We start from the raw sequence: 60,805 nt of genomic DNA on the forward strand, positions 1-60,805 counted from the left end.
ATTTTCACTTGAAATTTATTAGTAAAAATCATAACAAAGGTTGGCTTCCTCAATCCTGCCACCGGCCAATCTCCCTGCCTGTGACAGACATCCAGCCCAGAGAACCATTGGCCCTTGGCTCCACTGGAGGCTGGGCCCAGGAGAAGCAAGTTTCGAGATGCCTCTACGCGGTGACCACGCTGGAGAAAGCAGGGATGTGGGAGAAGAGGCAGACCAGGCCTGAGGAAGCGCTGACCCAAGGCACCACGATCAGAGGGGTGGGGGACCTAGTGGGGTTCTGGCGGGCAGGAGGAAGGCTCCTGCCATGCCCCGCAGAGCAGGTCCCAGGACACAACAGCTCTGTGGCAGGGGAGACACGTTCAGGAGTTAAAGAACAAATCATTAGCAAAGAAACTAGTTTACTTTCTCAAAACCAAATCAAACTGCTTAAAACTTCGAGGCAAATAACCTGGGGCTTATTTGGTAGTCGGGTGGCAGGCCTGTGGTCTGCGGAATCGGAGGGTGCGGGTTGTGAAATCAGCACCCGCGCTACGGCTACTTGTGGCTGAGGAGGAGAGGAAGCTCAAGGCTGGAGGGGAGGCCTCTCCAAGGACAGGCCGGAACAGGGCCGGGTGTGCGGTACGCCCCTTTTATTCCTGGCACAGCAAGCGGCCTCTGCGGAGGCGCGGGACAGAGAAGGCGCCGCCCCCATCTAGCTACAGTAGTACTGCACGCCATCCACCCGTCTTCTCTTCTTTGACTGAAATTCTTCAAAGAACTGCTGGATGTCCTCTCTCTTCACAACCTGTTGGTGAAAAGCACACATTAGGAAGGGGCTCCGCATTCCGGAACAGCAGTAACCGGTCAGGATCTTCACAAATGAGGCAAGCGAGGCGGCCGGTAAGAACACTTTGAACGTGGACTTGACTACAGTGCTCCGTCTCACAGCCGCGGGCCTGCTTGGGGCCACACAGCCAAGAAGAGCAGAGCAGTGCCGACTTGGGCTTCCTCCCACGAAATGAGACAAAAGCAGCACCTAGCTAATGGCGTCGTTGGAAGATCAGATCAGATCTGATGCCGATAAAACACCGCCTCTTATTAAGAACACTGCCTTAAGTAAGTTCTTAATAGACATTAGTTGCCGGCGCCTGGGTGGCTCAGTACGTTAAGCGACTGCCTTCGGCTCAGGTCATGATCCCGGGGTCCTGGGATCGAGTCCCAAGTCGGGCTCCCTGCTCAGCGGGGAGTGTGCTTCTCCCTCTGTCCCTCCCCCGGCTCGCACTCTCTCTCTCTCTCTCTCTCTCTCTCTCTAATAAATAAATGAAATCTTAAAAAACAAAACAAAACCACAAACCATTTGTTGAAAAGCAAGTGGCAGAGTCAGCATACACTGAGCACCCGGAGGTCTCCCAAGACCACTGCCCTCTCTTGTGACCACAGCTGTCTCTTGGGAATGTCCTTCAGCTCTGTGTGAGTGCCCAAAGAAAACAAAGTCTGTTTTCCCCTGAGATTTGTGTTTTCTTCTTTACCAAAAAAAACTCTGCCCTCTTCATGAGTCCAAAATTAGAAATGTTTGCTACGTAAAAAGAATAATTGGCCAAAAATAAAGAAGCACTATGCTTAGTAAATGGAATATCCATTTTATGCAATGAGAAATTTATCTTCCATTTCACTGGAAAAAGGATTAGAGCATCATACAAAGGTGTTTATGATATTAGCAAAGTAAAATGTTAGAAGTAAGAAAATAAGAGCGACAAAATGGATGAAAAAGTAAAGTGGGACCACCTGGAAGGAGTCCCTGCTCACCCCAAGAATGTCTAGCCAGCTGATCTGACCTCCAGCTGATCTGAACTAACTGCCCCCTGAAATCCATCAAAACAGGTTTGTGAATTTACTTTTTAATTACAAAGGTAACATATTGTTATGAAGGAATGACGGTGGAATGACGGTGGGGCAAGGAGAGGGAGGGAAAGAGAAAGAGAGAAAGAAAGCCTGGGGAATGCAGGTAAGCAAGAGGGAGAGAGGGGGGGAAGGTTAAGTGGATAAATACTTGCATATAAAGTGAAACTGTCGCCCTCACTCCCCAAGCGTAAGTGCTGCTAAGGTACACAGCCATGCCAACTTGGATGACTTCCTTGGGGTGAGGTAAGATACTTAGTCCTCTACGTGGAAGAACAACACAGACTAGAAACTGATACACCAGCTTCACAAGCACCAACGGTGAAACAGCTGGTCAACCAGTGAAGAATCAGAACCGGTAACAGATGCAGGATCTAGGTGGCTAATCCACTCGAGACGCTGAAACTCAAAGCTCTATTGTATTTGCTGAATGGCTTGGAAATTCACCCTTACAAAAAATGCTAATATATAGGACACTTGGAAATTCCAATTTGAAGGAACTGTCCCTACAGTGGATCACCAATACTAAACACTGAAAGGCAAGAAAAGAAAAGAAATTTTCCTGCAAGGATGTTGGGAGAGGTGACCTAACAGCACAAAAACAGAGTGTGCAATCTTAAGCTTCTAGACCCTCAAATGGTCACAGCCAACATGCAGAGTAAAAATGTTAAAGAATAAATACTGGGGGGGCGCCTGGGTGGCTCAGTTGGTTAGGCGACTGCCTTTGGCTCGGGTCATGATCCTGGAGTCCCGGGATCGAGTCCCACATCGGGCTCCCTGCTCAGTGGGGAGTCTGCTTGTCCCTCTGACCCTCTTCCCTCTCATGCTCTCTATCTCTCATTCTCTCTCTCTCAGATAAATAAATAAAATCTTTAAAAAAAAAAAAAAGAATACTGGGGATCAATAATAAATCATCTTATTGGTTTTTCTCATACATTTTGTAGTTTCTAAGTGTTCTTTCTTTTATAGTCAGACACAAACATAAAATAAAAGGCAGTCCCTCATCTGAGAACATCTAGAACTTATCTGTACAAATACAACCAAAGCAGATTAACCCTATTGCAGCTTAAGGTTCTTATTTGTTTTTTTTTTTAAGGTTCTTATTTGTTTTTGTAAAGATCTAGTTACTAATGTCATGGAACAAACAATAAAAAATATTTTCTGTCTTTTTAAATCATCACATCAGATAAAAAAATCATCTTAGACTCATAAAAAGCGGCCCTAGTGATGACAAAGATTCTATGTTGAGGATACAGGTGAAGATTTTGAATAAAATTGCTTGTTCTTTCTTTTACGTGATTTCAAGTGTGTGTTATAAAACCAATAAAGAGCCTTGTGACCACAAAATGCACAAGAGCAGAAGGTACAAGATCAGACTCAAGAACACACATGCTTTGACACATTTGAAAGACCGCAAATGTCCATGAACAGCGCAGAGGTTGAGAGACACCTGAAACTAATATAACATTGTGTGCTAACTATACTTCAATAAAAAATAGTTCCAAGGTTAAAATAGTTACACCTGTGACCTTTCTTCATTATTATTATTTTTTTAATAGGCTCCACACCCAGCATGGAGCCCAACATGGAGCCCAAACTCATGACCCCGAGATTAAGACCTGCAGCGAGAGTCAGATGCTTAACCGACTGAGCCACCCAAGAGCCCCATGAGCATTCTCAGTTCTAGCAAGAGAGAAGTGTGAGTCTACATTAACCAGAGGAACAGGAATAACTGCAGTTAAAGTGCTGCTGAGAGGCAGGAGGCTGAGAATGAAGAACATTCTCTAAGAAATGAGAATACTACTACATAGAAAACTCTTAACTTTTGACTTTACAACTCATTTTGCAGAAAGGCAGCACTGTGACCCTGTCCAGATATGCAGGCAGCTCCAAGTTCTTGCCACCTTTAAGAGCGAGGAGAAAGTGGTCTCTGGCAGCCTGGCAAAGACTCCTCCCAACACAGCAAGTCTCAGCACACTTCCTCAGCAGCGGCCAGAAACACACCTGACTTGATTTCTGTGTCTGGACACAGCAGAGCAAACTGTCCACAAGGACAGTGTTAGGCCAACAAAAAAGTTAAATTTTGTTTTATATCTGCCTGTGGAGGATAGAAAAAGTATTTCAGAAAAGACATTCTGTCACAAATGTATGAACAGTAAAGAGCTAGGAAGTATTTGTAAATTCATCTGGACGACTATTTTAAATATTACACATTTTAGAATCAGTGTCACCCTTAAAAGTATATAGTCTCTCTTACTAGCAAGAAAAATGCCCCAATTTTGAAGTTCTTTTATTCTAAACTATAGAATCCAAAGTCCAAAAAGAGGGGTCTGGCATTAGTTTTTCCTTGCCTGGTCATTTCTCCTTCCTCCTCCAAGGATCTCTGCTTGAATGTCAGGATGGGCAGAGTCAGGATGGCTGACGTCCTGGCCTGCTCCTCAGCTATTCGAACTCTCTCCAGACTGTATGTGGCCGCTCTGCCCCTCATTCCCTCCAGCGCAGGGCTGCGAAGAACTCCCAGCATGGCCAGACCCTTCTTCCCCCACCTCTCACTGATTTCCCTTAGTTCTGCCTGCATTCACCACCCAAGTATCCAGTTTAAGATACACGGTCATTTCTTCATCCAAGAAAATAGTTTATTCAGAACATACAGGGCTACGATTAAAGTTAACTCAACATACCGTGCCTTCATCAGCAAATCTCTTGAGATAGTCTTTAAGTTCAGTCTTCAAGTCATTGTATTCTAAATCAAAACAACAAAAAAGGTAGTAAACTTTAGACAAGTCATTTGCTTTTAGAAACAAAGTACTTCTTTCCCACTAACATTTGCATAGGTTAATACTTTAAACTTTTCTCTAAGTGAAACATGCATAGAAACTTGCTCCCATGGGGTGCCTGGGTGGCGCAGTCAGTTAAGGGTCCAACTCTTGGTTTCAGGCTCAGGTCATGATCTCAGGGTCCTGGGATCAAGCCCTGCATCAGGCTCTGCGCTCAGCACAGAGTCCGCTTGAGATTCTCTCCCCTCTCCCTCTACCCCTCCTGCTCATACTCTCTCTCTCTAAAATAAATAAATTAATTTAAAAAAAAAAGAAAGAAACTTGTTCCCAATTTCTCCCAAGTTCTTTCATTTTGATATCTAGGACCCTACTTCTTTAAAAAACAAACAAACAACAAAAAAACTCAAAAAAAAAAAAAAATCCTCAGGCCCAAAAAGATTAGCTAAGAATTTTTTAAAGGGCTTCCTATCTCTCTGGAATCCTAGTAGTTGAAATATCTTGGACTTGTCAAACATTAAGTTTTAAAACTCATTCACTCACTTAATAGTTTCTATTATGTATGAGGCACCCTGAGGCCTACAAAAATCTTTCAGATGCAGCCTCCATTCTCGAAAAGCTTTCAGTCTAATAGAGGCAAAGGAAATTCATCAAACAGTTAAAAATAAAAGACAGAAATGATCACTGCCACCGAGGTGGTGGCATCGAGCAGAGACCGGCTGGGATGGAAATGACCAAAATCAGCTGGGCATGCTGGGGTAAAATTTGTAAAGGCCTGCCATGAAGGACTTAGGGATATTTTCCCCTCTGGTGGTTTCCTGGAGCAACCTGAACGACTGTCAAAAAGAGGACCTGTAATGTTCAATGAAAACTATTTCAATGGATGGAAAAAGATATTGATTTTCTATTACTCTTTACTCATACATCTACCATGAATCAAAAGAGCACACGTCAAGGTTTCTCAAAGCACGTAATGATTCTAGCACGTGACTATGACTCTGGTAACAATGGCTCAATACCCAGCAACACTACAATTAGGCAAGTGTAATTGAAGGCTACTTTGTAATTCCAATTTTAAACTTTGTTTGTATTAAATGAAAACAACAGGTATTAGTAGTCCTCCCTATACATATTTTAAGAGTGAAGGAAACCTTATGAACTTCGTGCATTTTTGTTCAATCAGCAGTTACCGCAAATAAGTTCCACTTGCTGGACTCTGTCCATGCTGTTAAGGGTGTCCATTAAAGGGTCTCTCCTGTCAGCTGCCTGGTCGACCTTGCCCTTGTTTTCATAAGCCAGAACTGTGTCATATTCATCAGTCAGGAACAGGACATCTAGCTCGCCATACATTTTCTTCAAAAAATAAAACCGGGTTTCCCATTAGAACTGTATGTCATTCTCAGAAAGTCAACTTCATGAGAATCACTAAAAATTTAATGTTTTTAGATTAACTGCCAGAAAACCTGAGCCTTTAGTACAGAACTGCTTGAGTGATTTAGTCTTCTTACCCAAATCTCTTCTAGGAACCTCCCAACTTCCCAGTAGGTGCTGAGGGTCTAAATAGATCTTTGTTTAAAAACTGCAGACTTACTGTAACTTTCAGGCAATTTTTATTTCCAAGCAAATTCTATGACATTTCTATTTTCCACTAAAATGAAGATAAGTAAATAGAAAGTGCTATGTAATTCTGAATTTCTTCTGCAAGCAGACTGCAAGTAGCATTTCATAAATTTGCTTAATATAAAATATCTGAGAGCTCTCTACAGTCTTAGCTTCACTTTCCCAAATATATTTTCCAGATGGCCCTGTCTGAGGCATCAGTCCAGAATAAACACAGTAACAGTGACCCTGACCCAGAACTCACCATACAATCATCACAGGTACATAACTTGCTGCGCCAGTTCACGGGCCAATAGGTGGCAGTGTCTTTCTTTAGAAACCGCTGAGCATTAAGCTCTTGAAGTCTGCAGCCAGGCTGTGATTCCGGGTTGAGATGTTGATTCTTAAATGCTGTCTGAAAGAAAATTAAATTTTGAAGTGTGTTTTTTACACTATCACAGTTTTCAGAGCTCAGACTGTAGAGAGGAATTTCTTTAGGCAAAGGGTACAGCTGAAATCCAAAGCTACGGAGCTTCCAGCATTAATTTTACTTAAGCTTTCTTTCTTTTATGGGTCATACTTCGTATGTTACCTGGAGATCAGATTCAGAACTAGAGCTGGTACATGGTTCATTAGTCTGCTCTGCTTTAACTTCCTTGACAGCATCCTGTCCAGGTTCTGGAACCTCCTCTTTGAGGGTACTATCTTGATGATCTCCATTTTCAGGTTTGATGACTTCCTGATCACCTATTCCATCAACATTCAGCACCAACCCATCATCCTCTGCAGATACTTTGGTTACTGTGGGTTCAATGAAAAGAAACACACACATATCCAGAGGTCCATTGAACAGTGAAATCATTTAGTCTGATTAAAAAATATTTCAGAATCTGGAAAAAGAGAAAGTCAACCTTAATCTCTGGAATAAACAGAAGGGAATTATCAACTCTTTTTTAGGTTATGCCTGCCTAATCCGGAGTTCAAAACAATTGAACAGTTCATTTTTTTTTAAAGATTTTATTTATTTATTTGACAGAGACACAGCGAGAGAGGGAACACAAGCAGGGGGAGTGGGAGAGGGAGACGCAGGCTTCCCACTGAGCAGGGAGCCCGATGCGGGGCTCGATCCCAGGACCCTGGGGATCATGACCTGAGTCGAAGGCAGACGCTTAACAACTGAGCCACCCAGGCGCCCCTGAACAGTTCATTTAAAAATGTCAATCGCAGGCGACCTGACTGGCTCAGTTGTTACAGCATGCAACTAGATCTTATGGTCATGAGTTCAAGCCCCACACTGGGCGTAGAGATTACTTATATAAAAACATCTTTGGGGCGCCTGGGTGGCTCAGCCAGCTAAGTGTCTGCCATTGGCTCAGGTCATGATCCCAGGGTTCTGGGACTGAGCCCCTCATCGGGCTCCCTGCTCAGCGGGGAGCCTGCTTCTCCCTCTCCTCCCCACTCGTGCTCTCTGTTGCTATCTCTGTCCCTCTCTCCCAAATAAATAAAATCTTTAAAAATAAATAAATAAAAACAACAAATTAAAATGTCAATCACTACTTAAGCACTTTATATATAAAGGAAAAAGAAAAACACTGCAGATGGTAAAAAGAGGTGGGACACCTCAGGAAGCAAGAAGCAGTGGGAAGAGGTTTAACTGCAAACACAGGTGGTAGGGTAGTTTTGAAAAAACCAGCTTTTCTTTATGAGAGGAAGAAATGAAAAAGAATGGATATAGAGGCAGAAATAATGTTAAAGAGAGAAGAGGGGTGCCTGGGTGGCTCAGTCGGGTAAGCTTCTGACTCTTGGTTTCAGTTCAGGTCATGATCTCGGAGTCCTGAGACCTGCGTCAGGCTCTGTGCACAGCATGGCAGTCTGCTTGGGACTCTCTCCCTCTGCTCCTCCCCCCACTTGTGCATTCTCTCTCTCCCCCCGCTCAAATAAATAAATCTTTTATTTTTTTTTAAAGATTTTATTTATTTATTTGACAGAGAGAGACACAGCGAGAGCAGGAACACAAGCAGGGGGAGTGGGAGAGGGAGAAGCAGGCTTCCCACTGAGCAGGGAGCCCGATACGGGGCTCGATCCTAGGACCCTGGGATCATGACCTGAGCCGAACGCAGACGCTTAACGGCTGAGCCACCCAGGCGCCCAAATAAATCTTTTAAAAAAAGAGAGAAGAGGAATGATTAGGGAGCTCGTGTCAGATGATGGCATTCTGATTTAATGGGACATGAGGCCATCTGTTGACAGATGGAAGGAAATGGAGGGAGAGGGGGAGGATCGATGAAGAAAACCCAATGCATGAGAAACAGACACAGGTCCAGTGGAAAGTGAGAGATGTAACTGAAAAGGGTATGAAAAGAAAGAAGACACATCCAAGTTTAAGAACTTTGAGACAAATAAAAAGAGCAGGGTGAGATTTTAGGCATGGCTATGCTGTTTGTGGTGCGTATGGTAAAATGTTCCCTAAAGGTGAGAAGGGCAAGACATTATGAGGTCAGAGCAGCAGACACTATGAGTAACTGCCACTCAAAAAATAAATTAAGTAACACATTTACATTACCAGTAAAATAAAATATTTAATGCCTCAAGACCATTCATTGCTGATTAGTTGTTTCACGCCAATTTCTTAAGTGTATAATAAAAGCACTGGGTAGCAAACTATACCCCACCCGTTCCAACCAATACAATGTCTTCCATTTAAGAACAACTTATTTTGGTTCTATTTATCTTTCAAAGGCCCATTCAAAAACTTCCTCCTCCATTTTCCCTAATTCTGGTCTCATCCAGCCTCTGTGTCATGCTATTTAAGTACAAATTTGTTCTTGTTTGTCTCCCAACCGATCTATAAGCACCTTGTGGAGAAGGAAGGTATCTCACACTTTTTCTATACCTCAGAGTCCCATTAAAAACAGTTGCTAAAAGACTCTTAACCATAGGAAACAAACTGAGGGTTGCTGGAGGGGATGGGGGTGGGGGGATGGGTAACCGGGTGATGGACATTAAGGAGAGCACGTGATGTAATGAGCACTGGGTGTTATATAAGACTGATGAATCACTGACCTCCACCTCTGAAACTAATAATACACTATAAGTTAATTAATTGAATTTAAAAAGAAAAAAAAAAAACAGTTGCTAAAAATTCTGGACTAAACACAGAAATGTCAGGAGCCCAGGTCTGTGGCACCCCACCACCAGAGGGACACATACCTGCCAGCCGTGCAGCATAAGCCCACAAGAAGGAGCAGCGCTTCATACACTCCTGGCACACCATCTCCTGGAAATCGCCACTCTCAGGGGGAATGGCACCAAGATGCTGCAAATACAGGAAACTGAGTGTTTTTCTTGTGGTCTCCAAGCCGTCCAAGATGCTCATTATGTAATCAATAAATACTGCAAAAGAACACTGATCGTATCTTTATAGTTTATTTTTGGAAGAGTAATTATAAGGTAAAAAAATATAACACAATTCAAAAAGAAAAAATCTTTTCTCTTTTTGTGAAGACAGTGGCTTTAAAAGGTAAAAGCTTTCCTTACCCTCCCGTGGAACCAGTCCTCACAGACTACACACTGGATCATTTCATCCGGAATCTAACACGGAAAAGCAGTTTGCATGTTAATGATTACAATGAATTCTGGGACACAGAAGTAAATCTGGCAAACAGTAGAACTAGATACTAAATAATTCTCTACCAATTCTGTGACACTGCTATCCACATTCCAGTAGTCAAGGGGACAGGGAGAAATAGCGGGTCACGGGGTCAGAGAAGTTCACTCTCCAGGAACCCGTCTGCAGAAGGGTTACATTGAGATGAGCACTTTGGAAGCAACCATCAAAGCTCATTCACTTCCGTTACTTGGCATCTGACTCTCACAAAACTTTGTAAGTAACAGCTTCTCATTTTATCCATAAATTAAGGCCTAGGGAGGTTAAGATGAATTGACCAATGCAGAATGTGACAACCCCACATTCTTCAACCCCTTCATTTTATTTAAACTGAAAAGTAAATATCATAAACAGCCTTTTGACAATATGGACAGCAAAACTTCCCTAACTTGAGGGGCGCCTGGGTGGCTCAGTCATTGGGCATCTGCCTTCGGCTCGGGTCATGGTCCCGGGGTCCTGGGATCGAGCCCTGCATCGGGCTCCCTGCTCTGCGGGAGGCCTGCTTCTCCCTCTCCCACTTCCCCTGCTTGTGTTCCCTCTCTCGCTGTGTCTCTCTGTCAAATAAATAAATAAAATTAAAAAAATTAAAAAAAAAAAAACTTCCCTAACTTGAATTAGTTAAATAATTAAGTAATTAAATTCTGGCCCCAGGAAAACGATATACCAAAGGGCATAGACTGTTTTTGGAATGGTTTTCCTTTCATTCCCAGGCTTTCATATCTACTGATTAATATCCCAATGTTGTTCTGTCTTTTCCCTATTATAACTTCTTAAAGGGAAAAAAAGCATATATATCTTTATATATGCCCACATATAGACCTATACACACACACATATAAAATATATATATATGTAGCAGTTTTATTCTTTCTCTGCCTTGACCAATTTATTCAGCATCTTATTTTTGTCTTTTAACAGTGTTATAACACCTTACCCCATACCTTAAAATATCCAGTTTTAAGATTTTATCTTTGTTAACTCAAAGATATTTTCAACTTGTTCCTCTACATAATTTGGTTCAATAATTACAGTTCCAAGACAACTAGAAAGCAAGGAAGGCAGAAGCCTAATTTTTCTAAACATAAAAGCACTCCTTCGTATCAGTAAATACACAAACAAAAGCCAGTCAAAATATGAGCCAAGAATATGAAAGGACAATTCAGATAGGTTATTAAATATGTCCAATAAACTCATGAAAGATACATAATCTTACTCATGATCAGTAAAAGGAAATTTTTATTTTTTTAAATTTTTTTAAAGATTTTATTTATTTATTTGAGAGAGAGAATGAGAGAGAGAGCGAGCACATCAGAGGGGATAGGGTCAGAGAGAGAAGCAGACTCCCTGCCGAGCAGGGAGCCTGATGCGGGACTTGATCCTGGGACTCCAGGATCATGACCTGAGCCGAAGGCAGTCGCTTAACCAACTGAGCCACCCAGGCGCCCAGGAAAAGGAAATTTTTAAAAGATACTGCTCTTCATCTATCAAGATGGCAAAATTTAAAAAGGCAGCTAATATGTCAGCCTGACAAGAGTATGGGGAAAAGCACATTATCACCTACTGTCTGTGACTGAACTCTTTTGGCAGACATGATCGCAACTGTAAATATAAATATCCTATGTCTCATTGGTTCTACGTCTGGGTATCCATAAATACTTGCAGGAATATACTCAGTCATATTACTGTATAAGGATGTTCACTGCAGCTTTCTTTACAATACTGAAAAATGAGACACCACTGATCTGCGACAGAACATTTAGGTAACTAACTTACAGCATGTCACATTATGAATACTTGGCTGCTATCAGAACAAGGTGGATTTGGATTTGTGCTGTTTTGCATGCAAAGATGTCTGTGATAAATGAGAAAAGCTGCAGAAGTGAATGTACTGAATTTTCACTTTTGTTAAAAGGAAACTACAAATTGAAGCACACATCCACTTACGTGGGCACAGAAAGAGGTCTAAAAACATATACCCCCAAAAGTGTTAACATTGGTTATATCTAGGAAGAAGATGGAGTGAGAAAGAAGAAAAGCTCTTTTTAAATTGTGTATACTTTAAAAAAAATTTTTTTAATGTTTAAAAATTTTGTATATATTGAAATCTTTAAGAGGATTCAGTCTGTACACCCCATTTCTTTTCTTTCAGGGAAGCAAGAAGTTGAAGGTCATTTTTTGGACAGTGTTTGGGGGAGTGGAGCAGGCAGGCAATGAGAGAGAGGAAGGAAGAAAGTGCTGGCCTGGAGAAAGTCCTGTCCAATATTTCACTCTCATGGTGTAGAGTGAGAATAGTCGAGATCTGTACCAGTTACAGCTCCAGCCCAGACTCCTAAGAGAGGATAAACCTAGAATCTTCTCATAATCCCCAAATCCCCTCTGAACAGCTACAGAGATCCAGACTGGACAACAGGCCGAGGAGTGAAGGCTAGAGGTATTAACCTCCAATCAACCTCCAATTCTCTTACCTCATCATCAGGATCAGGATAAGGTCTCTTACAAATGCAGTACAATCCAAAAAAGTTGTCATTGTATTTATTGCCAGAATTTATCTTTGCTTTGTCCTAAAAGAGATTAATTTCAATATATAACATGGTCTAATTTTAACTATAATCTCAGGCATCATGAAAGTATAAATTATCATAAATTTCATACAAATATCACATATATGACATATTTATAATACATCATCAGTGTAATATAAGATATAATAAATAACATGAATATAATGAAATATAAATATCATAAATTTCCTGTTGCATGAAGTCAATGCATTCAATTTCTACATTAAATATCTTCCTCCCCAAAGGTTGGTCTTTAACTTTCAAAGTTCAAAAAAAAAGAATTCACTCCTATTAAAAGGATACTTTTTCTAGGATATAGAGAATAAATAAAATTAATTTTTTTGTACCTTCTCTGTAGTAATTGGGGGAAACCAAATATGTCCATAACAAAATGCTGATAAAAGTTAATTATATTAATGATCGACCTATGTAAATGAACATTGGCCTAGAATTTCGAAGTACTTCTTAATGCCCAGCTGTGATTGCCAAAGCTCCCAGGTTACGAGAAGGTAAAAGGCAGGCAAGGAAATTGCCTAAAAATAACCTTCAAAGGAGGGAAATAGCAAGTATGACTGAACAATGTAAAATCCCTTACTTTCTACTTAATTTCAGATACTTCAGTAAACGTTACTGTGTAAGTATAGTTATTAGACAAAAAGTAGTGAAAAACTCCTGTGTTCATCTAGCTCACATTCATTATTACCAAGTTTTTTATTGTTTTTAAAGTCATACCATTTGCTTTAAAAGCCTTAAACCATGAGCACAACCAACATAATCAAACCTGAATTACTTTAAAGAATATTCCCACCAAAATCTTTCATATTAATTACAATCTGTAATGTAGGGTCTGAACAGGTTAGTTTTCCAACAAAATAAAAAATAGAATACAGTCCAGGGGCGCCTGGGTGGCTCAGTCGTTAAGCGTCTGCCTTCGGCTCAGGTCATGATCCCAGGGTCCTAGGATCAAGCCTCACATCGGGCTCCTGCTCAGCAGCAAGCCTGCTTCTCCCTCTCCCATTCCCCTGCGTGTGTTCCCTCTCTCGCTGTGTCTCTCTCTGTCAAATAAATAAATAAAATCTTAAAAAAAAAAAAAAAGAATACAGTCTAATACTGATTTGCCTATTTGCAAAGAATAAGCATAAGAACTTCTTTTTTGGAACATGTATAGTTTTTATCCACTCTGGCAAATATCAGTCTCAGCTATTTTCTTTTTTTTTTTAAAGATTTTGTTTGTTTATTTGACAGAGAGAGAGAGAGCAGGAACAGAAGCAGGGGGAGTGGGAGAGGGAGAAGCAGGCTTCCTGCTGATTCAGGGCTTGATCCCAGGACCCTGGGATCATGACCTGAGCCGAAGACAGACGCTTAACGACTGAGCCACCCAGGCGCCCCAATCTCAGCTATTTTCAATGCATTTTTAGTTACAGTGTGTACTTACAGGAAATAATTTGCATTCCAAATTTTTAAACTTGCTGTTTCCACAATCACAACGAAAGTTTCTGGAAAAAATGAAGAAGAGCCGATTTTAATTTTTCTTTTAAATCTAATGAGTTACTCTTTAAATTAGTATCATAGCCCCTTCCCTTTCAATTCGTTTCTAGGATCTAAAAAGTGGCCTTGGTCGCTATTCCTGTAACCAAACTGAAATTTCTCCAAGCACATAACAATAAAATATTTACTAATTCTGAAAATTAACATGCACAGAGACAAATATTTATATCACACATACACAAACACACAAGTAAAATAATGGCAAAAAAGGAATGACTAGTTTGAATTTATACAATAATTTTATTTTAAAAGGCCCCTGGAAAAACTGTTCTCTCCAATTATATTATAGGAAACAATTACACTGAGTTTTACCAGTGCACAACTACTTTAAATAGAAAAACAAGAAAAACAGTGCAGGTGGGAAAGAATCCAAACATTTAAAAAGCATTCAGTGCCAATCTCTGACTGTCTTTACCTTTTTGTGTATAGCTCAAATAGTTTATGACTTCCATGACATTCATAACTGCAAGCTAGGCAAATTCCTGCTGGTTCTTCTCCCTCTGGGGTGCAAGTACTACAGGCATATAGTGCTTGTCTCTTTACTGAGCCCTAAAAGACAGCCCCAAAATGGAAAGAGAGAATAATTACACAGGAGAGTACCAAAACACCATTGCATGTTTCAAACCGCTGTATGTGTCCTACAGTAGTGCTCATTTTCATACAATTTTTTCTTAAAATGATAGTTTTAAATTTCCAGCCAGCTGAAAATAAGAATAAGCTGGCCTGCATCAACATTTTAACACATGAAAATATAGGAGAATGTGTATAGGTTTATGTTAGCAATATCACACTTACAATTCTGGAAAATACTTGTGACTCCACCAAAGAGAAAAATCAATGCATTAAAAGAATCCTTTTGATTTTAGGAGATGCATGCTGAAATATTTAGAGCTTCATGATGTCTGCAACTTATTTTCAAATGATTCAGGGAGTAAAGTGTATTATATAGAGAAGAGAGATAAAACAAATGTGGCAAAAAATGAATACATGTAAGAAGTATACAGCTGTTCACAATATTATTCTTTCAACTTAATCTGTAGATTTAAAATTTTTCAAAATTAAAAGTTGAAAGAACAACAGGCAAAACTTAGAGATCTTGAGAGTGGTTATCCTTCTCTAGAAAGGAGGGAGACAGAGAAGCTTCTGGGATGCCCGTAATGTTCAATTTCTTGATCGGGGAGGGGGGGGGGCGGCAGGTAGTAGGTACATACATATGTTCACTTTTTTCGCCAAGCCATAGACATGATTTGTGTGATTTTCCACATATTTTACTACAGTAAAAAGAAAATTTTTAGGAAGTCCGTTTTATAAAGCTAACTACATTTCAAGAAAAGCTTACACACACTTTTTTTTTTTTTAAGGAAAGCAAAGAAAAAGTTGTTTTAGTGGTGACGAAAGGTTTTAAAATACCGGCCAACATCTGGGACTATCTGCAGATACCAGGTTAATTCAACAGTCTAACCACTGTGCAGGGTAAACTCAACCGGTCAACGATGACAACTGGTATTATGAGCTCAGTCCGCACCACATAATGGCCCCAAGTCTCTCAGCTCATCCCCCAATGTTCCACGCATCCCCCAGAGTCTAAGTAACCTTAGACTTAGGAAGAACCTCTAAGTTCTTCCTACCAATTCTCATCCCGTGTAGTTTCCTTCTACCCAACTTGCTCCATTTTTGTATCTAGAAATACAGGATGAGTCACCAAACACTACAACGCACCCCCTCAAATCCTGATTCATAACGTCTTCCAAATGCCAAATTTACCCTTCAAGCAAATCCTCTCCTCTCTTCCCCTCCTTTGCCAGTGCCACCTGCTGTCGTGGTTCCGGTCTATTCCCACGGGGGGCGGGGGGCGGACGACTGCAGATAGACACTGTACTTGCTTCGTCTCGCCAAAAAAACTACAAGCTAGCACTTGTCAAACTAAATTGTAGGGGATTAGCTGTCAAGGATCCCAGCCCAGGGGGAGATTTTCAAACCCAGAGCTCTCTCCTTTAACTCTGCTTTGACTCTCCCACTAGGTTCCTAATAAACACTCTTAGGATGGGAAAAGTAAGGACAAAGATGTCGGTATCTAAGAGGTCACGGGGACAGTTTCTGAAAAGCAGACGAGGCACCGAGGAGAGACGGGAGAGGAAGGAAAGAGCAGGGGCCCCAGGGTCAAAGCCTGGAGAATCCTGAGAGACCGGACGAAGGAAGACCGAGGAAGGAGGGGGGCCCTGCTGGCTACAGGCTAAGAAGGACCCAGGAGGCTGAGGTTTAAGGGCAGCTGGGCCTGGGACGGGGAAGCCTATCACAAACGGCGGCCCCGGACCACCAAGGGGGAGCCGGGCCGCGCAGGCGGGAATAGGGCAAGTCAGGTCGGGTACCGGAGGTTCGGCGGGAGCCCGGGGCAGGCGAGGCCCGGGCCGCGCGCCCACCTGCGAGTAGGAGCACTTCTCGGAGTCGCTGCCGCCCAGTACGGCGCACGCCTCGTTCTCCAGCTCCTCGTCCTCCTCTAGAACGTCGACCAACGATACCACCGGCTCCAGCTCCGACTGCCGTCCAGCAGACCCCTCCGCCCCAGCCATTCTCAACTGTCAGCGGGACCGCGGCTCGGCCCGGCGGAGGCGGGAAAAGCGGCTGCGAGAGGCGTGGCCGGAGGAGGCGGGGCCCAGTGCTAAGAACCAATCCCAAAGAAGGGAAGAGAAGGAAGGAGGAGGAGCGACTTCCGACAAACGGAAGTCACTCCTCTCCCTCCTCCCGCCTGCGCCGGCCTGCACCGGCCTGCGCCCGCCGCGTGCTGACTTCCGCTTCCGGGTGGCACTTCCCTGTCGCTCGCTATTGAAGCTCAGCGGTCGTCATGGAGTTGTCTGCCGAGTACGTCGGGGTGGATGGGCAGCAGGAGCAGCTGCGGGTGCCCTGTGAGGCGCCGAGCGACGCGGACCCTTTCGAGGGCCTGTTGTCTGGTGTGGCCCAGATGAGAGAGTTGGTGAACGAGCTCTTCGTCTCCCTGGTACAGCAGGAAGCGCAAGACCAGGAGGTGGCGACTCCAGAAGAGGCCATGGACGGTGAGCCCTGAGAAGGTGCTGGAGCGACAGGAGGGCGGGGCAGGGGAGCCCGGGTGGAGTGGCCGACTTGGAGAAAGCTTCGGGGGGGGAAGAAGAATCCAGCTAAAAATTGTTGGTACTTACCGCCGTATTATCTGGGCTGCTTCTACTTAAGCGTTTTCACGACTCTCTTTCCATTTATATCACAGAAAACGTGCTGAATGCTTAGTACTCTGTGCCAGGCACTGGGCTGTGCTCTTGAGAAAGAATGAGGTGAATGCCACTCAGTTCCTGGCCTTGTGGAACTCTCAGGCTGGTGCGGGTTAGACAAGCAAACACTTATTACAGACTGGAAGTACGACCTCAGGGCCCTCTGTAATTATTGCAAACTCAGAGGACCCGGGAAGCCTTCAGAGAGGGGACATGACTTTTGAGCTGGGGGGGGTTGAAGGATGAAAATGAGTATTACCAGGGTTGACATTACAAACATGTTAGGAAGACTGCCATCTATCGCCGAATAGGTTCTGAAGATTTCAGTTTAAGGAGCCCTAACTCCTTCCCATATCCCATTTTAGAAGGTACAGTTTGAAAGGAGAAATATGAAATTCAAGTGAATACAAAAAGAGGTAGGTACATTTTCTGCCCTGAGCTGAAGAACCTAAGAATTAAATATTGGGAGTCAGGACTTAACTCCTTTAAAGAGGGGCTTAAATGGTACCATACTTTTTTTTTCCCATCTTGTTTACATCTTGATAGTTCCAGATAATGTGAACTCAGACCATTACTCTGAGTTCAGACAATAGATTGGTTCCATGAATGTTAACTGGGCGTTGCCACGTAAGTTCGAAGTGAAGCCCTGTTTCTTGGCTCCAGAAATACTTCTCTAATCTGTTGAAAGTGTTATCATTGGAATAAGGATGAGTATAGCTAGAACCATTTCTTAAAATATCATTACTTTTTGGAAAAATAACTGCTACCTATTCTCTTAATGGCAGGTCAGTAATATCTTTGTATTGGAGGACATGTTTGTGTATATTAAATGATGACCCCATAAAGCTTAGGTTTGAATTTCCTTTGTTAAAAGTAATGAGATTGAAATGGTGCATTTTGTGTTATATGAATTCTATCTCAACAAGTGTACAAAATTTAAAAATTACAACAATTACTAAAAAGTGATAGAACTCTAAAAAGTACTAAGTACTGAAACTGGATTACAAATAATCCGTTGTCAAATGTGCAAAGGATTTGAATAGACATTTCTCCAAATGAGATATACAAATGGTCAGTAAGCTCATGAAAAGATGTTCAGCATCATTGGCCATCAGAAAAATGCTAATGAAAACCACAATAAAATACCACTTCATGCTCACTAGGATGACTATAATCAGAAAGAACAATAAGTGTTAGCTAGGATGTGAAGAAATTGGAGCCCTCATACATTGCTGGTGGAAATATGAAATGATATACCTTCTTTGGAAAACGATTCGGCAGTTCCTCAAAAAGTTAAAGTGATCATATGACCCAGTAATTGCACTTCTAGGATCTCCTCATTCCATTCCTAGTTCTCCAAAGAGAACTGGAAACATACGTTCACATAAAAACTTACCCGTGAATGTTCATAGCAGCACTATTTTATAATCACTAAAAAGTGGAAACAGCACAGAAGTCCATCACCTGATGAGTGGATAAATAAAATGTGTATCCATCAATGGAATATTATTCAACAATAAAAAGGAATGAAGTACCAATAAACACTACAACATGAATGAACCTTAAAAACATGTTGAATGAAAGAAGGCAGACAAAAAGGCCACATATGTTATGATTCCATTTATATGAAATGTCGAGAATAGACAAATCTATGGAGATAGAAAGTAGATTAGAGGTGGCCAAGGGCTAAGGGGAATGGAAAGTGATTGTTGATGGGTGCGGGATTTCTTTACGGAATGATGAAAATGTTCTAGAATTAAATAGTAGTGACAGTTGCTCAACCTAGGGAATATACTATAAATCAAGAAATTGTAGAGTGAATTTTATGGTCTATGAATTATGTCTCAAAAAAAAGTGATAAGATTTTAAACACCAAAATTCTTGAAATCTTTTTAACCATACATACTTTGAAACTGTTCTATGCATGATTTTATTAATCCTTAAAATTGAAATGATCTCATTATCAAGCATTTTAGCAATCTTATTTCTTTGAACCACTGAACATATTGTCATACAACAAATATTTATTTTAAAAGGTGATGATGAAGATGATGCAGAAGATGAAAATAACACTGATAATAGAACTAACTCAGATGGACCATCTGCAAAACGGCCCAAACCGCCATCTTAACAGTTGCTTTTATGAAATTTTAAAGACTGCTACTATATCTGAATTATCACACAGTGACATTTAGGAAAGACTTGTGCTCTAATTTGGAAAAGTATTTGTTTTATTCCTCTAGGACAATTTTGTCAAAGAAAATAATGTTTCTTCTGTTTCCAGCAAAGAAAGATAAAATAAATGTTTAGAAATGAATCTGTTTTCTTGAGTGAGAAATAAATTTCAGACCATGGAAATAAAATAGAACACTTAATGATGTAGAAAATCCTCTAAGTTGGCAACTGAATTCTTATTGTTTTCTACTTTTTAAATAACCATTGAATTAAACTGTGTGATGTCTACATCTTTTGGCTTCTGCTTGTTATAAAAAATACATGTCAGTTCTTGGACAATAACATTTCAAAGAACCATGTGACATGAGCAAGTGGTGAAAATTGGATATTAAATTTAAGAATGGCAGTTCTGTGTAAGGGAAAACGGGAAGAGAAGTACTGAAGGAGGGAGATGAGCCCTTGAGAGAGACCCAAAGAAACCTGGAATCCCCACTCACAACCAATATATAGACCCTCAGAGATACCACTCAACAAATACATATTTAACTTGTACCTTAGGAGAACAAAGTTGAGGGTGCTTTTATGCTGTAGCATGTTATGTATATAAACACAAACGTAAATCTTTAAGTAACTTAATCTGTGTTGACTGTAACTTAAGGTATTTCTTCTCATCCATGCTTTGATTTTGCTTACTGAAGTACTTTTGAATCCTTTAAAATACATATATATTCCTAAAATGTGTGTATGTGTTCCTTTCTGCTTGTCAGTGGGACGAACACATTTTTTATTTACTATGCATGTTTCCTGATTCATTTACATCGCTAAAATGCAAAGAAATCAAGTAGCATGCATCTAAGGAAATACAAATCGTTACAGAATTTTAGAGTTAGAAGTAACCTTACAGATTATATGATTTCTTTCTGAGATGAATCTTAAAATAGGGTGTTTGCCCTGAATTTGAGTTAACAATTGGCAGAGCTGGGTTGTACAAATACCCTTTAAAAAAATTACAAAAAAAAAAAAAAAAAGATTATCGTAATACTTCCCCAGTTACATTCTGAAATCTATAGCTTACAAAGTACATGCTATTAAGGAAACTGAGTTTAGATACTTTTTCGTATCTTTAAAGTATTGTTTTACTTGGAACATCAGTCTTCCACTTAAGTGCATTTTTGTAATCAAAGCAATACCAAATAGAAAAAAAAAATAGCACCTAGAAAATGTTTTGGTTTTTTTGTTGTTGTTTTGGGTTTTTTTAAAGATTTTATTTGAGAGAGAGAGGGCAAGAGACAGCACGAGGAGGGTAAGGGGCAGAGGGAGAAGCAGACTCCCTGCTGAGCAGGGAGCCCTATGTGGGGCTTGATCCTAGGACCCCAGGATCATGACCTGAGCTGAAGGCAGACGCTTAACTGACTGAGCCACCCAGGCGCCCCTAGGAAATGTTTTATAAATAGTCAGAAATTTCCTTGTTTAGTTTGTGATAATGTCTCTAATGTTGGCACCTTGACTCAGTTATTGACTTACAATCTTTTTCTTCATACAGTCTTTTAGAAAAAAAACTTACCAGCAGAGTTAAAATAGTTCATATATTTTTTAATTTTTTTTCTTTTTTAAAGTTTATTATTTTGGGGCACCTGGGTGGCTCAGTTAGTTAAGTGTCTGCCTTTGGCTTAGGTCATGATCCCAGGGTCCTGGGATTGAGCCCCATGTGGGGTTCCCTGCTTAGCGGGGAGCCTGCTTCTCCCTCTTGCTCTGCCTGCCGCTTCCCTCAGCTTGTGCTCTCTGTCAAATAAATAAATAAAATCTTAAGGGGCACCTGGGTAGCCCAGTCGTTAAGCGTCTGCCTTCCGCTCAGGTCATGATCCCAGCCAGGGTCTTGGGATCGAGCCCCCACATCGGGCTCCCTGCTCCACGGGAAGCCTGCTTCTCCCTCTCCCCTCCCCCTGCTTGTGTTCCCTCTCTCGCTGTCTCTCCCTCTGTCAAATAAATAAATAAAATCTTTTTAAAAAAAATAAAATCTGGGGCGCCTGGGTGGCTCAGTCGTTAAGCGTCTGCCTTCGGGTCAGGTCATGATCCCAGGGTCATGGGATCGAGCCCCGCATCGGGCTCCCTGCTCCACAGGAAGCCTGCTTCTCCCTCTCACACTCCCTCTGCTTGTGTTCCCTCTCTCGCTGTGTCTCTCTCTGTCAAATAAATAAATAAAATCTTCAAAAAAATAAAAAGCAAAAAAATAAAAAATAGTCTTTTTTTTTAAGTTTATTATTTTTTTAGTAACCTCCACATACAACAGGGGGCTCAAACTCATGACCCTGAATTCAATAGTCACATGATCTTCTAAGTCATCCAGGTGCCCCTAAAATAGTTCATATTTTTAAAGCAATAGCTGAGCTTTGCTCCTGAATATTTTGTTTCCTTCTTTGTTTAGTAAATATATTTATAAAGAAGAAATTTCAAGATATTTGCGCTTTGTGGTCCAGTGTTTTGAGGTCTGGGTTATAGGTTTGATTGATCCTTTCCTTAATTTTAATACTGATTCTAACTCTAATAACTGTCTCCTTCATAAATGTCCATTTGCAGACCCTAGTTAATTAAATAAAAATAGAACCTAAATGTCCATTCTCAAGACCCTAGTCAATTAAATAAAAATAGAATATTAATACACTGATTTTACATAGTCCTTTAAAAAGACCGAACTGTAGGGTGCCTGGGTGGCTCAGTTGGTTAAGCGACTGCCTTCAGCTCAGGTCATGATCCTGGAGTCCCGGGATAAAGCCCCACATCGGGCTCCCTGCTCAGCAGAGGGTCTGCTTCTCCCTCTGACCCTCTTCCCCCTATTGCTCTCTCTCATTCTGTCTCTCAAATAAATAAATAAAATCTTTAAAAAATAAAATAAAAAGACCGAAGTGTAGCTCTATATGTTAAAGACCAATCTCTAGGATATATTGTTAAATGAAAACTAGCAAGATACAGAACAGTGTGTAGAATGCTACTATTGGAGAATATTGGCTAGATACACGTGGTATCTAAAAGGATAGAATGCTGCTGAGCAGGAGTTGGGTTGGGAATAAGAGAGATTTTTCACTGTACACTCTCGTTCTTTGCATTTTTAAAAAACGTATTTTATATTTTTCTACACAAATACAGAAAAAGTTACTATTCCTCAAAAGTTATTGAAACTGTCGATTTTTTTTTTTTTTTAAAGTAAGCTTTAGGGGCGCCTGGGTGGCTCAGTCGTTAAGCGTCTGCCTTCGGCTCAAGTCATGATCCCAGGATCCTGGGATCGAGCCCGGCATCGGGCTCCCTGCTCCGCGGGAAGCCTGCTTCTCCCTCTCCCACTCCCCCTGCTTGTGTACCCTCTCTCACTGTGTCTCTCTGTGTCAAATGAAATCTTTAAAAATAAATAAATAGAGTCAGCTTTATACCCAACATGGGGCTTAAACTCATGACCCGGAGATCAAGAGTCACATGCTCTACTGACTGAGCCAGGCAGGATCCTCAATTTTTAATTTTAAAAAGTTATGCTTTAGAGGCACCTGGGTGGTTTAGTTGTTAAGTGTCTGCCTTAGGCTCAGGTCATGATCCTAGGGTCCTGGGATGGAGTCCCACATCAGGCTCCCTGCTCAGCCGGGAGTCAGCTTCTCCTTCTCCCACTCCCCCTGCTTGTGTTCTCTCTCTTGCTGTCTCTATTTCTGTCAAAAAATAAATAAAAATCTTAAAAAAAAGGGGGGGGTGGTGCCTGGTGGCTCAGTCAGTTAAGTGTCTGACTCTTGATTCTGGCTCAGGTCATGATCTCAGGATCGTAAGATTGAGCCCCAAGTCGGGCTCTGGGCTGGGCATGGAGCCTGCTTAAGATTCTCTCTCTTCCTCTCCCGGTCTTAAAAAAAAAAAAAAACACCAGGGCGCCTGGGTAGCTCAGTCTGTTGAACACCTGACTCTTGATTTCGGCTCAGGTCGTGATCTCAGGGTTGTGGGATGAGCCCTGTGTAGGGCTTCATGCTCAGTGCAGTCTGCTTGAGATTCTCCCACTCCCTCTGCCCCTCCCCCCACTTGTGCACATGCTCTCTCTCAAATAAATAAATAATCTTTTAAAAAAAAAAATCCACATTTCCCATCTGACTACTACTTTCTCAGAAAAGGGAGCAGAACATGACCTCTAAAGAGGTTAGGAAACTGAGCTAACGGGAGGTAGGACTCTGTAAAAAAGACAGTGTTTCTAAAACCGATGTGCCTAGCTTTAACCTTGAGAAAGATGCCCTCTAGCCAGTGCATCATTCGCAAAGTATAAAATGAATTTCACGGTGTTGCCGTAAAATTCCAGTTCTCAGGTGACCTTTGGGATCAGAATTGCTCTATTTAAAGACATGGCCCAGGGAACAGTGAATGCTAGAATGTAAGCTTCTATTTAAATCTTTTAAAAAGTAGTAGCTCACATTGGGGCAGCAACAAGGCCATTGGGGTACAGTTTTAAATAGAAATTTACTCCAATGCAAAAAGAAAAACAATTTACTCCAGTGCCAAAAAATCTGCTGGAGATAGAACTTCTAAAAACACATTACCACTTTACTTTTTTTTTAAAGATTTTTTTTATTTATTTATTTGACAGAGACACGGCGAGAGAGGGAACCACAAGTAGGGGGAGTGGGAGAGGGAGAAGCAGGCTTCCTGCCGAGCGGGGAGCCCGATGCTGGGCTCGATCCCAGGGTCGATCCCAGGGTCGATCCCAGGGTCGAAGGCAGGCGCTTAACGACTGAGCCACCCAGGTGCCCCCATATTAGCATTTTAAATGAGCGATTTACAGGACCAATAAACTCCAGAGTACTGCAATTGTGTGCTGTAGCTCAAAGAGATTGGCAGGACACTTGATGCATATGTTAGGTGGTTTAGGAAACTGTTATCTTAATGATTGTAACTTGAGAATTGCTCAAGGCTCTAATCACCCCTTCAAACCTTGTTTGTGAGTGTGGTTTATGTTTTTTTTCTGCATGTACAAGGAACATCCCTAGACAACCAACATCACAACCATTGGCAAAAATAAATGGACTCATTTTAAATCTTGGCCTCAGAAAGAATATATCACTGCATGCTGAAACCTGAGAAAGCTTAACCACTAAACTCATCTCGAACATGTGACAGATTAGACTTTGCACTTAGTAGAAAATGTTAACTTTAACCTTTATTTTCTCTGGAGAGCAAACTAGATTGTTTTGCAGTCTAATGAAAGAGGTAGTCAGTGGCAGTAAAAATCACTCATGCAATAAAAAATTATGAGCACCTACTGTGTGCCAGGCACTGTTCTAAGCACAGGGTATACAACAATGAACAGACAAAATCCCTGCCCTCATGATGGAGTTGGGATTCTGACAAAATGTGTAACATGTCGTGTGATGTTGAGTGCTGTGGAGAAAAACAGGGAAGGAGGATACTAAATTTTAAATAGGCCGGTCAGAGGCAGCCTTACAAAGCTGAAAATTGAGCAAAGGTCTGAAGATGGTGGTAAAAGCCGGCCAGGGCTGAGCATCCAGACAGAAGGTACACTGAGTGCATAAGCCCTGAAACAGGTTTTTCTGGCATATTCTAGAATCAGCAGGAAGATCAGTGTGGCTAGAGTGGAATGAGGGGTGGAGAGAATAGTAGAAAATGAAGAAAATGGTCAAGGGCCACTTATTTAGGACTTTGTAAGCCATGTTAAGAACTTTGAGTTTTATTCTCGGTAGGGAAGCTATAGGAGGGTTTTTGAGAGAAGTAACATTTTAAAAGAATCTCTTGCCACTTGTTTGATAAGACTTACAGGGGCCTTGAGCAGATTTTGGTGGGTAGAGATATGAAGAGCTTGATTTTGGACAGGTTAAATCTCAGATGCCTGGTAAGACATAGTAAATGCCAAATAGGCAGTTGAATATCCAAGCCTGGAGCTGAGGAGATATGCAGGGTAGTAATATAAATTTGAGCACTTAAAGCCATGAACCAGGGGCGCCTGGGTGGCTCAGTTGGTTAAGCGACTGCCTTCGGCTGAGGTCATGATCCTGGAGTCCCAGGATGGAGTCCCGCTGAGCAGGGAGCCCACTTCTCCCTCTGATCTTCCCCCTCTCATGTACTCTCTCTCTCTCTCAAATAAATAAATAAAATCTTTAAAGCCATGAACCAGGATAGGATGACCAAGGGGAGTAAGTATAGAAATGAGAACTGGGGGATGTCAACATTCGGAAACTGGGCAGAGCCCCAGGGAGGAAAGAGCAAAGGAGACAGGAGAAGTTGATGAGGAAGAAGGCAAACCAGGGAAGTGTCTAGAACTGGGGTAAAATCTGGGGGCTGCTAGCCACATGTGGCTATTTGAACTAATTAAAATTTAAAAATTCAGTTCCTGTCACACTAGCCACATTTCAAGGGCTCATTTCATGTAGTTAATGGCTACTGATTTGGACAGTAAAGATAGATACAAAATATTTCCATCATCACTAAAGCTCTATTGGGCAGTACTGATCCAGAAACCAGCTGAAGAAAGTATCTCAAGGACAAGGGGGTGTGTCAAAAACCGCTAGATGAGTAATTTAAGGGCTGAGTCTTGACCATTGGGTTTAGTTATGTGTAAGTGACCAGTGACCTCTTGACAAGAGAGTTTTGGTAGAGTGGGAGGCAAAACCCTGATACAAGTGTGTTCACAATAATCTGGAGGAGAGGAACTAGAACCAGAAAATACACCTTGTTCCTGAACTTGGGCTCCGGCAGGCAGCCGCCTACAGTCTACTCTGTATGGTCATGTCCACGCTGACACTGCACCTGGAGTGGAGCGCCTGATAGGCCCAGCGGTAGGGCTCCTGGTGCTGCTTGCCCAGATCATCTCAAGCTACCATAGGAAGAGCTCAGGACCACGGATATCACCTTTGGACTCACCTGCTTTGTTTTTCCAGCCACGGGACTGGGTCTTGTCACATTTGGAGAGCTACAGGAAGCAGGAGTGAAGGGGACTGTCCTCTCCTGCACCTTGTGACCTGACCGTGCTCTGTCTGTCCTGATCATGTCTGCTGAATTCTTAGCTGGCCTCCCTTGGATCATGCCCTTCAGTAACAGTGACCTCTTATACAATCATGACTTGATTTCAACATGGTGACATCCTGGGACCACATGTATCAGTTTATAAGGCCCAGCTCTGTACAGCCCCAACTTGTAGCAATAGAGTCTATCTAAGCCTTGAAAAATTTAAAGAAAATATAGACACCTCTTTAAAGATTTGCAATTCAGGGAGCCTGGGTGGCTCAGTTGGTTAAGCTCCTGCCTTCAGCTCAGGTCATGATCCTGGAGTCCCGGGATCGAGTCCCGCATCGGGCTCCCTGCTCAGCGGGGAGTCTGCTTCTCCCTCTGACTTCCCCCTCTCGTGCTATCTCGTTCTCCCTCCCAAATAAATAAATAAAATCTTAAAAAAAAAAAAAAAAGATTTGCAATTCAAATAGCTGGGGTGAACTTGCCGCAAAATACTTGAAGCTGCTCCAAAGACACATACATCTAAGATAACGGACAGTTGAGTCTTTATGGTGCATAAAAACCCATGGTCCAGTGATTCTCCACGAATGATTCCAATACAATCATGTGAAGAGCTCTAAAAACACAGTTGCCTCTTCTCTCCCAGAGAGTGACAAAACTGGGCAGGGACCTTGGCATTGTTTATGTGAGGAGTTTTGCTTTGTTTCTTGTTTATTTCTTTGGATGATTCTAATATACAAAACCTATTCCCTGTCTTAGACCAAAACAAAAATACTACTGCAGGATTCCCAATCATGGTCCAGAATTTTCTGGAACTTTATAAATAGGTTAGAGAATTAAGTGATGGCATACACTTGATGCAAAATGAGTCATGCAGTATTGTGGTAAAGCTTTCTGTTTTGGAGACTGAGATTGTTAAATCCATCAAGAAGGAAATCAACACTAGATAATCTTAATAAAAACTGTAACACTACCCGTGGTGAACAGACATCCCAGTCTGATTAGTTTATGGGTGTGGTTACTGCCATAGAAATGTTCTGATGATTCCACCTCCCCAATGAAAAGTTTTTTTTAAATTAACTATAAAAGCTTTGAAATAGATTCAAATTCTAAACTTAGGAAATCACATTTTTTACTTTAAAACTGAAAGCATCTAGGGGCACGTGGGGGTCTCAGTCGGTGGAGCATCTGACTGACTCTTGACTTCAGCTCAGGTCCTGATCTCAGGGTGGTGAGATCGGGCCCGTCGGGCTCAGTGTGGAGTCTGCTTGAGATTCTCTCTCTCCCTCTCCCCTCCCCCCTTTTAAAAAAATAAAATTAAAACAAAAACTGGTAGCATCTTTAAAACTAGAAAAGTTAAAAAAAAAAAAACAACTAGAAAAGTTACATGGTGACTAAAGCTCCATGAATTAGATGTTTCTCCGATTTAATTATCTATTCTCTGTCCTGGCACTTTCAAAAAAATAAAATATCTGGCATATTTCCATGAAAAACACACAACAGGTTTTACTTCATTTCAGATGTGGTTGCAAATACGGTGACTTATTAAGCAACTGGGGGGGAAAAATTAAGCAACCAGGGGATATTAACTCTGTCTGTCGCATTTCTGGAAGCAGGTATTACCGACGAGCTACGCATACCAGCATACCCGTCCTTTCCCTACAATCCCTGAAGCACCTCCCTGTGTTTGCCACTTATCTAATCCTGTGCTCACTGCTTACTGTACTGTGATGTAGATATGAAATAACTTCATATGATACTCAGGTTTCCTCCCCATCAGCTTAACCTCCCCCTCAATCTAACAGATTAATTTCACCTTTCCCTCTCCTCTACAAAGAGTGCTTTGAACTATTAAATAGCCATAGACAAAAAAGGACTAATTTACAACTTGGGTAATTCCTAAATAATCAAAAAACATTAACCCTGCCATCTGAAACTTAGTAATTACATTTGGAAGTACTGAATTACTCCCACTCTATTTTAATATTTCTACTACCAAGGCAATCTGGTCTTGAAAGATAGAGATGGACCGAATACTTACCAAATCCCCAAATACTAGAATTTGAAATATAAAAGATAAAGTCTACTTCAATAAAAAGGAATTACTACTTTATAAGACAAGTGATAAACTCACAAACCTTGCATTATATCAAGCCTTTATAAAATGAAAAAAATTGAAATACTTTTCTTAAATCATTTTCAAACTACCACTGCCTCAAGACTAATCAAATCAAACTGCTCAATGATTTTCCTCATATTATCCTTTTTTTCTGAAAAGCAGTATAACAAGGTGATAGAGCTGGAGATCCGAAGCCAGACATCCTGAGTTCAAATCCTGACTTCTCCACGTCCTTGCTGTGGGACCACGGGCCAGTTATTAATTCCTGTGCTTGCTTTCTGTAAAATGGCACTAGTATCAGCACGTACCTGCCTCCTAGGCCTGTTGTGAAAAAAGATGGAAATCACTCAAAAAACAGTGACTGTAGCGTGCATACTATTAGTTAAGTACTCAAAAGATGCCAAGTGATTTGGTTACCTGACCCTCACAGAAACGGGTATTTCAGACTGCTGCCTACTTTGGAGAGTCAGTGTTATTGTAGCAAAAGCTCTATCATTTCAGTCACCAGACCTCTGGAAGAAGTAAAGGGAAAGTGAGATTGATTACCTGGAGAAGGATCCGATCATGCTGCTTGTGAGTTACAAAGGTACCTGCTCTATCTTTCAAGTACAGCTTGCTTTACTTGATGTAAATGTTCAGCCTTTGGAATGTTCAGCCTTCCATTCTGGTCAAATCAGACTTGAACGCTGAGGTTGTTAGAACACTTTTAGATTTTCAGTAGCTCATACAAATTGACAAAAACCTTTCAATAATGCCCTTCCCATTCTTTGGCATGGCTAGGCAGACAATACCGTGAAACATGTCATTTGTGAGAAGCACTACAGGTCAGTGGTTAGGAACAAAGGCATCAGATGCCTGGTCATACCTCTGGCACTGCTGCTTACCTACCAGGTGTGTGACCTTAACAGGCAAGTTACTTAACTTCTCTACCTCAGTGGCTTATCTGTAAAATCTGGGTAATTGTTCTCTTAGGGTTGTTGAGAGGATAAATGAGTTAATTCACGTCAACCTCTTAGAACAGAGCCCAATAGAATAAGCACCAAAAAAGGTTACGGTTATTATTAAAATCTATCAGTGTAATGTCCTTGGTATTAATGGCACAACTGTATAAAAATAGATCTTGATCCCACCCAGAAAAAAAGGAAAAAAAAATCCTAAAATCTGATATTTCCATGTTTTAGTCATTTGTATTGGTACCAGACATGAGGTAGTAAGTACAAACGCAAAGGAGGAAGTACAAAGGTCACATCTTCATGCAATTCACCTGTTGCCCGAAGACCTGAAGGCTGGACCTTAGGCCAGAAAAGAAAATCAGAAGGATGGCGACTTGATAGTATTTTAGAGGGGTGTCACACATCTGACAGGGACGAGACTAAATATTTTCACTGAACACCTCGTTTCCATCGTCTGTGTGTAAGATTTCTCAACTTTCAAACATTTAGTTTCTTCCCAAGTAATTTTTTAAAAACTAGTAGTGGTAATATCGCTGATAATGCCAGTAGCATCACCAAAAGGAAGCACAAACTTTGCTTATCAAGATAGCCATCACCTCAGGAATTTTATACCAATTTCTCACAAACTGATAGCAAGCAAGCATAAATAGTTGACTTAGTTACAACAGGTTGAACTGGTGTTTTGGTTTGAAGAATTTTAAAGCAAGCCAAGTAATTGTATAAAATTTAAATTTTATGACCACGTTTGGACCTTTTTACACTAAGCACAATGGAAATGTTCATATTCATTTTTTCCCCAAAGGAAAAATTTCTGAATCATCACTATGTTGCACAGTAGAATAAAAATAGGAGTTCAGGTACTTATTCAAGTTTCTAAAGAATGCAAATAACAGACACGATTTTACTTCCAAAATCTGAAGTCCTCAACATGATTTTGTAGTACTGTATCTCAGGCTTCACTTAAAAATGCATTATTATTCAGATAAAGATAACCCCCTAGTCACACTTTTTAGAAAGCCTCTGCCCCACCACAACTTCCTGAGATCTGTGAACAAACTGCAGTCTTGTGATCAGGCTCCATATAGTACTGGCAGTTTTGTAACTGTAAGGAAAAAATGGTGACTGATTTTAGGTGTCAATCAGCTGTAGTCTGCTGATCTGATTAGAAGCCTTGACAAATGCCTGGTGGCGATTGCAAATAACTGCCAAGCATATGGGGATAATACAGTAGCCCACCGTTTTGGGGTCAGCTCTTGTACAAGAATAGAGGAACAAAAACATCTGTAAATAAGGTATCAGAAAAATAAGTGTCCAAAACCAAAAAGGCAGGGAGAGTAAACGAGCTTTCAAGGAGTGTGTCCATGTGGTTCCTTCAAGGGGCTCTTCCGGGTGCTGCTGAATGTGTTCCAAGGCCAGCCTGTTGTAAGTCTCGTTGATTTCAAAAACGTAGTAAAACGCTCCTGCACTTGCTAACAAATACAGTCCCACTCCAATCCATCCCATCCTCTGACGGAAGTTCATCATTCTCCATGCTCTGTGCCTTCAAATCAAGAAAGAAAAAGGTTACGGTCTAGGAATGCTCTCACGGCAATGATCCCCCATCAAGGCATCTCAGGCTCGAAATAATTAAATTTGCCTTTACTAAGAAATGTAAACAACGCGCAGCTTGTTTTCTGTAATAGTTACGAGAAAGTAAAGTTTCAGTGTCTGTTGAGCGTGCTTTTTAGGTGAATCCCACAGAATAAATCAATCACTACACCCGGCTTAAATAGGTCCAGCACACCTTCCCTTGAGAAACTGGAATTAAACTGCTTTCCTAAGGGACACTTCACCTTGATAGTTCAAACAGTCTCTGACTTAACACTACTGTTTCGGACGTGAACACTCGATTCTACAAGTTCAAAGCCATGTCGGAGCCCCCACGTTAAGACAGTAACTCTTAAACACTTACAGTGGTCCCGAAAATCTTCCTGTTCCCACGGCAAGCGTTAAAGAGTCACTCAGTTCTGAATACTCGGGTGGTTTTGGCATTTCAGAGAAAGCCACCCTAAGAGAAATCCCCGGGGTCACCGGCTGGGAGAAATGGGAGCGCGGCCAGCCTGGAGCACAGGCTAATTGTGATTAAGCACAGCGTGACGACTGCGGCCAGTCACGCGGCGGCCCGGCCCCTGTGGCTGCGGCCGGAGCCCCAGCCAGGGTCACCCGGCCGGGCCGGGAGGCTCCCCAGCCCCCGGGCCTCCCCGGCAGCCGGCCCCGCCCCCCGCCGCGCTGCAGCGCCGGCGGCCGCGACCAGAGCTGCGCGGGCGGCGCCGGGCCCGGGCCTCTCCGCCTCGCAGCGCCGAGAGCCCAGTGCCGGGCAGCGGCCACCGGCCGAGCCTGCCGAGACGGGCAGCTCCCGGATCTCACCTTCCTGTCCCGTTTGGCCCGCCCGCCCGCCGTCCCGGATGCTGCCACAGTCGGGACTTCCGGCTCGGGCCGGAAGCGCGCGCGCTCCGCCCCGTCGTGACGCCAGGCCGTCTCCCGGCGCGCGCCCGCCACCGCTCGGGTGGGGACGGGGACGGAAACGGGGACGGGGGCGGGGGCTGCGGGGGCTGCGGCGGCGCGGGGCCCGGCGCGTCCCTTCGCGTGGGTGGCGGTCCGGGCATCTTCGGAGCCCCCCGGCCTGGCCCCCGGTGCCTCGCCGGGGACAGCAGCACCGGCACGGCGCGGGCCACCATGCCCCGGTGGCGCCGAGGGCAGGAGAGGCCGGCCTCCCGCTGCGCCGGCGCGGGACGCGGGCGCGGACGACTGGATCGCGGCGAGGGGCGCGCGGGGCCGCGGAGAGGGTGAGACGGCCGCTTGTCGCGGTGGGGCCGGCCGGAAGGTCGCCCGGGGCCGCGGGGCGTCTCGGGGCCTCTCGGGGCCGGGGTCCCAGACACCTGCCGCTAACCCGACTGCTCTGTTCCCTGCAGGCCTCCGGTCGGGACGCTGACGGCACTCACCGGGGGTGCCGCGGAGAAACGCCGTGCGTTGCGGCGGCATCGGTGCCCCGGCCCCATTAGAATTTAAAAATCTGTTGTTTGGGGCACCCTGACGCTGAGGCTCTTGGAAGACTGGTGCAGGGGGATGGAGGTGAACCCTCGGAAAGCGCTGTTCGTTGCCGGCATCCCCCCGACCTGCACTGTGGCAGAAATCGGGGAGGCTCCGCGGGCAGGTTTGGCGCCGATGGGCGGGTACAGACCGCTCCGGAGGGTGTTCCGGCGGGATGACAACCGGAACGTAGCCTTAGTAGGGCTGACTGAGGAGACGGCTCTTGCTCTAGTCCCTGAGGAGCTCCCCGGAAAAAGGGGTGTCTGGAGAGTGATCTTTAAGCCCCCAGACCTGAATAATGAATTTTTAAGCAGATTAAATGAATTCTTAGAGGGAGAGGGCACAACGTTGGGGGAGTTGACCGGAGCTCTTGGATATGGAAACGACCCTTTTGACCTAGGCCAGGACATGATCCCAGAAATACAGGCCCTATGTTGGCACAGGCATTAGAGGAGGCTCTTCGGCCCGCCGTGCGGTACCCGAAATACAAAAAGCTGAGAGTGTTCTCAGGCGGTGACCCTCCGGAACCAGAAGAATTTGAATCCTGGCTGTTTCATACTACTCAGATGATGAAGACTTGGCGGGTGCCAGATGCAGAGAAAAGAAGACGCTTGCTGGAGAGCCTTAGAGGCCCGGCATTTGATGTTATTCGTGTCCTCAAGATAAACAGTCCCTTCATTACAGTCGCTGAATGCCTGCAGGCTCTTGAGCAGGTATTTGGGGTTATTGATCATCCTAGGGAATTGCAGATCAAGTATCTGACCACTTAGCAGAAGGATGGAGAGCAATTGCCTGCTTATGTGCTGAGGTTGGAGCCTTTATTACAGAAACTGGTAGAGAGAGGAGCAGTTGAGAAAGATGTTGTGAATCAGGCCCGCCGAGACCAAATCTTGGCTGGAGCAGTCCACAGAGCCCTTCGCAGGAAGCTTGCTCAGCCACAGGACGGCCCATCCGCTGGCTTATTGCAGCTACTGGCTACTGGCGCTGATAAAGGACCAAGAGGCAGCTGAGGAGGAGGAGGCGGCTCTTCTCTGGGCAGGACTAGAAGGGCATTTCTCCTGAATCTTAGGCAACCAGGAAGCAGAGCATGAAGGTAGAACAGTCAGTGTACTCGTGATAGACATTAATCAGTCCCTTCCTTGTGCTGCCGAGGAGCTCATTCTGTACAGTTTTCTGTCTAAATCCTTCGTCATTTCTGTGCTATTAAATGTCTTCCAAATGTGTCACAGACTAGGACGGTTGTAGTTCTGCACTAGTAGTTATATATTTAGATTTACTGCTGTGAATTTATCATACAAAATTGTACAGAGGGGCTATCGCTACACACATATGGTGCTCTGAGAAATGTCAGCTTTTATGTGATAACACGTGCAAGGGTAGCCTTTGGATGTGATGATGTATCATAGAGGGTTTTTAGGCGTGTATTGCCCTACATTTATTATGAAGATATGAGCAGTGGTTGAGATACTAAGTTATTTTCTGTCTGAATCACAATTTTACTGATTCTGCGCAGCCAAAACGAGGCAGGATCAAATGCTGAGGTTGATAAGTTTGCAGCTATCACCTCTAACCCTGGGTTTCTGATATGTGACATCAGAACATCTGGTTCTGAATGTCATTTAATAGGTGTTATAAAATGATCTATGTGAACTTATAAAATAAAGGAATGCTAATACAATGACCTTTTAAAAATCTGTTTTATTTATATCAAGATTCCAAGAGAGATTTCATTTGAGCAAAGGGTTCCAGAAGCATAAATCTGAAAAACACTGAGGTTACACAATCTTAGTCGCTTGGGTATTTTCCTCTTAGTGTCCAGGGGATAAAGTAGTTTTCTTTTTCTTTTCTTTTCTTTTTTTTTAAGATGTATTTATTTATTTGAGAGCGAGAAAGAGAGCAAGCATGAGCAGGGGGAGAGGCAGAGGGAGAGAAGAGAATCTCAGGCAGTCACCTCGCCGAGCACAGAGCCCGACGTGGGGCTAGACCCCACAACCCTGAAATCATGACCTGAGCCGAAACCAAGAGTCAGATGCTCAACTGACCGAGCCATCCAGGTGCCCCTAGGGAGTAGTTTTCTAAGTGAGATTGCCAGAGGGACCTTCGACTGATGTAGGAGGGAATGAAACAAGATGGAACACAAATTAGTCCAAAGAGTAGGTCCAAATGCATCACTGTGTCGAATTTGGAGAGTGAAAGGGAAGACATAAAGGTTGTATGCTTCTCCATGACAGACTGGACTAAATTAAAGTTTCCCCATGTATTTTCTCATTGAATCCTCATAAAAATCCTGCAATATAAGAAAACCCAGTTTCTCATTGTAGAAATGGGCACAGAAAGGTTAAAAAATACTTCTCCAAGGGGCGCCTGGGTGGCTCAGTCAGTTAAGCGTCTGCCTTCTGCTCAGGTCATGATCCCAGGGTCCTGGGATCGAGTCCCACTTTGGGCTCCTTGCTCAGCAGGAAGCCTGCTCCTCCCTCTGCCTGCAGCTCCCCCTGCTTGTGCAAGCTTGCTCTATCTCTCTCTGGCAAATAAATAAAATCTTAGGGCGCCTGGGTGGCTCAGATGGTTAAGCGTCTGCCTTCGGCTCAGGTCATGATCCCAGGGTCCTGGGATCGAGTCCCGCATCAGGCTCCCTGCTAGGCAGGGAGCCTGCTTCTCCCTCTGCCTCTGCCTCTGCCTCTCTCTCTCTCTCTCTGACTCATGAATAAATAAATAAAACATTTAAAAATAAAATAAAATCTTAAAAAAAAAAACTTGCCCAAGGCAAAACAACTAGTAAGTGGCGGGTCCAGAATTCTGTCCTCTGCCCTACTGCAAGGCCCATATTCTTTCCATTGCCAAGAAAAAGAAACAATCATAAGGGTATGAGCACCCAACAGCCTCACAAGGGAAACACGGCAGATGTTAACCACATTTCATATATGTCTTGTATGCATTAGTGAAGAGTACGTTATTCTGAATCATTACTGCCAACTAGACATTATGAGAAGTGGGGAGTAGTCCACAATAGCCAAACTGTGGAAAGAGCCAAGATGTCCATCGACAGATGAATGGATAAAGAAGAAGTGGTATATATACACAATGGAATATTATGTAGCCATCAAAAGGAATGAGATCTTGCCATTTGCAATGACGTGGATGGAACTGGAGGGTGTTATGCTGAGTGAAATAAGTCAATCAGAGAAAGACATGTATCATATGACCTCACTGATATGAGGAATTCTTAATCTCAGGAACAAACAGTGTTACTGGAGTGGTTGGGGGTGGGAGGGATGGGGTGGCTGGGTGATAGACACTGGGGAGGGTATGTGCTACGGTGAGCGCTGTGAATTGTGCAAGACTGTTGTATCACAGATCTGTACTTCTGAAACAAATAACATATTTTAAGAAAAAAAAAAAGATAGCAGGAGAGGAAGAATGAAGGGGAGTAAGTCAGAGGGGGAGACGAACCATGAGAGACGATGGACTCTGAAAAACAAACTGAGGGTTCTAGAGGGGAGGAGGGTAGGGGGATGGGTTAGCCTGGTGATGGGTATTAAAGAGGGCACATTCGGCATGGAGCACTGGGTGTTATGAACAAACAATGAATCATGGAACACTACATCAAAAACTAATGATGTAATGTATGGTGATTAACATAATAAAAATTTTTTTTAAAAAGTGGGGAGTATAAGAACCTATAAGACCCAGGGGCAGCCAGGAGGGTGGGCATGGGTTAGTGACTTGGTCCCTAAAAAAACTCAGCATGAAGAAAGTTTGAAAATTGCTGAAAAGTAGGATAAAGTCTTCCTCTTTGATAAAAACATCCCAAAGAACCAAATTCAAAATACACATCATTGGTTTAGATTCAGAGGCAAAGTAAAGTGTTTCTGTTAAGACTAAATGTCATGGTTTCCTTCTTTATGAAGTGGGAAGGCGGGAAGCTAAATACAGATCAAGCCATCACGTTATACACCTTAAATACATGTAATTTGTACTTGTCGATTATACCTCAATAGGGTGAGGAAAAAGAAGCTAAATACTAGATGGCATAGATACATTCAAAGGTGTAACTGATCTTGTTGGTATGTGTAAGGTACTTTGTTACCTTAGTAGTGGGAAGTGGTTTACCTGCATTTTGCTAGTAAGCAGACACTGTGTGTGCACACATAGGTGTTAATACACATTGTACCTCTCCTGTGTGTGAAGCACTGAGCTGGAGGGTTTAGACTGTATCGTGTATGTATACACACACACACACACACACACACATACATACATATTTAGGTTATAATACCTACCATGGAGGTCTATCCAGAGTTCATAATAACAGCTGATACCAAAGACTTGCCATGGGCACCACTGAACACATTTAGTCTAAACAATACTGAGAGGTAAGGCCTTTTGTTTTCCCCATTTGCTTTCCCCATATTTTGGATCAAACTGAGGCACGGAGAAGTTAAGCAACTTGCCCAGACTCCCAGCCAAGAAGTGGCAGGGTCAGGATTTATACTCAGGCCATCTATTTCCAGAGTCCTTGTCTATGCTGCCTGGTTAAAGCCTCACAGAAACCTGTAAGACACGCCATGATTTCCCCTGTTTTACAGGGGAGAAGCTTCAGGCTCAGATTCAGTGCCAGGGCAAGGGCACATAGTCTGACCTCAGAGAGCTTTTCTTAAGGTGCTCTGACTTACACCTCTGGCAAACACTACATAATTGTCAAATATGGCAGTTATGTTTATGAAACCGTGGGAAGAAGTAAAAACATGTCCTTTAAAAGCTGTGTTTCAAAAACGTGAACAGCAAAACATGAAAATGATCATGGGTTGTGTCAGGATGATGGGATCGTAAAGATATTTTCATTTTCAGGGTGCCCGGGTGGCTCAGTCGGTTAATCGTCTGCCTTCGGCTCAGGTTCTGATCCCGGGGTCCTGGGATCAAGCCCCATGTGGGCTCCCTGCTAGGCAGGAAGCCTGCTTCTCCCTCTCCCCCGGCTTGTGTTCTCTCTCACTCTCTCTCTGTCAAATAAATAAAAATCTTTAAAAAAAAAAAAGATATTTTTGTTTTCTTTTGCTTCCTAAAAGTATTTTCTTTCTTTTTCTTTGGGTAAGCCCTACGCCCAACGTGAGGCTTGAACTCACGACCCCGAGATCAAGAGTCGCATGCTCTGCTGACTGAGCCAGACAGATGCCCCTAGAAGTGTTCTTTAAATGAAAAATAGGGCGCCTGGGTGGCTCAGCCTTTAAGCGTCTGCCTTTGGCTCAGGTCATGATCCCGGGGTCCTGGGATTGAGCCCTGCATCTGGCTCCCTGCTCTGCGGAAAGCTTGCTTCTCCCTCTCCCACTCCCCCTGCTTGTGTCCCCTCTCTCACTGTGTCTCTCTGTCAAAATAAATAAAATCTTTAAAAAAAAAATAAATGAAAAATATACAAAGGAAGTGCTCAAAAAAACAAAAGGAGGTGAAATGTCAAAGGGAAAACAGGAACCAGGGTGAAAGAGCTCCCACTGGTGAAAGCTACAATTTGAACAAAACAAATAGCATTGCATTGGTTTATAACTCAAAGTAGCCAATAAATACAAGTTCATGCTGATATAAACACATGAGTGAATAAATAAATGTGGGAGGACAAAACCTATTCCTATCAGGAAAACCAGGTTTTCCTTATGCAAGAATTTCAAATCATTCATGTGGGTGCTTTGCCTTCTGGAGGTGGAGTTTATTCCTTTCTCCCCCTCAAGTGTGGGCTGAATTTAGGAACAGAGTAACAAAAGGGAGAAATAGTAACTTTTCCGCAGAGAAACCTGGCAAGTACTAGCTTGGCTAGTTAACATCAAGGTTAATGTCAGAGAATGCATAGCCCTGTCTAATGAGAAAAATACCAGATACGGGCGGCGCCTGGATGGCTCAATCAGTTAAGCATCTGCCTTCAGCTCAGGTCATGATCTCAGGGTTCTGGGTTCGGGTCCTGCATCTGGCTCTCTGCTCGGTGGGGAGTCTGTTTCCCCCTCTCCCTGTGCCGCTCCCCCTGCTTGAGCTCTCTCACTCTCTCTGTCAAATAAATAAATATTCTTTAAAAAAAATACCAGATAAACCCAAATTGAAGACATTCTACAAAATACCTGACCAACACTCCTCAAAGCTGTCAAGATCATGAAGGATAAGGAAAGACAGAGAAACTGTCACAGACCAGAGGAGACTAAGGAATCATGGTAGCTAAATGGAATGTGGTATCCAGGAGGGGCTTTTGGAACAGATAAAGGACTTTAGTGGAAAAGTAAAATCCAAAAATAGTCTGGAGTTTAGTTAATAGTAATCTATCGATGTTGGTTTCTTGGAGGTGACAAATGTACGGTGGTAATGGAAGATGTTAATGATAAGGGGAAACTAGGTGACTATGTAGGAATTCCCTGTACTATCTTTGTAACTTTTCTGTAAGTCTCAACTATTCTAAAATAAAGTGTTCATCAAGAGGCACCTGGCTGGCTCAGTTGGAAGAGTGTGTGACGCTTGATATAGTGATTACTTAAATAAACTTAAAAATAAATAAATAAATAAATAAAATGTTGATTTAAATACATACACAGATACTTACATACATACATATATACATGCACAAGCAAATAACAAATGACCTGGCATGCCAACCAGTGAAATAAGTCACTAGGGAGTGAATAACTGGAGTGCCCACCCTTCCTAAAAATGGTTATTCATTTAAACACCACCAGGTGGTAGTAAGCACTCAGAGTAGCCTGTGGACAGGCCCAAACAGAAAGGGATTATTTCTTACATAAGTGGCGTCACACTTGCCCCCCTCAAAGACTGGAAAATTTCTCAAGCCTTTATGTGGAAAAATATTTAAGTACCCATCTGGGACGTGACTTCCTTTCTAGTCCATGACACTTCTAGAATCTTCTAATTAGCCTGAGAGGCCTGGCCTAGGCAAATGGATTGATCTGTCTGTGTAACTGAGAACATCCTTAATGGTTCCATTTCACTTCCAGCCAGAACATTTCATAAAATTGGAAATTAGGTGGTTTTATAATTCAACTTCTTTTTTTTTTTAAGATTTTATTTATTTATTTGACAGAGAGAGAGAGAGAGAGATCACAAGTAGGCAGAGCGGCAGGCAGAGCGAGAGGGAGAAGCAGGCTCCCCGCCGAGCAGGGAGCCCGATGCGGGGCTCGATTCCAGGACCCTGGGATCGTGATCTGAGCCGAAGGCAGACGCTTAATCGACTGAGCCACCCAGGCGCCCCTAGAATTCAACTTCCAAAAGTCTCTTATTTTAAAGAGAATGACATGTGGGTTGAAAGTACTCTTTAGCTTCAGAGGGTTTCCCATATACTATCCTGCCTCTGCTACTAACAAGGCTAACTCTGCTTTTAGAGATGTTAATTTTCGGTCACCATATAAACTGGACCAATATATTAAATAATTCAGTGTAAAGTAGGGTTGTAAGGCTCTTAGTCATCATCCTGAGAAATGGGTTGGGGGTCAGAAAGCTGGGGTCTGAGATGATAGAATATCGCAGATGAGGCAAGCGAGGCTCAGAGGTAAGTGACTTGCTCAAGAACACACAGCTAGGGGCACCTAGGTGGTTCAGTTGGTTAAATGTCTGACTTTGGCTCAGGTCATGATCTCAGGGTCCTAGGATTGAGCTTCGTGTCCAGGGAGTCTGCTTCTCTCTCTCTCCCTCTCCCTCTACACCTCCCCCCACTCGTGCTCTCCCTCCCCTTACCCCCTGCTCAAATAAATAAATACATTTTTTAAAAATTTAAAAATTAAAACACACACAGCTAATTAGTGGCAGGGCCCAAACTTGAACCCAAACGTGAGCCCGCTTCTGGCTTTTCTATGGCCTGCCAGTGTAGGCATTAAATTCCTCTTGGATTTCAGTTTACTTACCTACAAAATCCATGGTCCTCTTTAGCTCTAAAACTGTGTGACTCAAAAGGTCTTCTAGTTATCTGTGTTTGAATATCCTTAATTTAAAAATGGACTCTAAATTCTTTTTTTTAACATGTTTTTTTTTAAAGATTTTATTTATTTGAGAGAGCGAGAATGAGAGATGGAGAGAGAGAGTACATGAAAGGGGGGAGGGTCAGAGGGAGAAGCAGACTCCCTCCTGAGCAGGGAGCCTGATGCGGGACTCGATCCCAGGACTCCAGGATCATGACCTGAGCCGAAGGCAGTCATCCAACCAACTGAGCCACCCAGGCGCCCCATAAACTGAGTCTAAATTCTTAACATGCCCTAATATATGTCACTTAACGTGTGTTCCCAAATATTATCAGATACCTTTTGATGAATGTGCTTTCTAGCTCCCCAACTAGATTCTATGTTCCCCTTGATATCAAGGTATATTATATCCCATATAAGCCCAACATGGTGTTTCACACTTGGAAGGTAATATTTCATAACTAATTAGTAATGCTCAAAAATAATGTCTTATTTTTTTTATTAAAGGATTTATTTATATGAGATAGAGAGCACGAGTGTGGGGGGTGGGGCAGAGAAAGAGGGAGAAGCAGGGAGCCCAACATGGGACTCGATCCCAGGACCCAAGATCATGACCTGAGCTGAAGGCAGACACTTAACCTACTGAGACACCTAGGCGCCCCTCTGATGTGCCTTATTATATATAGTAAGAATCATGGCTGGGGCGCCTGGGTGGCCAGTCGGTTAAGCATTTGACTCTTGCTTTCAGCACAGGTAATGATCTCAAGGTTGTGGGATCAAGCCCCACATCGGGCTCCGTGTTGGGTATGGAGCCTGCTTAAGATTCTCTCTCTCTCCTCCCTCTTTCCCTTCCCACACACTCTCTCTCCCAAAAACAATCATAATCATAATCAAGGCTATCATTTGTTAAGCTCTTCCTATGTGCCAGGCAGGGTGCTAAATGCTTCAACTATGTTACCTCATTTAATTCTGACCCCAATCTTGGTGGGTATTTTACTAGCCCTAATTTCAAATGAGGACACAGACCTTTGGCTAGGTAAGGTGCTTTGTCCAGAATCACACAGCTAAAAGCTACCAAGATCTGTCTGGTTCCAGAACCAGTACCTTAACCACTGTGCCAGACAGCCTCCGTGAGTATCTTGGCTCTGAACCAAGCTAACAGCATCTCAAGCGTGGAACATGAATATAATCACTGGTGAACCAGTTTCTGAGCGTATAACCTAATCCTACCCATCACCACTTCCTGCTGCTTCCCTGCAAAAAGAAATAAGAACAAAACAACCCCTCGTATGCCGTGGAAGAGACAGCACTGTGAGCTACCATTCAGCTAGTTAGTCCCCTCCCTCTGTATCTAAAGCCAGATTGTTCACCCACTTTACAGAACGGTGACCTTCAGGGTAAATCCAGCTGTTCCATCGTCCCTGCAGGAAGTGGGGACCGTAAGTTTTGATTAGTTTAAGATGATTCGGTCCCCTTTGCCGAACTGCACGTTTTAGGCAGGGGCAGATAATGAAATTTTTTTTTAAGATTTTATTTATTCATTTCAGAGAGAGAAAGAGAGAGAGTACACAAGTGGGGGGAGAGGCAGAGGCAGAGGGAGAAGCAGACTCCCCGCTGAGCAGGGAGCCCAATGCAGGACTCTATCCCAGGACCATGAGACCCCAACTGGAGCCGAGGGCAGACGCTTAACCAACTGAGCCACCCAGGCGCCCCCAGATAATGCAACTCTATCCTGTGAAATATGAGCAGCTGTTTTGCAAACTTTATTGATGTGAACAAGGCTCCCATTCGAGCTTCACCATTTCCTAACTCTGTGACTTTGGGCGAGTTTCTTAACCCTGCGGCGGACGGGGGGGGGGGGTGCTTCAGTGTCTTCAGATGAAAGTGAGAGTAAGCATGGCACTTACTCACAGGGTCACAGTGAAGACCAAATGAATTATTAATGCAACGTGCCGGCAACCGTACCTGCTACGGGGCAGGTCCTCGATAAGCAGCTATATTGTATGTATTCCCTGCTTCCGCACGAAAGCTACCCCCAAAGCTCAGTTGCTGTCCCTGTTTCTGTGATCAAAAGTCCGGGAACAACTTCACTGGGAGGTTCTGGCCCCCTCACTGACTGCAGCGGAGGTGTTGGCCTTGGCCGGGCCTGTGGCTGTCTCCTGGGAGACCTTCCAAGCTCAGCGTGCTTGGGTGGGGGGGCTCTCCACGAGGCGTCTCATCACACAGCAGCCAATTTCTACCGGAAGCAAGCAGCCCAAAAGGGAGTGAGAGAAGATCCCAAGATGGAAGCCACAGTCTTTTTAGAATCTTATCTCAAAAGGGACACGGCTTCCCTTCCGTAGTATTCTGTCCATTAGAAAGAAGCTCCCAATCCCAGCCGGTACTCGAGGGCAGGAGGTAACACAAGGGTGTGAATTGCAGGAGGTGCCTGCAACAGCACTTATTTTTCTTTTTCTTTTTTTAATGTATTCAGACTTGTCTTTTTTTGTTTTTTTTAAGATTTTATTTATTTATTTGACAGAGAGAGACACAGTGAGAGAGGGAACACAAGCAGGGGGAGTGGGAGAGGGAGAAGCAGGCTTCCCGCGGAGCAGGGAGCCCGATGCGGGGCCCGATTCCAGGACCCTGGGATCATGACCTGAGCCGAAGGCAGATGCTTAGCGACTGAGCCACCAAAAATAAATAAATAAAATCTTTAAAAGAAAAAAAAAGGTATAAACTTGTTCTGTGTGTCTGGTTATACCTTTTTTTTTTAAGATTTTATTTATTTATTTTTATTTGGAGAGAGAGAGCCTGAGCCGGGGTGGGGGGAAGCAGGGGTGAGGGTAAGGTTGGGGTAGGGACGGGGCGGGGCAGAGGCAGAGGGAGAGGGAGAGGGAGAAGCCGACTCCCCACCCAGCGGCGAGCCTGAGGCGGGACTCGATCCCACGCTCCCGAGATTAGGACCTGAGTCGAAGGCAGACACTTAACTGATTGAGCCACCCCAAGCGCCCAATACTTTTGTTACTTCTACTTTATATTTTACCTTTAAATGGTAAAATTCCTCTATGAGATCCAGGCTAAAAGAAAAAAAAAAATCCTCCGTTACCTTCCTTGTCCCTAACTTAACTTGGTCATGTATCAGAGTAATAAACACGGGATTAGGGGCACCTGGGTGGCTCAGTTGGTTAAGCGACTGCCTTCAGCTCAGGTCATGATCCTGGAGTCCCGGGATCGAGTCCCGCATCGGGCTCCCTGCTCAGCGGGGAGTCTGCTTCTCCCTCTGACCCTCCCCTCTCTCATGCTCTCTCTCATTCTCTCTCTCAAATAAATAAATAAAATCTTAAAAAAATAATAAAATAAAAATAAACACGGGATTCTTCCCTGTCCATTCTACAGGCTGCCACGGCCCTCTCGGGTTTTAGAACCAGCTTACTTTCTGCCTTTCTGGAGTACGACATAATAGCCTCTGCAAACTCTCTACTCCAAGCAGTAAATGCCCAGCTGCTTCTCAGTTTCCAATTCCCTTCTGATCTTGCCTCCCTCCATTTTGAGTGGCCTTTTAGCAGGAGCAATAACCCACAGGGGCCCTGACCCTCCCATCCTCCGGGGAGTGGGGAGATTTCCCTTGTACCGACCAGTTTCTGGCTTCTCAGACACTATGCCTTCAAGATGCAACAAAAGCTTTTAAAATGTGCATTCCTTTTATCTAATGTATTCTATTTCTAGAAAGCTCTCCTAAGAAACTAAGAAAGGATGTTCACAAAGAATGGGCTAGGTCTTCTATTGTAATATTTTTTGTCAATTGTGAAAAACTGGAAACTATATAAGGGTCCAATAGCAAGTGGCAGGTTGAGGAGATTATGCCATGCCCAAAGGGCTATCCACTCTGTAGTGGATAAAAATAAATTTGTGTTGGTTGGAACCCTATGCAATCGCTGTTTTTGTAGGTCAAAACTGGTTGAATTTTGGTAATTTCCTATGGTTCAGTCTAATAGAAGGATGTTTTTTGGTATACAAATACAAAACAGTTATCTTTGGGTGGCAGAATTATGGGCAATTTTATCCTTAAAAAAAAAAATGAAGTTCCTGCTTTTCTCCAGCAAATACTTCCTATTGGTGCAGTGTTTACAGAGTCTTTAAAAAAATCATGAGATAAATTCCAAGAGGCAAACACTATTCTCTTATCTTTTTTTAAATTTTTTATTGTTATGTTAATCACCATACATTACATCATTAGTTCTTGATGTAGTGTTCCATGATTCATTGTTTGTGCATATAACACCCAGTGCTCCATGCAGAACGTGCCCTCTTTAATACCCATCACCAGGCTAATCCATCCTCCCACCCCCCTCCCCTCTAGAACCCTCAGTTTGTTTTTCAGAGTCCATGGTCTCTCATGGTTCGTCTCTCCCCTCCAGTTTCCCCCCCTTCATTCTTCCCCTCCTGCTTTTTTTTTTCTTAACATATATTGCATTATTTATTTCAGAGGTACAGATCTGTGATTCAACAGTCTTGCACAATTCGCGGCGCTCACCATAGCACATACTCTTATCTTTTTTAATTAGTAATTTATAATGCATTAGCCAAAGCAGGCACGAAGCAGCTTCTCGGCAGGGAGCAGATAGACCAGTCCTAGCCAGCTGGAGGGGATTCATCTTACTCCAGGAGAATGGCCCAGCTTGGGACACTCAGAAGACAAGTTTTGTCTCCAAGGGACTGATCCCCATTTGAGTTTAACTGAGACCAGCACAACTAAAGAAACATGCACATTTGGGGTGTCTAGCTATCTCAGTCGGAAGAGCAACTGACTTCTGATCTTGGGGTTGTGAGTTCAAGCCCCATGTTGGGTGGAGACGTTACTTAAAATAAATAACTTAAAAAAAAAGTTTTAAGAAATGTGCACATTCCGGGGTGCCTGGGTGGCTCAGTCGGTTAAGCGGCTGCCTTCGGCTCAGGTCATGATCCCAGGGTCCTGGGATCGAGCCCCGCATCGGGCTCCCTGCTCAGCTGGGAGCCTGCTTCTCCCTCTTCCTCTGCCTCTCCCCCTGCTTGTGAACTCTCTTTTTCTCTGTCAAATAAATAAATAAAATCTTTAAAAAAAAAAAAAAAAAAAGAAATGTGCACATTCCCCAGAATGTCTGAATTAGACACTTACTTTTCTCTCCAGGGCCCATTCTGTCTTCTTCCAGCACTAGCCCTGGTTTTACAGTGGATTCTCTTCCCCATGGCTCCTCCCCAGTTTAGGGCGCAGATCCATTGATGGCCGAGATGCAAACGAACCCGGCAGGCACATTTGCACAAGGAGAGCATGAGAAGGAATCAGGGCCGGAGCATGAAGTCCGTGGCCTCAGCTCCCTCTTCCAGTCTTTGTGGTTGGAGCCTTACTTTCCTCCAGCTCATTCATACTGCATGATTATTTCATGTCTATTCATTTAATCACTTATTGTCTCTCTCCCGGTTTCTTTGGGTCGGGAATTCAGACAGGGCTTGGTGGGGATGGCTGGTCCCTATTGCATGGTGTCTGGAGCCTCAGCTCGAAGACCCCAAAGGCAGGGGCTACCATCATCTGAAGTCTGGGCTTTCATTTGCCTGGCTGCAGACGGCAGGGTCAGCCCAGGACCTGGCTGGGGGATGCTGTCTGCCAAAACGCAGGATTTTCCATGTAGCCTGGGCTTCCTCACAACAATTTTGGCTGGGTTCCAAGGGCAAGCATCCCAAGAGTCAGGCAGAAGCTGTATCCTCTTTATGACCTAGCTCCAGAAGTCATAGAGCATCATTTGTGCCGTATTCACTGGTTACCGGTTGGGCAGGCACACGGCCCCTCCCCGACCCAGATTTAATAAAAGAGCAGCAAGGGCGCCTGGGTGGCTCAGTTGGTTAAGCGACTGCCTTCGGCTCAGGTCATGATCCTGGAGTCCCGGGATCGAGTCCCACATCGGGCTCCCTGCTGAGCAGGGAGTCTGCTTCTCCCTCTGACCCTCCCTCCTCTCATGTGCTCTCTCTCTCTCTCATTCTCTCTCTCAAATAAATAAAATCTTTAAAAAAAAAATAAAAGAGCAGCAATCCCTGTTCGGGCCCTCTTTGCGAAGTGCACATGCAATGGGATAGATATAGAATTGGAAAATGCGGGGCACCTGGGTGGCTCAGTGGGTTAAGCGACTGTCTTCGGCTCAGGTCATGATCCCGGGGTGTCAGGATCGAGTCCCGCATCAGGCTCCCTGCTCAGCAGGGAGTCTGCTTCTCCCTCAGACCCTCCCCGCTCTCATGCTCTCTCTCTCTCAAATAAATAAAAAATCTTAAAAAAAAAAAGAATTGGAAAATGCATTCTGTTTCAATGGCTGATTGTCCTTTATTACTGCTCTTGGGATATTTATTCCAGTTTTGTTGTTGCCATTGTTCGATATTTAGTTTATTTTTTAGTTTTCTAGTCTTCCCTGCCATGTTACTGTTTCCTCCAAATAGATCCACCCCTTGGGTGAGGCACCTGGGCCAGCTGTCCCGAGCCCTCACTGGGTGGCAGCCCACAGGGGGCTGTATTTCATACCTTTATGTCCCATCTATGGGTAGCCCTGCGCCCAGATTTCCCTTCTATTTTTTTCTTCCCTCTTTCATGTTGAAAACTTTTCTCAAATGAGTCTGAGAAAGTAGTGTGGTGGGTTCTCAAGCGCGTGATGCTCGTTGGCTGTCAATTCTCTTCTTAGAGCAGGGCGCCAAACAGCTGACTGTAAGTGCTGTGTTCATGGCTGGGGCTGGTGGTGGGACAGCAGGTAAATCTGGTTGGGGGATCCCCAAATGTCAGGAGCTGGAGGTCTCCTATCTCAGGCTATTCGTTTTCTCCAGGGAATCACCCTTTACCTCCTGCTCAAGGGGAACAATTCTTTATCTACTTGCTTTCCAGGAACGAGGTGGGACACAGAGGCCCTGGGTCTCCCTGTTTGGAATGTGGACCCTTGTCACTCTCCTGGTTTTCAGTCAGGAGCCTCACCTGCACCCCACACTGGCATCCTTGAATCAGGAGCATCTGTGGTTCGAATTAAATTTGCCCAGAGAATAAACCCCCCATCTCTTGCCAAGGTAAGCAGCACAGGGTGGGATGGGGCTTCAGGTGTCTTATAGCTCCTTTCATCTGACTTTTTCCTTTTATCTGGCAAACTCTGAGTAGCTTCCTGTGCCCCGATAGCAAATTACCACAAACATGGTGACTTAAAACAACAGAAAGGTATTCTCCCACAAATCTGGAAGCCAGGCGTCCACAGTCAGTTACACAGTTCCCAAATCAAAGTGTCAGCAGGATCTCGGGAAGAATCCTCACCTTGCCTCCTCGGCTTATGTCTTGGCTTGTGGTCACATCGGTCCGATCTTTAAGGCCACCATCTTTAAATCTCTCTCTGCCCCCCTCCTCACGTGGCCTTCTCCTCGGTGTCAGTGTCAAACCCCTCCCCTTCCTTTTATAAGGGACACTTGTCAGAGCATTTAGGGCCCACCTGGATAAGCCAGGATAGTCTCCCCATCACAAGATCTCTAGCTTTATCACATCTGCAAAGATCCTTTCATGGGTAACATTCACAGGTGCAGGAACGAGGACTTGACATCTCTGTGGGCCATTATTCAACTAGTATGCCCTCTATTTCCAGTCCTCTGTCCTGACCTTGCGTGCTTCTGTTTAATACCTTTTGGAAGGTCCATGCAGGGTAAAGATTTGCTTTCAGTTGGCCCCCCTCTGCAGGGCGTTATGGTGTAGCTTCCTCTGCTCTCCCAGGTCAGTACTACTCCTCCAATACAGGCATAGACATTGTACGTTCAGTTCTGGACCATTGCAATAGAGGGAGTACCACAATCAAGCAAGCCGAGTGACATTTTTGGTTTCCTAGTGCATGTATGTTACGTTTACACGACACTGTAGTCTATGAAGTGTGCAATAGCACGATGCCTAAAAAAAGTACATGATTTAAAAAGACTTCATTGCTAAAAAATGCTAACCACCATCTGAGTTTTCAGCAAGTCATAATCACTGATCACAACTGCCAAAAAAAATATAATAATAAGAGAAAGTTTGAAACACTGCAAGAACTACCAAGATGTGACAGAGACCTGAAGTGAGTACTGTTGGAAAAAGGGCACCGACAGACTTGCCTGACACAGGGCTGCCACAGACCTTCAATTGGTTAAAAAAAAAAAAAAAGGCAGTATCTACAAAGTATGACGAAGTATAAGCGCAATAAAGTGAGGTATGTTTGAACTTGTCCGTGGTGCAAAAACGTGTTGGCATCTTGCTGTGGTCTGAATGTTGATATCCTAAGGCCCAAAGGTGATGGCGTTAGGAGGTGGGACTTTGTGGAGGTGATTTAGGTCTGGAGGGTGGAGCGTCATGAATGGGATGAGGGCCCTTATACGAGAGGCCCCAGAGAGCTCCCTGGCCCCTTCTGCCATGTGAGGACACAGCTAGAAGTTTGCGATGCAAAAGAAAGTCCTCACCCAACCATGCTGGAACTCTGACCTCGGACCTCCAGCCTCCAGACCGTGAGAAATAAAGGTCCGCTGTTTATAAGCACCCTGTCTGTGGTACTTTGCTCCGCTGCATGAGTGGACTGAGGCACACTTCTTGGCAGCGGATGTACCCCCCTCCTCCTTGTTCTGGAAGGCTTACACTTGTTTTAGTCCTTGACTGTCATTTTGGATGGGTTTCAAGTGGAAATAGATATAAACATGTGTGCTTAATATACAGTGTTTAGCCAAATGTCTCTCCACTGGTTTTTAAATATTTTTACAGATAGCTTTATTACTTCTTCCATTTATTACAATGTTTGCTTGTTTTCCAAATAGACTCATACTAAGGGCGAGATGACAGAACGCTAGAAATCACATTTCTTACCTAAATTCGATGGTCAAATTCGAGTCTACCCATTATCATGCTTTTTAAGCATATCCCAAACATTAAGCCATTTTGCCACTTTGTACCTCTTTTAAAACAGTTATTTTCTGGGGCGGCTGGGTGGCTTAGTCGGTTAAGCGTCTGCCTTCGGCTCAGGTCATGATCCCAGGGTCCTGGGATCGAGCCCCGCGTCGGGCTCCCTGCTCAGCGGGGAGTCTGCTTCTCCCTCTCCCTCCGTGCTCTCTCTCTCAGGTAGGTAAATAAAAGCTTTAAAAAATAGCTGTTTTCTTATAATGCCAATATCACATCTGATAAAATTGTCAATAATGACTTGCTCATCTAATATCCAGTTCATTTTCAAATTTCCCTGATTATCTCAAATATATCTTCTCACAGGGGTACCCGGGTGGCTCAGTCGGTTGAGCATCCAACTCTTGGTTTCAGCTCAGGTCATGAGATCGAGCCCCGTGTTGGGCTCCACACTCAGCAGAGTCTGCCTGAGATTTTTTCCCCCTCCCACTCTCCCCCTCTGCTCCTCCCCCCACTCTCTCTCAAATAAACAAACAAACAAACAAACAAACAAATAAATAAATAAAATCTTTAAAAAAAATCTTCTCACAGTTGATCTATGGGAATCAGATCCCAACAAGGACCACACACGACCCTTGGTGTCTCTGGAGTCTCTTAGCTAAAGTGGCCCCTCCCTTTTCCTCATGCCATTGCCTTGTCCAATCTCCAGTTTTGAGGGGACACATAAGAAACATATTTATATTCCCTACATTGTTCCAAAATGGCTTTGAGAGAATCAAGTAGAGTGTACTCTTCTCTGATAGAAAGACGTGTGGGGGTGACTCGCGGGTCTAACATAATCAGCTAGGTCTTGCTCAGATATCGAACTCCAGCCCCAGACATTTCTGTCCCCACACAGCCCTTTTACTCTGACATGCAGACTTCTTGAAGAGACGTCTGTTTTTCACCCACGGATCTTGAGTAGCCCTATCCAGGCAAAGTTATTTTTGGATCAAATGCAATCCAAGAGAAGTCAGAGATGCAAAATACCAAATTCCTTCTGCGGGGGCTCTGGTGCCGGGACGGAGTCCCTGTGCTTCCTTACGTTCCCATACAAACTGCTTCTACGGAAGAAACATCCAGGGATCCTCTCCTTGAATGATTGTTTCAGAATATGACCTAAACATGTATGGGGAAAGGAAATGTTTCTTTTTTTGTTGGAGCAGGAGAGGGAGCTCCCATACCTCCTTCTGATATTTGAGGGTCTGCTCACTGTATTAGTTTCTGGAACCACCCTTGTTACTAAGTGCCACACAACAGAAATGCATTCACTCACAATTCTGGAGGCTCAAAGTGCAAAATCAAGGTATCAGCAGGGCCGAGCCCTCTCGGAAGTCTCCAGGGAAGGATCTGTGTCAAGGCCCTCTTCCAGCTTCTGGTGTTAGCAAGATGTTCCAGCTCCTTGGTGTTCCTGGGCTTATCGATGTATTGCTCCAATCTCTGCTTCCATCATCACGTGGCCTGCCCCCTGTGTGTCTCTGGGTCTTGGTTTTCTATTTTTCTTCCTTTTTTTTTTAAGATTTTATTTATTTACTTATTTAGAGAGAGAGCACAAGCGGGAGGAGAAGCAGAGGGAGAGGGAGAGAGAATCTGAAGCAGCCTCTAAACTAAGCTCAGAGCCCAACTCAGGACTCGATCCCACGATTCTGAGATCATGACCTGAACCGAAACCAGGAGTCGGGCGTTCAACCCACTAAGCCGCCCAGGCGCCCCTCGGTTTTCCCTTCTTATCGAAACACCTGTCTCTGGGTTAGGGCCCACCCTAATCCAATATGACCTTATCCTAACCAATTACGTTGCAAAGGTCCTATTCCAAATAAGGTCACATTCTGGGTTTCCGGGGGGAGGAGGGGTATGAATTCTTGGAAACCCTATTCAACCCAGTGTGCCCACCCTGAGTCAGGTAGAAATGCAGATGTTACAGAGCCCACCTACTTTTTTTTTTTTTAAGATTTTATTTATTTATTTGACAGAGAGAGAGAGAGAGCACAAGTAGGCAGAATAGCAGGGAGAGGGAGAGGAAGAAGCATGCTCTCCGCTGAGCAGGGAGCCCGACGTGGGGCTCGATCCCAGGACCCCGGGATCATGACCTGAGCCGAAGGCAGCCGCTTAACCGACTGAGCCACCGAGGCGCCCCTACTTTTTTTTTTTTAATATTTTATTTATTTGACAGAGCGAGTCAGCAAGAGAGGGAACACAAGCAGGGGGAGTGGGAGAGGGAGAAGCAGGCTTCCCGCCGAGCAGGGAGCCGGATCATGACCTGAGCCGAAGGCAGACGCTTAATATTCCCAGCCACCCAGCTGCCCCCTACCTACTTTTATAGGAAATGAAAACTCCTCATAACATTGTCCTTGTCCCCCGCTGTCAGGTACTGCACAGGTGTGTGAGTGAGACCCCCCCTGCCTAGGAATCTATCCAGAGCTAGAGCTTTTTTACAAAAAAAAACAGGGGAGGAGAGATTCTTCTAGATCGTCATGTGTGTTTGTCAGCTTCTACCACGGTAAAAAAGAATACCCCCCAAATCTCAGTGACTTACAACAGCAAAGGTGTTTGTCCCTCACAGTTCCGTGGATAGGATGTTCTAGACTGAGGCTTGGCTGGTTTCGACTGGACTCCCACAGGTGGGGTTCAAGTGTGCTTCCTACCTTTGCAGAGCTGGGGTGGGAAGAGCCGCAAGCCCCTGGAGGATGCTTCCCTCATGCAAGATGGCAGGAGGGCAGGGCAGGAACTCTGCTCAGAAAGGGCACGCAGTCATTTCCCCCAAATTCTGTGGGTCAGGGCAGGTCATGTGGCCAAGACCATGGTCATCGGGACAGGGAGGCTTGAGATGGAAGAGGAGAGAAGGAATCCCTCCTGGAAAAATCACAGAATCTGTCACACTATGGCAGCAACATCAGATGCCATATGACAGCAGTGTCCTTTCTGGTCTGGTTCTGGGCCAACTTCTAAGCTCGTTTCTCAGGCCAGTTCTGTGAGATACCCAATAGCCTTTGGTAAATTCCTTTGCAGCTTCAGTTGGCCAGAGTCAGCTTCTGTGGCTTGCAACTAAGGGTCTTGAATGAGATGCAGGACATGAACTCCTCTCTGGCCTTAAGTGTGGCTTGGTGATCACTGGCCCCGTGTCTCTCAGGACCTCCCCACCCCCATCTTCCTGCTCTGGCGCTGGGACTCTGAAAACCATTCTCCAGTACCCTGGGCCGGCTGACTTTCTGACAGATCCAGCCCATCGAGAGAAAGACTGGCAGGGAGGAAGGGAGAAGCAACATCTTTGCTGATGCTCTTGTCTGTGCTGTCTGGGGAACAGCCTCTGGATTTCTGCAGCCCCTCTGGACCTGCTCCGTGGTGTCCTCACAATGTACCAGCAATGGCTGGGCGGTGCCCCCTCTTCAGGTGTGTTTTCCCGATGGGGCTGATTGGTGCCTGGGTCATCTCCGATCACGGTCCCAGATTAGGGACCTCCAGCTTGTGGCATCTCTGGGTGCTGTGTCTGCCGGGCGGTCCCTGGTAAGAACCTGACTCTGTCCTGCATGCAGATGACAGAGGCATCTGTACCCAGAGTTTTCCTGCAGAAGGGGGGAAATTCCAGCAGAGCCCCTGGGCTCTGGATAGCGCCTCACATGCAGCCCTTCTCTCTTAATCCCTATGTACAAAAGCCCCGCTCTCTTTTCTTTCCTGGTAGACCCTGATGGGCCAATAAAACTAGACACTAAATCATTACCCATTGAAAAACTGGTTTCCCGGGCACCTGGGTGGCTCAGATGGTTAAGCATCTGCCTTCGGCTCGGGTCGTGATCCCAGGGTCCTGGGATCGAGTTCCGCATTGGGCTCCCTGCTCAGCGGGGAGCCTGCTTCTCCCTCTGCTTCTCTCTCTCTCTCTGTCTCTCATGAATAAATAAATAAAATCTAATAAAAAAATTAAAAAAAAAAAGAAAAACTGGTTTCCCTTGCCCAGAGGGCTGGAAGAATTCATTCTTTATCTACCACTGGAAAGAGGAGGGAAATATTTGGAAATATTTGCACTGGGGTATATGCTTGGAGGTCAGGGGTAGTCCCCCTTCTTAAATTGTATTGAATCCTTCCAAGGCACGGATGAAAATGAAGACATTTTCAACAAAACTGATATTTCCATATTTATTTATTTATTTTAAAGATTTATTTATTTGAGAGAGCGAGAATGAGAGAGACAGAAAGAGTTAGAGGGAGAAGCAGGCTCCTCGCTGAGCAGGGAGCCCGATGCGGGACTCGATCCGGGGACTCCAGGATCATGACCTGAGCTGAAGGCAGTCGCTTAACCAACTGAGCCACCCAGGCGCCCCTGATTATTTCCATATTTAAAAACGTTCATACGCTGCCTCTACTTTAAACTAAATAAATTTAAAACTGCAAACAAAAAGTCATAAACGTTAAATGAACAACATTAAATCAAAGTGATGGATGGTGATTTACTAGAACTGAATCGCTGTGAATCACCCATGTGGGGTTTAACAGGGGAAAGATGTATTTTCAATTTGAGTTTTGTTTTGGATAATGGACCATTATTTGAATCACTGACATTATTGCTGTTTATTTTTTTTTTGTTTTAAATAATAAATTCCATTTTAACCACCTAGTCATTATTTTAATGAGCCAATCCATTTAATTGTATACCTCCAAAATATAATACAGAGGGCACCTGGCTGGTTCAGTCGGTACAGCATGCAACTCTTGATCTTAGGGTTTTGAGTTCTAGCCCTGCATTGGGCAGAGAGCCTATTTAAAAACAAAATCAAACCAAACAAACACAAAATATAATACAGAAAATATTTCATAATATTTAATGAAATTTCTTTATGGTTTATTTATAACCCTTACTGCTAGTACATTGGATGGGAAGGAGATTAGAGCTGCATAATTCATCGTTTCATAGAACCACGCGCTTCTCTTGCCATCTTTCTCTATTTGAACTCTGGTGAGATGTTTGCCTTCAATGATACTGTATACTGATTCATCTGCTGTGAACATGACCTTCTCCAAATGGAAAATCACGTTTTAAAATTGTGAGGTGAGGGGCGCCTGGGTGGCTCAGTCAGTTAAGTGTCTGCCTTTGGTTCAGGTCATGATCCCGGGCTCCTGGGATCCAGCCCAGAGTTAAACCAGGATCCCTGCTCAGCAGGAGTCTGCTTCTCCCTCTTCCTCTGCTCCTCCTCCCTAACCCCTCCTCGTGCTCTCTCTCTGTCAAATAAATAAGTAAAATCTTTAAAAAATAAAAAAATAAAATCGTGGGCGCCTGGGTGGCTCAGTCGTTAAGCGTCTGCCTTCGGCTCAGGTCATGATCCCAGGGTCCTGGGATCGAGCCCCACATTGGGCTCCCTGCTCCGCGGGAAGGCTGCTTCTCCCTCTCCCACTCTCGCTGCTTATGTTCCTGCTCTCACTATCTCTGTCTCTGTCAAATAAATAAATAAAATCTTAAAAAAATAAAAATAAAAAATAAAATCGTGAGGTGGCCCTTGGTTCTGGAGGGGTCATCCAGATGGCCCCAAAATGAAAACACAACATTCAAAACTTTTGGTAAAACTCATAGACCCCCTCCCCAGGAATGTACCTACAGACCCCAATTTTTTTTTAAAGATTTTATTTATTTATTTGACAGAGAGAGACAGCAAGAGCAGGAACACAAGCAGTGGGGGAGGGAGAGGGAGAATCTGGCTCTCCGCCAAGCAGGGAGCCCAATTCAGGGCTCAATCCCAGGACCCCGGGATCATGATCTGAGCCGAAGTTAGATGCTTAACAACTGAGCCACCCTGGCTCCCCTACAGACCCCCAATTTGAAAAGCACCACCCTGAGTTATGAAGGGAGAAGGTTAGGATGAAAAGACATTGCTCAGGGGCCACATGCATGGACCATGGAGGTGTCCACTGCTGACCTGCAGAAGCAGCTTAGGAAGACCCCAATAGATGGAAGGAAGTGGGGGTGAGTTTCCAAGAACAAGAATAGATACCTCCTATACATGTGAGGTAGAGGTGGCTTCCTCCAGGCAGCCTGGTGCAATCCTGCCCAGAGTGGGGCTCCTTCTGGAAGTAAATAACATAAGATATATGATTGCCTTTCCACAGTGCTTCCTGGAAACTTAAGCTGCAAACTTCTCAAAATCTCGAAAATCAGGAATTAGAAGATTTAAAGAAACCCAGTAGAGTGCAATTACATTTTATGTGAATTTGAACGATGAAATCTGAAATAATGTAAAAATATTAATAAGGCCTCATGTTATGCCCCATCACTGAAATACAAAACCCCACCCAATTAAAAACTTAGTCAAGAATCCCTTGATTTTGGGCGGCTGGGTGGCTCAGTTGGTTAAGCGTCTGCCTTTGGCTCAGGTCGTGAATGTGGAGTCCCGGGATGGAGTCCCGCATCCGGCTCCCTGCTCAGCGGGGGGAGGGGTGCTGCTTCTCCCTCTGACCCTCTCCCCTCTCGTGCTCTCTCTCTCAAATAAATAAATCTTTAAAAAAAAAAAAGAATCCCTTAATTTCAAAACTGGTGGGACCAGGGCTTGTACACCGTTCATGAAGTTGCCACAGGTGGTGCCTCTTTAGCAGAAAGACCCAGATACGTTCGTATCCTGAGCGGGCAGCAGTGTTGTTTAGATGTGCTGGAACTTCTGAGTTCAAGTGGTCTTGGCAGTGCCAAGGCTGAAAAACACATCATCGTTGTCATGACTTTTTTTTTTAAGATTTTATTTATTTATTTGAGGGAGTGAGAATGAGAGAGAGAGAGAGAGAGAGAGAGCACATGAGAGGGAAGAGGGTCAGAGAGAGAAGCAAACTCCCCGCTGAGCAGGGGGCCCGATGCGGGACTCGATCCCGGGACTCCAGGGTCATGACCTGAGCCAAAGGCAGTCACTCAACCAACTGAGCCACCCAGGCTTCCCGTTGTCATGACTTTCATGGAAAGGTCAGTTGAGATGAAGTGCTACGAAGGACAGTCACTGTGATAGAGCTCTACCTATTCGGTTCTGGGTGAGCACTTTGCAAAATAATAGGGGCAGTGCAGAGAGCAAATGTTCTGGGTGCCTGGTGGGCTCAGTCGGTGGAGCATGTGACTCTTGACCTTGGGGTTGTAAATTTGAGCTCCACCTTGGGTGTAGAGATTACTTAAAAAAAAAAAATCTAAAAAAAAAGAAATCGAAGGATGATGTCAATTATACTTCAATAATAAAAATAAAGGGCGCCTGGGTGGCTCAGTTGGTTAAGCGACTGCCTTCAGCTCAGGTCATGATCCTGGAGTCCCCGGATCGAGTCCCGCATCGGGCTCCCAGCTCAGCGGGGAGCCTGCTTCTCCCTCTGACCTTCTCCCCCTCTCATGCTCTCTCTCACTCTCTCCCTCTCAAATAAATAAATAAAATCTTAAAAAAAATAATAAAAATAAAAAGACAAAAATTGTTTAAAAGTTCAGTGGAAGCATGGTACTATAATGGTTGTAGAATTTGGGCTCTGAGGATCAAGCTCCCAACTTAGAGTTATTCTCATGGGAAAATTATTCTTGACTTACTGAGTTGCAAATGATACAAGTCTCTAGAGACCGATCATTGTCTGGGCGCCTGGGTGGGTCACTCAGCTAAGCGTCTGACTCTTGGTTTTGGCTCAAGTTCTGATTTCAGGGGCTCGGGTCCTGATCTCAGGGTCCTGGCATCAGCCCTGCTTTGGGCTCTGGCTCAGCATAAAGTTTACTTGTCCCTCTCCCTCCCTCACCCTCTGCTCCACCTGCCCCCTCATGCTGTTGCACGTGCTCTCTCTCTCTCTCTCTCAAATAAATAAAATCTTTAAAAAAAGAAAGAAAAGAAAAAAAAAACCCATCATTGTCATTAAATGTGATGGATCAGGTTCTGATTCCTAGGAGTAGATCAGCTCTGCTGGAAAGGAAGCCCTGCCCTCCCAGAACACTCAATTCACTCCAGGATATCCTAGAAGAAACAAGCCATTTTTTAAAGTTTTTTTTATTTACTCAAGTAATCTCTACACCAATGAGGGGCTCAAACTCATGATCCTGAGATCAAGAGTTACATGCTCTTCCAACTGAGCCAGCCAGGTGTTTCTAAACAAGTAGTTTTTTAGTTCCATTTCCTTTTTTTTTTTTTTAAGATTTTTATTTATTTATTTGACGAAGAAAGAAACAGTGAGAGAGGGAACACAAGCAGGGGGAGTGGGAGAGGGAAAAGGAAGCTTCCTGCGGAGCAGGGAGCCGGATGCAGGGCTCCATCCCAGGACCCTGGGATCATGACTTGAGCCCAAAGCAGACGCCTAACAACTGAGCCACTAGGTGCCCCTTTAGTTCCATTTCACAGTGGGGTATATTTAACCGCCTCTCATGTAATCCTTAATGTCCTACCTGGTTTGGTTATCCACCTGTACACCCCAGAGCTGATCTCATTAGTGTCTTTCCCTCCTGTAACAGACAAGAAAGCTGAGGCTCAGAGAGGTTAATTAATTTGCCCAAGACTTCACAGCTGGCAATTTGTGGAAGTGGGATTTGAACCTGGATCGAATTAACACCAAAGCCTGCTTTGTTCCTCTACACCACCGTGCCATTAAGCTATGCGAGTACTTCATCTCGGCCATCAGAAATTCAGTAGGAAAAAAAAAAAAAGAAATTCAGTAGGAATAAACAGGTGTCTCTGTCCGTGACGAGGGTGGAGGGAAGGCATTTCTCAAGACAGTATCATTGCTCTTTCGTAAACTGTTGGAACATTCGAAGCGTCCTTGGACAGGATGATTTTAAGGATTATTTAGGCAGAAGTCACACCTTCCTTCCAGACATAATGTCACCATCTGTGGTTAATAGAGCAATGGCATATCTATGAGCAAAACTTCTCCATCGGTGATTCACTTACAAGGTTTTATTTTAGCTGAGTCAGCAACCTGGTAATTTCATGAAGTCAAGGAGAGGTTGATGTAGGCAGGACAGAAAAGGTAGAGAATTGTGACATAGCAGGAAGGCCAGAAACTACAAATGCTTCTCAATTCTTGGGACATTGTAATGTTATTTATCCATCCACTAACCAAACACAAAGGAGGAAGTAAAAGCATGAGATCCTGGATGACTTACTCATTGCCAGATAACACCAGCATCTGCCTTGTACAACAGCAACACTCTGGCTGTGGGTTTTTTTTTTTTTTTTTGGATAGATTTTATTTATTTATTTGAGAGAAAGAGAGCACATGAGAGGGGGGAGGGTCAGAGGGAGAAGCAGACTCCCTGCCGAGCAGGGAGCCCGACGCGGGACTCGATTCAGGGACTCGATCCCGGGACTCCAGGATCATGACCTGAGCCGAAGGCAGTCGCTCACCCAACTGAGCCACCCAGGCGCCCCTGGCTGTGTTCTTGATTAAACTAAAATTTGAAATGTAGTTGAATCCCCTAAGTATGATTATAGGGGACGTAAACACCACGTTTTTGTTTTCAAAATGCTTTTACATCATCTTAATTTATCTCTGCACAACCTCCCTGCCTCGAATAAATTTCTTTTTATTATATATATTTATATATACAGGCACTTATCGCCCTGTAGTTAATGTTTAGTGTGTATGTCCGTCTCTCCTGCTGCTTTATGACCTTCAGGGCAGAGACCCTGCCGTATTTACGCATCTAGAAAGCCCTAGCACTTGGTAAGACACTGGCCAGGGCTTGTTTTCTTGAGAAGGATAGAAACCCACTGGATGCAGTTTAAGCAAAAAGAGGGCTCTGTTTCAAGGAGCCCCAGGGTGGGGGGCGCGGCCACGTCTCGGAAGAACAGGCACCAGGCTCTCTCGCGGTTCCTCATCTCTTCCCTCTGCCTCATTCACGCCTCCTCTGTGCAGAAGTGTCTTTCAGGGTTTCGTGGACCCCTTGGCTAAAAACCTGGCCACCAGCATCTCCGGAACTTGGCCGGCAGGGAGCCCAGAGCCGCATCACTCACCCCGTCCCACTCCCCAGACTCCAGCGGTGGAGACTGATTGGCTCAGCCTCGGTGAGGTGCTCCCCTCTTGTCCAATCAACTATGGCCAGAGGGGTGTGGTCCAATCGCGGCAACAGGGTTGTTCCTATGGTAACCACTTGGCAAGCGCAGGAAGGAAGGAGGCACAATTGCCTGAAAAAAAGGGAAGGGGCAGAATAGCCCAAACCGTAGGAGTCCACATCCCGTATATACTTGGTGTTCCATAAATGCTTAGTGATCTGGCTGGCTCTAAATGCTGCCGGGTGCTGGCCTTGTTCTAGTCCCCCAGGCACAGTGAGCTCTTTCCGGCCTCGGGGCTTCCCACGCACTCTTTTACCCAAGGCTCTTTCGCACCTGCACCTTGTTGGCCTGGCTGAGTCCTGCTCCTCTTTCTACGGTTCTACGTCTGGATTCCCCACCTCTTCAGATGGCCTTTCCTGATCCCCTTCCAGAATATCCTGCTCAATTTCCTCAAAAACACCGCCTTGCCGTTACTTGTTCACTTCCGGCCTTCCCCGCAAAGATTCTAAGTTTCAGCGTCCCCAGAGGCCCCCCAAACTCCCCGCACTATGGGATAAGCCGCGCAACCTGCGGGTGGAGGACAGAAGGGAAGTGAAGGCCCCATTAGGTGAAACTTCCACAGACGGCAGGGAGTTTATGATCTCCCCCTCCTCCATCCAGGACAGACCCTCAGAGGGGAGAAGAGGAGACCTGACCACAACTCTTGCCTGCCACACAGACTGCTTGGAGAACCAGTTCTGTGGGAATTGGTGTGGGAGACCAGAGCTGGGGCCAGCCAGTCTTATTTCAGCCATGGGCTGTCCCTAGAGCAAAGCTCAAGCCCCTCCCACCCTAATGTCCAAGGCAGGAAGGGCCCTCTCTACTCCACAGCACCACGAGGCCTGTTTGCCTGATAGCTCTGGGATGCAGAACCTTCCCAGGGGGCCAAACACCCTCCACATCTGAGTCCACCAAGTGCCCAGTCTACCCAGCAGTCTGGGACCCCAGGTAGAAGCAGCCTGGAGGTTCCTTCTTCATTACAAGCTTTCCACCAGGTAGACCCTCTCTCTTCCCCTGGGGAACCACTATCCTGAGCCAATCGCCTTCTAGAGGACAGTCAGGTCTTACCCAGGTCAGAGGCTCTCTCCTAGACCATCGGGTCCTGGGCCTCAGGCCGGCTTTTCTTGCCTGCCTCGTCAATCCCACTGTGATACCATGCATCTGTAGCTCCATGAGTCCTGGGCCTAGTGGGGTTAGTTCTCATTCAGCCCCCAACAACCTAGTAAGAGGAGTTACCATGCACACAACACTCACCATACCAAGGAATTGTCTAAGTGCTTTATTGATTCATTTCATCCTTACAGCAAACACCCTCTGAGAACAATTGATTGACCTTGACTGGAACCCAGTTTGGAAAAAGTCCTAGTAAAAGACA

The 60,805-nt window shown here is 44.3% G+C and overlaps 3 protein-coding genes across 5 annotated transcripts; 1 reads left to right on the forward strand and 2 right to left on the reverse strand.

Moving 5' to 3' along the window:
* Positions 1-381: 381 nt before the first annotated feature.
* On the reverse strand, positions 382-16,636 carry UBR7 (ubiquitin protein ligase E3 component n-recognin 7). Its single transcript, XM_027571129.2, has 11 exons — positions 16,448-16,636; positions 14,443-14,576; positions 13,915-13,975; positions 12,384-12,479; positions 9,789-9,842; positions 9,462-9,567; positions 6,844-7,052; positions 6,517-6,666; positions 5,843-6,005; positions 4,560-4,621; positions 382-784 (listed from the first exon to the last, which is right to left on the reverse strand). Exons 1-11 carry the CDS (start codon positions 16,595-16,597, stop codon positions 692-694), a joined length of 1,278 nt encoding a protein of 425 aa, XP_027426930.1. The 5' UTR covers positions 16,598-16,636; the 3' UTR covers positions 382-691.
* Positions 16,637-16,830: 194 nt separating this feature from the next.
* Positions 16,831-19,738, forward strand: GON7 (GON7 subunit of KEOPS complex). The gene is made up of 2 exons (XM_027571130.2): positions 16,831-17,077; positions 19,303-19,738. The coding sequence occupies exons 1-2, from the start codon at positions 16,870-16,872 to the stop codon at positions 19,395-19,397; spliced, it is 303 nt and encodes a 100-aa protein (XP_027426931.1). The 5' UTR covers positions 16,831-16,869; the 3' UTR covers positions 19,398-19,738.
* Positions 19,739-30,205: 10,467 nt separating this feature from the next.
* TMEM251 (transmembrane protein 251) lies at positions 30,206-34,457 on the reverse strand. Of its 3 annotated transcripts, none has more exons than XM_027571859.2 (2): positions 32,473-34,457; positions 30,206-31,031 (listed from the first exon to the last, which is right to left on the reverse strand). In XM_027571859.2, the coding sequence occupies exon 2, from the start codon at positions 31,013-31,015 to the stop codon at positions 30,620-30,622; it is 396 nt and encodes a 131-aa protein (XP_027427660.1). In that variant the 5' UTR covers positions 31,016-31,031; positions 32,473-34,457; the 3' UTR covers positions 30,206-30,619. The 3 variants fall into 3 exon arrangements, with proteins under 3 accessions (XP_027427660.1, XP_027427659.1, XP_027427658.1); XM_027571858.2 differs by lacking the exon at positions 32,473-34,457 and adding an exon at positions 31,898-32,001; XM_027571857.2 differs by lacking the exon at positions 32,473-34,457 and adding an exon at positions 31,443-31,891.
* Positions 34,458-60,805: the final 26,348 nt, after the last annotated feature.

Source organism: Zalophus californianus, chromosome 6 (genome assembly GCF_009762305.2).
Source record: "Zalophus californianus isolate mZalCal1 chromosome 6, mZalCal1.pri.v2, whole genome shotgun sequence".
NCBI classification, from domain to species: domain Eukaryota; kingdom Metazoa; phylum Chordata; class Mammalia; order Carnivora; family Otariidae; genus Zalophus; species Zalophus californianus.

Excerpts from the sequence above, each read along its gene's own strand:
- UBR7 (XM_027571129.2), bottom strand. The coding sequence starts at position 16,597 with ATGGCTGGGGCGGAGGGGTCTGCTGGACGGCAGTCGGAGCTGGAGCCG. Across the intron at positions 9,568-9,788 it reads AGGACTGGTTCCACGGGAGG|CATCTTGGTGCCATTCCCCC; the intron begins GTAAGGAAAGCT and ends CTGTATTTGCAG. Across the intron at positions 4,622-5,842 it reads GCAAGTGGAACTTATTTGCG|AATACAATGACTTGAAGACT; the intron begins GTAACTGCTGAT and ends GTTTTGATTTAG.
- GON7 (XM_027571130.2), top strand. The coding sequence starts at position 16,870 with ATGGAGTTGTCTGCCGAGTACGTCGGGGTGGATGGGCAGCAGGAGCAG. Across the intron at positions 17,078-19,302 it reads TCCAGAAGAGGCCATGGACG|GTGATGATGAAGATGATGCA; the intron begins GTGAGCCCTGAG and ends TTATTTTAAAAG.
- TMEM251 (XM_027571857.2), bottom strand. The coding sequence starts at position 31,522 with ATGCCAAAACCACCCGAGTATTCAGAACTGAGTGACTCTTTAACGCTT. Across the intron at positions 31,032-31,442 it reads GGAAGATTTTCGGGACCACT|GCACAGAGCATGGAGAATGA; the intron begins GTAAGTGTTTAA and ends CTTGATTTGAAG.